Source organism: Triticum urartu, chromosome 7A (genome assembly GCF_056163025.1).
Source record: "Triticum urartu cultivar PI428250 chromosome 7A, HENAU_Tu73, whole genome shotgun sequence".
NCBI classification, from domain to species: Eukaryota; Viridiplantae; Streptophyta; class Magnoliopsida; order Poales; family Poaceae; genus Triticum; species Triticum urartu.
In genome coordinates this window covers 354,171,328-354,243,416 of record NC_141879.1, presented here as the reverse complement: position 1 = coordinate 354,243,416, position 72,089 = coordinate 354,171,328, and the positions used below count along the sequence as shown (strand labels likewise).

The 72,089-nt window shown below is 45.9% G+C and overlaps 1 protein-coding gene and 1 long non-coding RNA gene across 2 annotated transcripts; both read left to right on the top strand.

Moving 5' to 3' along the window:
• The first annotated feature begins 10,226 nt into the window (after nucleotides 1-10,226).
• Nucleotides 10,227-14,731, top strand: LOC147959580 (uncharacterized). The gene is made up of 3 exons (XR_015611581.1): nucleotides 10,227-10,627; nucleotides 10,784-11,022; nucleotides 11,294-14,731. It is a non-coding gene; the product is annotated as an uncharacterized LOC147959580 (long non-coding RNA).
• A 24,434-nt stretch (nucleotides 14,732-39,165) lies between these two features.
• LOC147959579 (uncharacterized) lies at nucleotides 39,166-62,007 on the top strand. Its single transcript, XM_087532123.1, has 2 exons — nucleotides 39,166-48,677; nucleotides 48,780-62,007. Exon 2 carries the CDS (start codon nucleotides 59,950-59,952, stop codon nucleotides 61,030-61,032), a length of 1,083 nt encoding a protein of 360 aa, XP_087388249.1. The 5' UTR covers nucleotides 39,166-48,677; nucleotides 48,780-59,949; the 3' UTR covers nucleotides 61,033-62,007.
• Nucleotides 62,008-72,089: the final 10,082 nt, after the last annotated feature.

The window sequence follows — 72,089 nt, the reverse complement described above, 5'->3', positions numbered from 1 at the left end:
GTTTGGGTGCTGTAGCATGTTCATCTTGTTGCATTTAGATGGCTACTTGCTGTAAATCGCAGACAGGTGTCATTTTTGAATCGCTTGCCATTTCCAAACCGTAACTCCGATTCCGGCGTTCTTTATATCGTTTTCAAGCGATTTCATCTCATCTTTCTAGTGGCGCACTTGGATTCCCAAGTTGAGGCCAGGTTCATGCATCCCTTGTCAAATCTTGCATTTGCATCCCGCATCACATCCCGCATAGCATATCATCTTTGCATCATCTTGTTTGATCCTTGCACGTGGTTGATTGTGTCCTTGTTGCTTGTTTGTCTTGTTTGGGTAGAGCCGGGAGACGAGTTCGCTAATGGGGAGCCCGTTGAGTTTGCTTTCGAGGATCCAGTCAACTCTGACAACTATACAGGCAAGATGATCATACCCTCGAAATCACTACTATCTTTGCTATGCTAGTTTGCTCGCTCTTTTGCTATGCCAATGCTACGATGCCTACCATTTGCTTTCAAGCCTCCCAAATTGCCATGTCAAATCTCTAACCCACCATGTCCTAGCAAACCGTTGATTGGCTATGTTACCGCTTTGCTCAGCCCCTCTTATAGCGTTGCTAGTTGCAGGTGAAGATTGGAGGCCGTTCCTTGTTGGAACATTTATTTACTTGTTGGGATATCATTATATTGCTATGTTATCTTAATACATCTATATACTTGGTAAAGGGTGGAAGGCTCGGCCTCTCGCCTAGTGTTTTGTTCTACTCTTGCCGCCCTAGTTTCCGTCATATCGGTGTTATGTTCCCGGATTTTGCGTTCCTTACGCGGTTGGGTTATAATGGGAACCCCTTGATAGTTCGCCTTGATTAAAGCTTTTCCAGCAATGCCCAACATTGGTTTTACCTTTTGCCACCTAGCCTATTTTCCCTTGGGTTTCTGGAGCCCGAGGGTCATCTTATTTTAACCCCCCCGGGCCAGTGCTCCTCTGAGTCTTGGTCCCACCAAGCGATGTCCGGGGCTACCAGGGGCAACTCTGGGCTGGCCTACCTGACGTCTGGCTCATCTGAGTGTGCCCTGAGAACGAGATATGTGCAGCTCCTATTGGGATTTGTCGGCACATTCGGGCGGTGTTGCTGGTCTTGTTTTAACCTGTCGAAGTGTCTTGAAGAACCGAGATACCGAGTCTGATCAGAACGACTTGGGAGGAGGTGTATTCCTTCGTTGACCGTGAGAGCTTGTCATGGGCTAAGTTGGGACTCCCCTGCAGGGATTTGAACTTTCGAAAGTCGTGCCCGCGGTTATGGGCAGATGGGAATTTGTTAATGTCCGGTTGTAGATAACTTGAACCTTAACTTAATTAAAATGAATCAACAGTGTGAGTTACCGTGATGGTCTCTTCTCGGCGGAGTCCGGGAAGTGGACACGGTGTTGGAGTAATGCTTGCGCAGGTTGCCCTCTAGTTTCTCGCTCGCGCTTTGCCTCCTCTTCTCGCTCTCTTTTGCGAACAGGATAGCCACCACATATGCTAGTCGCTTGCTGCAGCTCCACTTATTTTTACCTTGCCTTACCTGTAAGCTTAAATAGTCTTGATCGCGAGGGTGCGAGATTGCTGAGTCCCTGTGGCTCACAGATTACTATTACACCAGATGCAGGGCCTGATGATTCCGCTCCAGGAGACGCGCTTGAGCTCAAGTGGGAGTTCGATGAAGACTCTCAACGTTACTATGTTTCCTTTCCCGATGATCAGTAGTGGTGCCCAGTTGGGGGTGATCGGGACCGTTGTCTCTTGTTGGGTTATCTTTTATTTTGGCGCCGTAGTCGAGCCATGAGTGTTTGGATGATGTAATGTTATTTATGTACTTGTTTGACGTGGCGAGTGTAATCCAACTATGTTACCTCCCCTTTATTATTCATATTACATGGGATGTTGTGAAGATTGCCTAACTTGCGACATATGCCTTCAATGCGATTATGCCTCTAAGTCATGCCTCGACACGTGGGAGATATAGTCGCATCCAGGGTGTTACAATACTCCTCCACCTCCTCCATTTGAGGGTTACCATTGGTTTAGCTCATATTTAGAGATAGAGCATTGCTCATCCACATCGGATCTACTCCACGAGAGAGACCGCGGCCTCTACGGCGAAGATCCCTTTGGATTCAAGGCCTCCTTGCGGAGAAGAACCTCAAGACCTCCTCACGGAGAAGACCGGCTACCTTTGTATCGTACCTAGTTGATCGTGTACCATGTGATCTCTTATGTACTCGAGGATCTAGCACATGTGTGACTATTTCTCGTTGGTTTAGTGTTTCTCTTGTGTTTCCCCCATGTTTTCCCTCGTTTCCCTCCTCGTGTTCTTTGTGTTCTTCGCAGGATCCGCTCCTTTCGTGAAAGATCGGCTATATAGGGTTCCTACCCTACATCATCTTGGTATCATGAGCCACGTTGATCACGATTTCGGAGCCTCCCCTCTTCGTTTTCTAGCTTGATTTTGTTGTATTCTTCCCCAATTTTGAAAATCCCCACCAAAAATAGCCCCAGTTGTTTTTGTAATTTGTTGGTTTGACGAAGTTTTGTTGGATTTGATCCATAGATTTGCTTGGTTTCAAGTGGATCTAGCATCTCCCCAAGTTTCCCTATCTTTCACCCACAAAATCTCATCAATTTTGACCCCAAAATCCCCAAATTCTGCCCATAATCGTGTCCCGAAACTCACATCTCGCGTTGAACCACACCCGTCGGACGACCGTCACTTTACCGGACGTCCGGAGACCCAGGAAGCACTGGACGTCCGACCTTACCGGGCGACCGGAACCCCTCACCCGAGCAAAAGTTAGCAGATTTCCGACCCGACCGGACGTCCGGCGACCGGACATCCGTTATTTCCGGACATCCGCTACATGTAGATATCAACTTTGGCTGATTTTTGTTTTGGCCATAACTAATTCATCCAAACTCCGATTTTCGTGTTCTTTAGCTCGTTGGAAAGCTCTTGACATCCCCCTTCCCACAAAAGTACCACCAAAATATTTTGACTCCATCAAATTTTGTGAATGTTGGCATCTTTGCCTAGGGCTTCCACCACATCACACTACACCACCACCGAATTCCGCAACCTAACCAATTTTGTTCCCCATCGCATTAGTGGTTGCTTGAGGAGTGATTTGAGTCTCCTAAGGTTTCTAGGCTACTTAGGGACAGTTGCTTCTTCGTCAACCACCACCACCATAACTTCTGCATAGTTTTGCCCACCTCACACTCCCGCCACCCTAACTTAACCCAATTTTGTTTGTGTTGTGAGTTGTGTCTCCTAAGGTGTTTCGGCTACTTAGGGATCGTGCTTCCAACTCCGACACCGTGTATAGTCCACCACCTTACCCTCCACTTCCGCATTGCCTACTCGCATAACCCATCATTCCACCACCGCATCCCGCTACCACCATTTTGACATCTGACGTTTGAGATTTTGAGTTCGCGGTTTTTTTCGTTTCCTAAGGTGTTTCGGCTACTTAGGGACGAGTCTCCATCATATTGGTATCTCCATCAAGGTCACTGATACGTCTCCAACGTATCTATAATTTTTGATTGCTCCATGCTATATTATCTTCTGTTTTGGACATTATTGGGCTTTATTATACACTTTTATATTATTTTTGGGACTAACCTACTAACAGGAGGCCCAGCCCAGAATTGCTGTTTTTTTGCCTATTTTAGGGTTTCGAAGGATTATCAAACGGAGTCCAAACAGATTGAAAGTTTCGGGAACGTGATTTTTGGAACGAACAAGATCCAGGAGACTTGGACCCTATGTTAAGCAACCAATAGGGAGGCCACGAGGTAGGGGGGCGTGCCTACCCCCCAGGCACGACCTCCACCCTCATGGGCCCCCTGTTGCTCCACCGACGTACTTCTTCCTCCTATATATACCTACGTACCCCCAAATGATCAGATACAGAGCCAAAACCCTAATTCCACTGTCGTAACTTTCTGTATCCACGAGATCTCATCTTGGGGCCTGTTCCGGAGCTCCGCTGGAGGGGGGATCGATCACGGAGGGCTATTACATCAACACCATAGCCTCTCTGATGAAGTGTGAGTAGTTTACCTCAGACCTGCGGGTCCATAGTTATTAGCTAGATGGCTTCTTCTCTCTTTTTGGATCTCAATACAAAGTTCTCCCCCTCTCTTGTGGAGATCTATTCGATGTAATCTTCTTTTGCGGTGTGTTTGTTGAGACCGATGAATGGTGGGTTTATGATCAAGTTTATCTATGAACAATATTTGAATCTTCTCTGAATTCTTTTATGTATGATTGGTTATCTTTGCAAGTCTCTTTGAATTATCAGTTTGGTTTGGCCTACTAGATTGATCTTTCTTGCAATGGGAGAAGTGCTTAGTTTTGGGTTCAATCTTGCGGTGTCCTTTCCCAATGACAGTAGGGGCATCAAGGCACGTATTGTATTTTTGCCATCGAGGATAACAAGATGGGGTTTTCATCATATTGCATGAGTTTATCCCTCTACAGCATGTCATCTTGCTTAAAGTGTTACTTTGTTCTTATGAACTCAATACTCTAGATGCATGCTGGATAGCGGTTGATGTGTGGTGTAATAGTAGTAGATGCAGGCAGGAGCAGGTCTACTTGTCTTGGACGTGATGCCTATATACATGATCATACCTAGATATTATCATAACTATGCTCAATTCTGTCAATTGCTCAACAGTAATTTGTTCACCCACCGTAAAATACTTATGCTCTTGAGAGAAGCCACTAGTGAAACCTATGGCCCCCGGGTCTATCTTCATCATATTAATCTTCCAATACTTAGTTATTTTCATTGCCTTTTATTTTACTTTGCATTTTTATCATAAAAATATCAAAAATATTATCTTATCATATCTATCAGATCTCACTCTCATAAGTGACCGTGTAGGGATTGACAACCCCTTATCGCGTTGGTTGCAAGGATTTATTTGTTTTGTGTAGGTGCGAGGGACTGGCACGTAGCATCCTACTGGATTGATACCTTGGTTCTCAAAAACTGAGGGAAATACTTACACTACTTTGCTGCACCACCCTTTCCTCTTCAAGGGAAAACCAACGCAAGTGCTCAAGAGGTAGCAAGAAGGATTTATGGTGCCATTGTCGGGGAGGTCTACACAAAAGTCAACATGCCAAGTACCCATCACAAACTCTTATCTCCCGCATTACATTATTTGCCATTTGCCTCTCGTTTTCCTCTCCCCACTTCACCCTTGTCGTTTTATTCGCCCTCTCTCTCTCTCTATCCTCCCTCTCTTTCTCTATTTGCCTCTTTTTTTGCCCGTTCCTCGTTTTCTTGTGTGTTGGATTGCTTGCTTGTCACGATGGCTCAAGATAACTACCAACAACAATGATTTTATTAGCACTCTGATTGCTCCTCTTACCGATGCTGAATCTTGTGAAATTAATGCTGCCTTGCTGAATCTTGTCATGAAAGATCCATTTTCCAGCCTTCCAAGTGAAGATGCCGCTAGCCATCTAAATAGCTTCGTTGATTTGTGTGATATGCAAAAGAAGAAAGATGTGGACAATGATATTGTTAAATTGAAGCTATTTCCTTTTTCTCTTAGAGATTGTGCTAAAGCTTGGTTTTCGTCTTTGCCTAAAAATAGTATTGATTCTTGGAATAAGTGCAAAGATTCTTTTATCTCTAAGTATTTTCCTCTCGCTAAGATTATCTCTCTTAGAAGCGATATTATGAATTTTAAGCAACTTGATCATGAACATGTTGCACAAGCTTGGGAGAGAATGAAATTAATGATACGTAATTGCCCAACACATGGTTTGAATTTGTGGATGATTATACAAAAATTTTATAACGGATTGAATTTTGCTTCTAGAAATCTTTTAGATTCGGGCCGGGGGAGATACTTTTATGGAAATCACTTTAGGAGAAGCTACTAAACTCCTAGATAATATTATGGTTAATTATTCTCAATGGCACACCGAAAGATCCACTAGTAAAAAGGTTCATGCGATTGAAGGGATTAATGTTTTGAGTGGAAAGATGGATGAACATATGAAATTGTTTGCTAATAAGAGTGTTTCTTCTGATCTTAATGATATGCCTTTGTCCACTTTGATTGAGAATAATAATGAATCTATGGATGTGAATTTTGTTGGTAGGAACAATTTTGGTAACAACGCGTATAGAGGAAATTTCAATTCTAGGTCATTTCCTAATAATTCCTCTAATAATTATGGTAATTCCTATGACAACTCTTCTGGAAATTTTAATAAGATGCCCTCTGATTTTGAGTCTAGTGTTAAAGAATTTATGAGTTTGCAAAAGAATTTCAATGCTTTGGTTGAAGAAAAATTGCTTAAGATTGATGAGTTGGCTAGGAACGTGGATAGAATTTCTCTTGATGTTGATTCTTTGAAAATGAGATCTATTCCACCTAAGCATGATATCAATGAGTCTCTCAAAGCCATGAGAATTTCCATTGATGAGTGCAAAGAAAGAACCGCTAGGATGCGTGCTAAGAAAGATTCCTTTATAAGAGCGTGTTCTTCTAGTTTCCATGATAATAACGATGAAGATCTAAAAGTTATTGATGTGTCCCCTATTAAATCTTTGTTTTGCAATATGAATCTTGATAATAACGGGACTGAATATGATCCACCTTTACCTAGAAGGCGTTCCAAAAATTCGGAGTTTTTAGATCTTGATGCTAAATTTGATAAAAGTGGGATTGAAGAGATCAAGACTCTAGATGTTAATGAACCTACTATTTTGGATTTCAAGGAATTTAATTATGATAATTGCTCTTTGATAGATTGTATTTCCTTGTTACAATCCGTGCTAAATTCTCCTCATGCTTATAGTCAAAATAAAGCTTTTACCAAACATATCGTTGATGCTTTGATGCAATCTTATGAAGAAAAACTTGAGTTGGAAGTTTCTATCCCTAGAAAACTTTATGATGAGTGGGAACCTACTGTTAAAATTAAAATTAAAGATCATGAATGCTATGCTTTGTGTGATTTGGGTGCTAGTGTTTCCACGATTCCAAAGACTTTGTGTGATTTGTTAGGTTTCCGTGATTTTGATGATTGCTCTTTAAACTTGCACCTTGCGGATTCCACTATTAAGAAACCTATGGGAAGAATTAATTATGTTCTTATTGTTTCAAATAGGAAGTATGTGCCTATAGATTTTATTGTTCTTGATATAGATTGCAATCCTTCATGTCCTATTATTCTTGGTAGACCTTTCTTAGAACGACTAGTGCAATTATTGATATGAAGGAAGGAAATATTAGATTCCAATTTCCGTTAAGGAAAGGCATGGAACACTTTCCTACAAAGAAAATTAAATTACCTTATGAATCTATTATGAAATCCACTTATACATTGCCTACCAAAGATGGCAATACCTAGATCTATCCTTGCTTTTTATGCCTAGCTAGGGGCGTTAAACGATAGCGCTTGTTGGGGGGCAACCCAATTTTATTTTTATTCCTTGCTTTTTTCTCATGTTTAGTAATAAATAATTTATCTAGCCTCTGTTTTGGTTGTGTTTTTTGTGTTTAATTAGTGTTTGTGCCAAGTAGAACCGTTGGGAAGACTTTGGGAAAGTCTTTTTAATCTTGCTGTAAAAAACAGAAACTTTAGCGCTCACGAGAACTGCTGCCATTTTTATTTGGAAAGTGATATTTAGTTAATTCTTTTTGCAGATGATTAATAGATAAATTCCTCACGTCAAGCAATTTATTTTAGAATTTTTGGGGTTCCATATTTTGCGTTAGCTACAGATTACTACAGACTGTTCTGTTTTTGACAGATTCGTTTATTCGTCTGTTGTTTGCTTATTTTGATGAATCTATAGCTAGTAAAATAGTTTATAAACCATAGAGAAGTTGGAATACATTAGGTTTAACACCAATATAAATAAATAATGAGTTCATTACATTACCTTGAAGTGGTCTTTTGTTTTCTTTCGCTAACGGAGCTCACAAGATTTTCTACTTTAAGTTTTGTGTTGTGAAGTTTTCAAGTTTTGGGTAAGGATTTGATGGATCATGGAACAAGGAGTGGCAAGATCCTAAGCTTGGGGATGCCCATGGCACCCCCAAGATAATCTAAGGGCACCAAAAAGCCAAATCTTGGGGATGCCCCGGAAGGCATCCCCTCTTTCGTCTACTTCTATCGGTAACTTTACTTGGAGCTATATTTTTATTCACCACATGATATGTGTTTTGCTTGGAGCGTCTTGTATGATTTGAGTCTTTGCTTTTTAGTTTACCACAATCATCTTTTCTGTACACACCTTTTGAGAGAGACACACATGATTCGGAAATTATTAGAATACTCTATGTGCTTCACTTATATCTTTTGAGTTATATAGTTTTGCTCTAGTACTTCACTTATATCTTTCAAGAGCACGGTGGTTGATTTGTTTTATAGAAACTATTGATCTCTCATGTTTCACTTAGATTATTTTGAGAGTCTTAAATAGCATGGTAATTTTCTTAAATAATCCTAATATGCTAGGTATACAAGATTAGTAAAAACGTTCTTATGAGTGTGTTGAATACTAAGAGAAGTTTGATGCTTGATGATTGTTTTGAGATATGAAGATGGTGATATTAGAGGCATGCTAGTTGAGTAGTTGTGAATTTGAGAGATACTTGTGTTAAAGTTTGTGATTCCTGTAGCATGCATGTATGTTGAACCGTTATGTGATGAAGTCGGAGCATGATTTATTTATTGATTGTCTTCCTTATGAGTGGCGGTCGGGGCCGAGCGATGGTATTTTCCTACCAATCTATCCCCCTAGGAGCATGCGCGTAATACTTTTATTTGATAACTTGTAGATTTTTGCAATAATTAAATGAGTTCTTTATGACTAATGTTGAGTCCATGGATCATACACACTCTCACCCTTCCACCATTGCTAGCCTCTCTAATACCGCACACCTTTCGCCGGTATCATACACCCACCATAATCCTTCCTCAAAACAGCCACCCTACCTACCTATCATGGCATTTCCATAGCCATTCCAAGATATATTGCCATGCAACTTTTCACCGTTCCTTTTACTATGACACGCTCCATCATTGTCATATTGCTTTGCATGATCATGTAGTTGACATTGTACTAGTAAAATGCCCATGCGTTGCCACGACACAACAAGATTATATATAGGGAAATTGATTAAATGAATTGTAATTCACCCGTGGATGTCGCATGCGACTTATGATTGTATTGTTATAAATATCAACCTTTCGAGTTATTTACCCAAAAACCACCATAGTTGGGGCTAGGGTAACAACTTGATACCACATCTATGCCAGGGCACAAAAAACCACCAACTCTGTGCCTAATCTGTAACACGAAACACTGACGCTTGGATTTGGTTGCGAAAACAGCCAAACTGACAGGTATGGCCCGCCTGTCGGTCTGACATGGCGTGCTTATGTGGACAATATGCTGAGTTGGACAAAGGTCCCACCTCTTAGTGACTCAAGTGTTTATTTTATTTTACTTGTTCTTTTTATTTCCTTCTGTTTTCCTCCATGGGCATTTCAACAAATAGGTTGTGAGCGGCCCTTGATTCTTCCCTGTCTCCGACCGAGGTCCGCCGTGGCTGATTCTTCTCCGTTGCCGAGCCTGTTTGCGCTGTCCGGTGACACATACGCGTTGTGATCGGCATTCGACGCCATCCTCGCCAGCTGCGTCATGGAAGTCAAAGTGGCTGCCTCTCTGGGCGTTGCACCAGGGGACCTGGTCGCCTCCCCGAGCCATGTCGTATAAGTGACCGCCTTCCTTGACGTTGCACAGGGCATGCCCAAGAAGCCCCTAAAGCACGGCGTCGTGCAGAAGCTCGGGCGGCGCTGATGGTGTTCTTCCGCGGACCCATTCCTAAGTAGCCGGCCGCCCCGTCGTTCTTCCTCAGCTCCGGCGTCCATGTACTATCACGATTGAAGATGAATAGATTGAAAGTTTTCCCGCAAACAAAATAATCCATCTATGTGACTTTTATTTAAAAAAATAACACATACTCCTATAATATAAATAAGAAAAAGAAAAATATAGTCATATAGAATATGTTGAGTCGCACCTGTCTATGTTTTTTAGAGCAGCTGTTGTTGGGCCTACGTGGGATCACCTCTCCACGCAATCACTTATTGTATCACCTATCGTGAAAAAAGTTACTAAAAAAACCTATGAGGTAAAAATGGTTTCTCAAAAAAAGTGTCACTTTCTTTCCCACCGCATCCCATTCCCATCTCACTCTCATGTCTCATCCCCACCCAGCCATGGCCAGGGTCGTCGCCTCCTCTCCCCGCCGTGGGTTCGCACCAGCGCCACACCCTCCGCCCCCATCTGTCCGGGCAACTGAAGACGTCCTCCGTCGGCTTGGATTGTTGTCCAGCAACTTGCGGCCACCCGGCGGTGGTGTACAGGGAGGCGTGGGAGTGTGCGTCCTGTACCGTCTACGGTGGAGCGCTGGCTGGAGAATGAGGTGTTGGCCTCAATGCGGGAGGCAGACATCTCTAAGCCAACCGAGATGCAGTGGTCAGCTTGCCTGCCGTGTTCGTCAAAATCAGTGGCATGGTTGGCTCGTTCGGTTGCTCCGTCAGGTTCAGGTACTTACTCAAGTCTCAAGCATTCGGAATCGAATTCTGATAGCGCGAAGAAGAGAACGATTGATCTGAGTACTTATGGGGCCTATGTTAGATTAGAGGGTAGATGGGGTCATATATGGGTTATAGCAGCTTGGTGATAAATCTAATACATCCCAGATGAGGAACGGTGCCAGATCTGCTGCAGGTCCTCTGAAACAACAGATCGTCTCCTCTTTGACTGCTGCCGTGCCACCGAAATCGGAGAAGGTGTGAGCTGTCGCTCCATCTGAGTCCGCCCGCCTGCCCCATCGCCGTCCTTGCACGCGGACACAGTGCACCGGCTGCTCTTGTGGACCATCTGGAATCATCGCCGCAACATCGTTTGCCACGCGGACATGCCGGCAATCTACCGTGGTGTACGTTCTGCTACTTCTGATCTTAGGCTTTGGTTTTTAGACTGAAAAAACATGAACAGGGAGGCATGCTGGCCTGGGCCCCCTACCTAGAATCCCTGAACATGTGGCTTGTCTGTAATCTGAAACACAACTCTTGTATTCCACCTATGTCGTGGGGGTTTTCCTACTGCTATGCACCGTTGTTTCCTAAAAAATTTGTGGGGAATGAGTATTGTTTGCATGGATAAAGTGCAAAGAATGGAAGGATTGATCTAAGTGATTGTGTTTGTAGGTTGTCCATATCGCCGGGGCCAAGAGGAAAGTATAGACTGCTGCATTCATTACGCATTCCTTACTTATGTCGTGTCCAGGATGGATGCTTGTCTCACGCATCCGTTTAGTAGCCCACCCCACGTATGGAAGCGCCTCTTTCCTTCTTTATTTCTCTTGTGAAGAGCCTCTGGTTCCTTCCTTATTTAGCATGATCTCTGAGAGACTTCCTGATACCCAGGAAATTAATGTTGTATATAAATAAGATAGATTGGATGTAAATCAGCAAGGTGGGACTATTTTTGCCTCTTAACCGGGATAGATGGGCCGGATTTTCTGGACCACGACACATGGGTTGGTTCATTCGCTCGGCCTCGCTGGCTGACGAAGGAAACTGATGTACGAAATACCGGACGGAAGAAACGGACGCAAATCAGGGCGTAAGAAGCGTTTCGTGCTTTATTATTAGGTAAAGATTTGTGGTAAAGCCACCATTCATAATTCTTTCATACATGTCACTCTTGATTCATTGCATATCCCGGTACACTGCCGAAAGCATTCACATAGAGTCATATTTTGTTCTAAGTATCGAGTTGTAATTGTTGAGTTGTAAGTAAATAAAAGTGTGATGATCATCATTATTAGAGCATTGTCCCAAGTGAGGAAAGGATAATGAAGACTATGATTCCCCCACAAGTCGGGATGAGACTCCGGACAAAAAAAAAGAGGCCATAAAAAAAGGAAAACGCCCAAATAAAAAAATATGAGAGAAAAAGAGAGAAGGGACAATGCTACTATTCTTTTACCACACTTGTGCTTCAAAGTAGCACCATGATCTTCATGATAGAGAGTCTCTTGTGTGTAACATCCCAAATTTCAATTTGGAATGTTATACACTAGATCATCATTGCATATCATATTTATTGCATTTTGGTTGATCCTAAAAAATTTACGCAACTCAAGGACCCTCGGAGAGAGTTGGGGATTTCGTTATTTTCATATTTGAGTTGTCTCAAATTTTGAAAATAGGATCATTTGATTTTATTGATTTTATCTTCAATTATTTCTATTACAAAAATATGAGAGAGGGAATAAAATGACTTTCCCAAAATAAAGTAATATTGAGGATTTAATAAAAAAATCAATTAAGATTTATTTTGGTTTTATTTGCTATTTTATTTGAATTTAGGAAAAATGCGCGTTTTTCAAAATTACATTTAGGCCCCAAATAAATGTTCATCCTGTGTGGCTTGATTTTAGAAGCCGGGGATAATTTATTTCGGGATTTTTGGAGTCCGTTTAGTATTCCTTTTGTTTTTTTCTGAGCGTAACTATTTAAAAAAAACTAAACCGACCTACGCGCCGTGTTAGGCCCGGACTCCTCCGGCCTCGGCCTTTATAAGCTGCCGGCCCGCCCCGGGGCCGAAACCCTAGCCGCCACCGCCTCGAGGCCCGCGCCTGCCGCCGCCGCCTCGCGTGCCGCCGCCGGAGCCCGCCGCCGCCCCTCGACGCCGACGTCGCCGCCCCGCACCCCGCCGCCCCGCCGAAGCCGCCGCCCGCCGTTCGCCGGAGCCATCGCCGCCTGTCTCACCGCCGAGGTTGACCCGCCGCCGGTTTTTCCTGGAAAATCGTTCGGTTTCCGCCGGTTTTTGTTCGGTTTTTTTAGTTCCCGTTTTTTTCTTTTTAGATCGGTTTTTTCCGGTTTAGGTTAAATAGCGAGCGTTCGCTCGTTCGTTCGTTTCAACGAACGCGTTCTTCGTTTAGATCCAGATAACAAACGTTCGTTCGTTAAGCTGTTCGTTGTTTTTATTTTTCTCGGATTTATTCCGCAATTTTTCTGATCGCGATTTGTGATCCGATTTTCGTTTTAGTTTAACTTTTCACTCGTTTATCGGAATCAGGCTATTCAAGCGCTTGGAGTTTCATCTCAAAACCCTCTTTCCGTTTAACCAACTCAAACAAGTTTTTGCCACTGTAAAAAATTGCCCTAGATCCAAAATAGTAAACGAAGCTTGTTTCTTTTGCCGTTTGTCTTTCGTTACTTCGTTCGATTTGATTCTTTTTGCCAACCGGAGTTCTTAAGTTGAACTTTCTGGTTAGATCTCTTATTTGAGTTTTACTTGTGCATTAGTTGAGTACTTATTGTATGCTTGTTTGTTTGCGGTAGAGTACCCGGAGTGCGCCGCTTGCTACTTCGAATCGCTAGGTTTCCCGGATCATCAACAGGGCAAGTAACACTTTGATCATGTTTTTCCCACTACCCAGTTTTATTGCATTAGATCAATCCTCACACATTGCATGGTTAGGATCTAATTAAATTGTGGGTTTGGGAAGTAGATGAGGTAGTACCTATTACCTGTTATTATCAAACCTTTGAGAGTTACTTCTACGTTTTCTTATTATGCCATGCTATGCTCGTAGACGTGGATTGGGTGAGTGTATCCATGAATGATGTGAGATTGTTAATTAATGGTTTATTTAAGGTGGCAACTTAAATACGCATCTGGGTGGATTGAGGCACCTGGGTATTCCAGTGATTGCCTATTTTTCTTTATGGACCGCCACCCAGACTCAAAGGGATCATGAGATTATTCATGCTAGAAACTTCCGTGTGCAGCCACAAGCTACTATGGGCTCTAGCATAGTTGATTAAGTCGGGCGAACTCTTACAGTGGTAGACTAGCAGATGTAGGGGATGTAGGTTGGTACGGTGTACCCGTTCGTAAGGTGCTAGCGCTTCTGAAAGACTATGTCTCGGTCATCCGTTTCTCAAACACCATGTAGTGCGAGAATCCCAATGGAGGAGATCGAGTCTTGTAGGGAAAAGTGCGCAAACCTCTGCAGAGTGTATAAACTAATCATGATTAGCCGTGTCCCCGATTATGGACATCTTGAGTATCTAGTACCTGGATTATCATGTGAATCTCAACATGTTACTTTAAAATTAAATCTGTTGGGTTTTGTTTAATGATGATGCTTAATTGGGATTGAGAATGATGTCTACCATTCTCAATGTTTAACAACCACCATGATAGTTAAATAAAATTTATTCCTTTGCAGTAGGGAAAATTGGCTTTACGCAAAACTGTAACCATAGAGCTTTCCACCAGCCAAATATGCATATAGATTAGCCTATTTCATTCCATTACTCTCTATGTGTTACTTTGCCAGCATATTCCATGTGCTGACCCATTTCGGGCTGCAATGTTAATGTTGCAGACTTTTCAGATGACGATTAAGGTGTTTTTAGGTCGTGGTTCTATACTCAGTGATGCCGTTGGAGTTGATGGACTCACTTATCTTCCAAGCCTTCCGATGTTATCGTTATTAGATGGCCTTAAGCCATATTTATTGTAATAAGTTCTCTTTTGAGACACTCGATGTAATAAGTGTGTGATTGCTACTCTGTTATAAATCCTTCAAGTATTGTGTGGTGTCAGCATTACTGATCCAGGGATGACACCTGAGCACAGAGATTGGACCGTTTGAGGTCTGGTCACTACAAGATGGTATCAGAGCACACGCTGACTGTAGGACATGATCACTAGGCTAAAGACCTAGATCACTACTCACTCTCCTCTCTTTTCTGACTTCTCATCTTTTCTACTCTTTTAGGATGAAGGATGCAAGGAACAATTTCACTCAACCGGATGAAGATACACCCTTTGGACGTCACTTGAAGGAAGCTACTAGATACCTGAACATAGGAGTACCAAGCTTCACCGGAACCTACAATGCCACTTTACCTGAAGAGGAGCGCTGGATGATTCAAGTTCAAGTCCCAGGAAGGATGTTCATGCCAGTCACTCAGCCCATAGAGTTTTCTTTTGATGCACCAACTTGGAGTCTAGGAAAGAGCATGGCAGCTCACATCGCCATGGGACGCATTGGAGAAGTTTACCACAATGATCTTAAGGATACTATCTACCAGATTTGTGGACGCCGAGATGAGCACTGGGAGATGATCAGCACCAGAAAGGATAGATCAGTTGCAACTTTTATCCAGGAGTTAAACCAGCACATTCGATGTCAGGAGAACCAGATGTGCGCCGACATGATTCTAACTATTATAACATGAATCTAGGCGTAAACCAATCATAGATAAAAGTGGGATTGATAAAATTGATAACTCGACATGCTCGTCATCATATTCATCATAAATACGTAAGTCATGACATGAGGAAGTCGCACTAGCATGAAGCATGGGAATAGGTGCGTCAACATCATGCAAGCAAATCATTCATAAAATAGTACACTATTGGGACAAGAGAAGCACCATCATCTATGTTACCTTTGGAGCATCGCTCATGTGTTGTAGGTGAGGTGTCGAAGACCGAGTCGTGGTCATCTTCATCTTGATGGAACCATGTGGGAGGTGCATCATCATCCACCATGGCCATCGTTGTCTCCATTGGAGGCATGGACTCATCGAGGATAGGCGTGTCATCATGTAGGAGACCTAGCACCAAAGAAGAAAAAACACTAGGAGTAGAGGTTAAGTCATTAGAAATCAAAGTGGCCTCACATGCCGTGTCAACTACCTCACTCGCTAAATGTGGTGGCTCACTCACTCCCTCTTGGATGCTCTCAAGTGTGGGGCTAGTGGTGGTCACACTCATCCTCTCATACGAAATGCACTCAATGTCACATATGGTGGAGTCACTCATATCACTCATGTGGTGGTGTCTCTCCTCACATGGCAATTGGGGCATCTCGTCATATGTGGGTGTCGGAGAGATGTAGGTGCAAATGTCTCCATGCTCGATCTTGTCGTAGTCGTAGCCGTGGATGAAGGCCGAAGATGGCATATCATCACTCTCCTCTGAGACCAAAGGTAAGGTCTCATGTGCGGTCTCGTAACTTGACTCGAAGTGTGAGTCCAATATGGGCGCTGTCTTCATGTTGTTGAAGAGGTTCATGCGCGTCACCGTGGTCGAAGGGGATGGCCCTTGCTCGACCTTCTTATCTCCATCTTGTTGTAGGAGGCCCATATGATGTGGCACCTCGTAGCTCGTCTCCTTAACCAAAGGGAATTTCCCGTGCATGGCCATCTTCCTTGAGGGGCTTCCGAAGATGGAAGTGTCACCCTCGCTCGTGGGTGGTCGCCTTGTAGTTGAAGATGTCGATGTAGGCGAACTCATGGGGAGTAGGCGAAGATGCCTTTATAGCATTTGGCAAAGATGCCGAAGTGGTTGGTGTAGCCATATGTCCATCTTGGTGGTGCTTGTCTCGCGGTCTTCTCTTGTGCTCATGATGTTTGGACTTGGGCGTGAAGTAGGGCTTGTTGGGACTCATAGATTTGCGCTTGGCGAGCATCTTCATGTTGATGGTGTCATTGTCGCACTTGAGCTCGTAGTAGAAGTCGTTCGTCGTCGTCGTGCACATGTTGCTTGGAGGTGACTTGTCCTTCATGACAAGGTGGATCACGAACGTTACGGTGGTCGCCATGGAGATGTGGATGTGGATGACTTGCGCTTGCATCATTTTTCCGCTCCGAAGAGTTGTGACTTGAACGTCGCCGCCTTGAGGATGATGAAGGGGAAGAACGGTTGATCAACAAGGTCTGAATCTCCTCCATCCCTGCATCTTGCTCCTCCTTGTGCACAGAAAGCTTGTTGTCGATGTAGTCCCTTTTCCTTGCTTCGGAGTGACGAATGTCGATGGAGAGGTTCTCGATGCACTCTCGCAATCTTGATTGTGCGCCTTGCATTTGTCATTGTAGATCAAAAATTGACACTTTGGTGATGTAGTTGTTCACGCCGTCGTTGTTGTGGAAGACCGGAGATGAAATGCCTTGCCTATCCATCACTCCAATAGAAAAATGTGAGTGGTAGAAAGAGAAGAACGAATACCAAATGCACCTTGACCAAAGTTGAAAGTGGATCAATGATCACTCCAATGTGGACAAGGAAATAACACAATTGGTACCAATTCTTGTCGGTTTCTCACACCTACACAAATAAGGCTTATGGTGGAGCTCGGTGAGGATAGTGGCACAAAACATTAATGCAAAATGTTAACAAGAGTCAATAATGTTGAAAGAGATTCACAAATTCGCAAGTGAAACAAGTAGACCAATAGCAATATGTGGCACACGGAAACACACACACACAGATAGATAAATGGGGTCGTGCAACCAAGGATGAGCACAAAATGTGGAATCCACGGAAAACGCTCATGTTGCACAACTCAAGAGAGACGCTAGCACAATTTATCAATAGGCGGATACGACACTTGTGCACAACCTATAAGATGCAAAATGGATCACTGTCTATCGCAAGTATACTATGTATGTATGGTTCCCGGTGTTTTTTCTCACAAGGTGATCCAAGATGATCTTATATGCAATGTGGTATGATGCTATGGCTATTGCTTACAAGCTTCTTTGCTCTTTCGCTGTTTCTTAAAAGCTTATTCTTTTTTTTGTATATGGCCACAATGCGAAATGTACAAACCAAGATAGAAATTGGGTATATACGGGAACAAACTTGAGGCACACGATAGGCAAGTGACGCAAAATGGGCTAGCGGTTATCAATGCAATGGCAAGGGAATATACAAAGGAGGGATACCACGATACCAAGATGATATGGAGGTTACCGTCCGTGTCGATGATGAGTGGCGGTGATTGCTACCTCTTGAGCACTTGCGTTGGTTTTCCCTTGAAGAGGAAAGGGTGGTGCAGCAAAGTAGCATAAGTATTTACCTCAGTTTTTGAGAACCAAGGTATCAATCCAGTAGGAGGCTACGCGCCAGTCCCTCGCACCTACAAAAAACAAATAAATCCTCGCAACCAACGCGATAAGGGGTTGTCAATCCCTACACGGTCACTTACAAGAATGAGATCTGATAGATATTATAAGATAATATTTTTGGTATTTTTATGATAAAGATGCAAAGTAAAATAAAAGGTAATGAAAATAACTAAGTATTGGAACAATAATATGATGAAGATAGACCCGGGGGCCATAGGTTTCACTAGTGGTTTCTCTCAAGAGCATAAGTATTTTACGGTGGGTGAACAAATTACTATTGAGCAATTGACAGAATTGAGCATAGTTATGAGAATATCTAGGTATGATCATGTATACAGGCATCACATCCAAGACAAGTAGACCGACTCCTGCCTGCATCTACTACTATTACTCCACACATCGACCGCTATCTAGCATGCATCTAGAGTATTAAGTTCATAAGAAAAGAGTAACGCTTTGAGCAAGATGACATGATGTAGAGGGATAAACTCATGCTATATGATGAAAACCCCATCTTGTTATCCTCGATGGCAACAATACAATACATGCCTTGCTGCCCCTACTATCATTGGGAAAGGACACCGCAAGATTGAACGCAAAGCTAAGCACTTCTCCCATTGCAAGAAAGATCAATCTAGTAGGCCAAATCAAACTGATAATTCGAAGAGACTTGCAAAGATAACCAATCATACATAAGAGAATTCAGAGAAGATTCAAATATTGTTCATAGATAAACTTGATCATAAACCCACAATTCATCGGTCTCAACAAACACACCGCAAAAGAAGATTACATTGAATAGATCTCCACAAGAGAGGGGGAGAACTTTGTATTGAAATCCAAAAAGAGAGAAGAAGCCATCTAGCTAATAACTATGGACCCGTAGGTCTGAGGTAAACTACTCACACTTCATTGGAGAGGCTATGGTGTTGATGTAGAAGCCCTCCGTGATCGATGCCCCCTCCGGCGGAGCTCCGGAACAGGCCCCAAGATGGGATCTCGTGGATACAGAAAGTTACAGCGGTGGAATTAGGGTTTTGGCTCCGTATCTGATCGTTTGGGGGTACGTAGGTATATATAGGAGGAAGAAGTACGTCGGTGGAGCAACAAGGGGCCCACAAGGGTGGAGGGCGCGCCTGGGGGGTAGGCGCGCCCCCTTACCTCGTGGCCTCCCTGTTGGTTGCTTGATGTACGGTCCAAGTCTCCTGGATCTTGTTCGTTCCAAAAATCACGTTCCCGAAGGTTTCATTTTGTTTGGACTCCGTTTGATATTCCTTTTCTTCGAAACCCTAAAATAGGCAAAAAAACAACAATTCTAGGTTGGGCCTCCGGTTAGTAGGTTAGTCCCAAAAATAATATAAAAGTGTATAATAAAGCCCAATAACGTTCAAAACAGAAGATAATATAGCATGGAGCAATCAAAAATTATCGATACGTTGGAGACGTATCAAGCATCCCCAAGCTTAAATCCTACTCGTCCTCGAGTAGGTAAATGATAAAAACAGAATTTTTGATGTGGAATGCTACTTGGCATAATTTCAATGTAATTCTTCTTAATTGTGGTATCAATATTCAGATCCAAAAGATTCAATATAAAAGTTTAATATTGACATAGAAATAATAATACTTCAAGCATACTAACTAAGCAATTATGTATTCTCAAAATAGCATGGCCAAGGAAAGTTATCCATACAAAATCATATAGTCTGGCTATGCTCTATCTTCACCACACAAAGTATTTAAATCATGCACAACCCCGATGACAAGCCAAGCAATTGTTTCATACTTTTGACATTCTCAAAAAATTTCAATCTCCACACAATACATGAGTGTGAGCCATGGACATAGCCCTTTAGGTGGAATAGAATGGTGGTTGTGGAGAAGACAAAAAGGGAGAAGATAGTCTCACATCAACTAGGCATATCAACGGGCTATGGAGATGCCCATCAATAGATAACAATGCGAGTGAGTAGGGATTGCCATGCAACGGATGCACTATAGCTATAAGTATATGAAAGCTCAAAAAGAAACTACGTGGGTGTGCATCCAACTTGCTTGCTCACGAAGACCTAGGGCATTTTGAGGAAGCCCATCATTGGAATATGCAAGCCAAGTTCAATAATGAAAAATTCCCACTAGTATATGAAAGTGATAACACAATGTAGCGACCAGACCTCAAACGGTCCAATCTCTGTGCTCAGGTGTCATCCCTGGATTAGTAATGCTGACACCACATAGTACTTGAAGGATTTATAATAGAGTAGCAATCACACACTTATTACATCGAGTGTCTCAAAAGAGAACTTATTACAATAAATATGGATTAAGGCCATCTAATAATGATAACAGCGGAAGGCTTGGAAGATAAGTGAGTCCATCAACTCCAACTGCATCACTGAGTATAGAACCATGACCTGAAAACACCTTAATCATCGTCTGAAAAGTCTGCAACATTAACGTTGCAGCCCGAAACGGGTCAGCACATGGAATATGCTGGCAAAGTAACACATAGAGAGTAATGGAATGAAATAGGCTAATCTATATGCATATTTGGCTGGTGGAAAGCTCTATGGTTACAGTTTTGTGTAAAGCCAATTTTTCCCTACTGCAAAGGAATAAATTTTATTTAACTATCATGGTGGTTGTTAAACATTGAGAATGGTTGACAGCCTTCTCAATCCCAATTAAGCATCATCATTAAACAAAACCCAACAGAATTAATTTTAGAGTAACATGTTGAGATTCACATGATAATCCAGGTACTAGATACTCAATATGTCCATAACCGGGGACACGACTTATCATGATTAGTTTATACACTCCGCAGAGGTTTGCGCACTTTTCCCCACAAGACTCGATCTCCTCCGTTGGGATTCTTGCACTACATGGTGTTTGAGAAACGGATGACCGAGACATAGTCTTTCAGAAGCGCTAGCACCTTACGAACGGGTAGACCGTACCAACCTACATCCCCTACATCTGCTAGTCTACCACTGTAAGAGTTCGCCCGACTTAATCAACTATGCTAGAGCCCATAGTAGCTTGTGGCTGCACACGGAAGTTTCTAGCATGAATAATCTCATGATCCCTTTGAGCCTGGGTGGCGGTCCATAAAGAAAAATAGGCAATCACTGGAATACCCAGGTGCCTCAATCCACCCAGATGTGTATTTAAGTTGCCACCTTAAATAAACCATTAATTAACAATCTCACATCTTTCATGGATACACTCACCCAATCCACGTCTACGAGCATAGCATGGCATAATAAGCAAACGTAGAAGTAACTCCCAAAGGTTTGATAATAAGAGGTAATAGGTACTACCTCATCTACTTCCCAAACCTACAATTTAATTAGATCCTAACCATGCAATGTGTGAGGATTGATCTAATGCAATAAAACTGGGTAGTGGGAAAAACATGATCAAAGTGTTACTTGCCTTGTTGATGATCCGGGAAACCTAGCGATTCGAAGTAGCAAGCGGCGCACTCCGGGTACTCTATCGCAAACAAACAAGCATACAATAAGTACTCAACTAATGCACAAGTAAAACTCAAATAAGAGATCCAACCAGAAAGTTCAACTTAAGAACTCCGGTTGGCAAAAAGAATCAAATCGAACGAAGCAACGGAAGACAAACGACAAAAGAAACAAGCTTCGTTTACTATTCCGGATCTAGGGCAATTTTTTACAGTGGAAAAAAATTGTTTGAGTTGTTTAAACGGAAAGAGGGTTTCGAGACAAAACTCCAGGCGCTTGAATCACCTGATTCCGATAAACGAGCGAAAAGTTAAACTAAAACGAAAATCGGATCAGAAATCACGATCAGAAAAATCGCGGAATAAATCCGAGAAAAAGAAAAACGACGAACAGCTTAACGAACGAATGTTCGTTATCTAGATCTAAACGAAGAACGCATTCGTTAAAATGAACGAACGAGCGAACGCTCGCTATTTAATCTAAACCGGAAAAAACCAATCTAAAAAGAAAAAACGGGAACTAAAAAAACCGCACAAAAACCAGCGGAAATCGAACGGTTTTCCAGGAACAAATGGCGGCGGGTCAACCTCAGTGGTGAGATGGGCGGCGACGGCTCCGGCGGGGCGGCGGGGTGCGGGGCGGCGGCGGGGTGCGGGGCGGCGGTGGCGTCGGTGGCGGCGTCGGGCTCCGGCGGCGGCACGCGAGGCGGCAGCGGCGGCGAAAGGCGGCAGCGGCAGGTGCGGGGCTCGAGGCGGCGGCGGCGGCTAGGGTTTTGGCCCCGGGGCGGGCCGGCGGCTTATTAAGCCCGAGTCCGGAGGAGTCCAGGCCTAACACGGCCCGTAGGTCGGTTCAGTTTTTTTTAAATAGTTACGCTCAGAAAAAAGCAAAAGGAATACTAAACGGACTCCAAAAATCCCGAAATAAATTTTCCCCGGCTTCTAAAATCAAGCCGCACAGGATGAACATTTATTTGGGGCCTAAATGCAATTTTGAAAAACGCACATTTTTCCTAAATTCAAATAAAATAGCAAATAAAACCAAAATAAATCTTAATTGATTTTTTATTAAATCCACAATATTTATTTATTTTGGGAAAGTCATTTTATTCCCTCTCTCATATTTTTGTAATAGAAATAATTGAAGATAAAATAAATAAAATCAAATGATCCTATTTTCAAAATTTGAGATAACTCAAATATGAAAATAACGAAATCCCCAACTCTCTCCGAGGGTCCTTGAGTTGCGTAAAATTTCTAGGATCAACCAAAATGCAATAAATATGATATGCAATGATGATCTAGTGTATAACATTCCAAATTGAAAATTTGGGATGTTACAAACCTACCCCCCTTAAGATGAATCTCGCCCTCGAGATTCGGGTTGGCTAGAAAATAGGTGAGGGTGGTCCTTCAGTAAATCTTCTTCTCGCTCCCAGGTGGCTTCATCCTCCGTGTGGTGGCTCCGCTGAACCTTGAAAAACTTGATAACCTTGCTGTGGGTGACTCGACTGGCATACTCTAGAATCTTAACTGGTTTCTCCTCATAGGTCAAATCACTGTCCAACTGAATTGCTTCCAGTGGTACCGTATCTCTCAGCGGTATTTCAGCCATCTCTGCGTGGCACTTCTTCAACTGGGAAACATGGAACACGTCGTGAACTCCTGACAATCCTTTGAGCAATTCCAATTTGTAGGCCACTTCTCCCATACGCTCCAAAACATTGTATGGTCCTACAAAACGTGGCGCTAACTTTCCCTTAACTCCAAAGAGCTTAACTCCTCGAAGTGGTGATACTCGAAGATAAACTCGGTCTCCGACTTCGTAAACTGTCTCCTTGCGTTTAGAATCTGCATAACTCTTCTGCCTGGACTGAGCTACCTTGAGCCTATCGCGAATCAATTTCACTTTCTGTTCGGACTCCTTTATCAGATCGGGTCCAAACAACTGGCGGTCTCCAACTTCATCCCAAGACAATGGGGTCCTGCACCTCCTTCCATACAAGGCTTCAAAAGGGGCCATCTTCAAACTAGATTGATAGCTGTTGTTGTAAGAGAACTCTGCATACGGCAAATTCTCGTCCCAACTAGATCCGTAATCTAGCGCACAAGCTCTTAGCATATCCTCCAAAATCTGATTGACTCTCTCGGTCTGTCCATCTGTTTGCGGATGGAAGGCTGTGCTAAACTCCAGTCTGGTTCCCAAAGTTTCATGCAACTGATTCCAGAACTTTGAGGTAAATTGGGTTCCTCTATTTGATACTATGCTCCTTGAAACTCCATGCAGACAAACGATTCTAGTCATGTATATCCTTGCCAACTTTGCACTGGTATAGGTAGTCTTCACGGGAATGCTACCTTTGTCAAACGATCGACTACAACCCATATCGAGTTGTAGCCTGAATGTGTTCTGGGAGATCCTGTAATAAAGTCCATGCCTAACTTATCCCACTTCCATTTGGGTATCGGCAACGGTTGTAGCAGTCCTGCTGGCTTCCGATGCTCTGCCTTTACTCTCTGACATACATCACAAACTGCTACATATTCTGCAATATCCTTCTTCATTCTGGTCCACCAGAAAATATCCTTCAAATCCAAATACATCTTGGTATTTCTTGGGTGAATCGAATATGGTGAATCATGGGCCTCTTCTAAAATTAACTTCCTGATCTCCGAATCATTTGGTACATAAACACGGTCTTCAAACCATAAGGTATCGTGCTCATCCTCACGAAATCCCTTAGCTTTTCCTTTGCTCATTTTCTCCTTAATAGAGGAAATCTCATTGTCAGTCTTTTGGGCTTCTCTGATCTTATCCATCAACGTAGACTAAATCTCCAACGCTGCTACATAGCCTCTTGGAACTATTTCCAAACATAGCTCCCGAAGATTTTTGGCTAACTCACTTGGTAAATCTCCCATCATTAGGGTGTTGACATGGCTCTTACGGCTCAACGCGTCAGCTACTACGTTAGCCTTTCCGGGGTGATAATGCAATTTCATATCATAGTCCTTGATGAGCTCCAACCATCTCCTTTGTCTGAGGTTCAACTCTTTCTGTGTGAAAATATACTTCAAACTCTTGTGATCCGTGTACACCTCGCAATGGTTTCCAATCAGAAAATGCTTCCAAGTCTTCAATGCATGCACTACGGCTGCTAACTCCAAATCATGCGTAGCATAATTCAACTCATGGGGCTTAAGCTGTCGTGAGGCATATGAAACAACTCTTCCTTCCTGCATAAGTACTGCTCCAAGTCCTCGATGTGAAGCGTCACAATACACCTCATAATCCTTGGTATGATCCGGTAAAATCAACACTGGTGAGGTAACCAAACATTTCTTCAACTCCTAAAAACTAGCCTCACATTCCTCAGTCCATATGAACTTGGTATCCTTCTTCAACAACTCCGTCATAGGCTTCACAATCTTTGAGAAATTCTCAATAAACCTCTGGTAGTATCCTGCGAGTCCAAGAAAACTCCGGATCTCTCCAACAGTGGTTGGTGCTTCCCACTTGGTCACGGTATCAACTTTAGTGGGATCTACTGCTATACCTTCTCCGGATATAACGTGTCCGAGAAATCCAACTTCCTTCAACCAAAACTCACATTTGCTGAACTTGGCATATAGTTGATGTTCTCTGAGTTTACCAAGCACCAAACGCAAATGCTCCTTATGCTCCTCTTCATTCTTCGAGTAAACCAGGATATCATTAATGAACACTACAATGAACTTATCCAAGAACTCCATAAACACTTTGTTCATCATGTTCATAAAATATGCAGGTGCGTTAGTCAGACCAAATGACATAACGGTATACTCGTACAACCCATACCTGGTGGTAAAAGCCGTCTTGGGCATATCTTGTTCTCGAATCTTCAACTGGTGGTATCCTGATCGCAGGTCGATCTTGGAAAATACCTTAGCTCCTTGCAATCGATCAAACAGATCATTGATCATCTGTAGTGGGTACTTGTTCTTGATGGTTACTTCATTCAAACCTCGATAGTCAACAACCATCCTTAACGATCCATCCTTCTTTTCCACTAGAAGTACTGGTGATCCCCAAGGTGAAGAACTTGGGCAAATATATCCTTTATCCAATAACTCCTTAATTTGCTTCTTAATTTCCACCAAATCCTTTGCAGGCATCCTATATGGTCTCTTTGATATTGGCCATGTGCCTGGCAAAAACTCAATCAAAAACTCAATATCTCTATCCGGTGGCATGCCTGGCAACTCTTCTGGAAATACTTCGGGGAAATCCTTCACTACTGGTACTTGTTCCTGCACAACTCCTGTTAAACAATTTGCTTGAGTCCTCTTTGGCACATGTCGGGATACATACTTGATCCTTGTCCCTTCTGGGGTGGTAAGCAAGATCGACTTACTGGCGCAATCGATGTTTCCACCATACATCGACAACCAATCCATGCCTAATATCACATCCAATCCTTGAGATTCCAACACTATTAGGTCTGAGGGAAATACGTAGTTACCAATCCTTAATGGCAACCGATCACACCATAGACTAGCCATATATTCTGCTCCAGGTGAGGTTACTAACATGGGTGACCTAAGGGCTTGCGTTGGCAGTTTATACTTATCCACAAATCCCCTTGATATGTATGAATGCGATGCACTAGTATCGAAAAGAACAAGTGCAGTAAATGACTTAACCAAAAACTTACCGATTACTGCATCCGGCTGCTCTTCAACCTCCTCCACGTTAACGTGGTTCACCTGTCCCCTATTGAAAGGGCTCGGCTTCTTCCCAGAGCTTCCATTGCCATTTCCATTCTGTGATTCAGGACATTCATTGGCATAATGTCCGGTCTTCTGGCACTTAAAGCAAGTGACTTGACTCAGGTCTCTCTTGGCTGGGGTCGATGGGTTCGTGCGGTTCTGGCCGTTACTTCCTCCATTCCCATTACCATTCTTGGTGCCATTGTGATTGTGCGAGCTACCTCCTCCATGGGTATGCTGAAAATGTCCTCCCGGTCTAGGGGTAAAACGTGGCTTCTGCTGAGCTCCTGAAGTGTACTTCCCTTGTCCATACTTCCTCTTGCGATTCTCAATTTGCTGCTGCTTCCCTTCAATCATGAGAGCATGATCTACCAACTCCTGGTAGTTGTTGAAGGTTGCTACCATCAACTGCATGCTCAACTCATCATTCAGTCCTTCCAGAAGCTTCTCCTGCTTAGCTACATCCGTAGCAACGTCATCTGGGGCATAACATGCTAATTTACTAAAGTCCTCCACATACTGGCCAACAGTTCGTCCTCCTTGGCGTAAGTTGCGGAACTCTCGCTTCTTCATGGCCATAGCTCCTGCTGAAACATGGTCAGTTTGAAAAGCCTACTGAAACTGGTCCCACATGATAGTGTCGACAGGAAAAATGACTGTGAAATTCTCCCACCATGATGCTGCGGGTCCTTCAAGCTGATGTGCGGCAAACTTCACCTTTTCTGCATTCGTGCATCCTGCTGTGGTCAACTCCCTAGCTGTCTTGCGGAGCCAATCATCTGCTACTATCGGCTCGGTGCTACTGGAAAACACCGGCGGATTTAGCCTAAGAAAACGGGCTAAGTGATCAGCAGGTGGTGGTGGTGGGTTGTTGTTGTTGTTCCCCTGGTTCTGATTCTGGACTAGCAACTACATCAATGTGTTGTGCTGCTGGATCAACTGGGTGAGCTCCGGTGGAAAGGTAAATCTGGGGTCACGTCTCGGAGGCATCTGAGGGTTTAGAAAAGATGAGATTTAAGAATAGAGAGGGGTCTATAGAGAAAACACTACCCATATGCACATGACGCAAAAACAAACAATTCACTTCATTCAATCAATCAAACAAGGGCATACAAACGATCTAACTATCCCAAAAGTGATCGGACTACTATATTTACATGGTGGACTACTACTACTGATGAGGTGGTCTACTAGAAATATTCTTCGGTTGCAGACTCCATTATATCTGCTCCGGCTTCATCAATATAGTCATCATCGCTATCATCTGGATCCGAGTCGGTGTCGTCGATGATGATGTAGTCTTCTGGGCGAATCTCCTTGGGTTCTTCATCTTCTTGTACTGGTGTAGGGCCTCCCATAAATATTCCGATCTTCTTGATCAGATCGTCATTCTTCTCCACTAATACTTCTATTTCCTCTTCACAATCTTCTCGTGTAGCCTTGAGTTCTTCCTCCAGTTCCTTGATTCTTGTCCTTGCCTTCTTCAGATCTGCTCTTGCCGCGCTGGCACCTGACGGAGCGGGTTCTGCCCAGGGGCCGCGCGCCTTGGAGCCATGGCGCCTTCTTGAGGAGGAGGCGGCCGGGGCGCCGCCGGAGCTTCGTCGCCCGCGCGGGGCGGGGTGCGGTGCAGCGGAACGGACGGCGCAGGAGAGCCCCCTGCGGCGCGGACGAGCTCGGCGACGCGGTCGAGCCATTCTTCGTAGACATCATCGATGGGACGGTAGCGCAGGAGATCGTTTGCCGCGATGAATGCAGCTCGAGCCTCCATGGGCGCGCGGAGCGCGCGGGACGAAGAACCAGCTGGGGTGAGCGAGGGAGTAGCGGTGCGGCCGTCTTGCCGCACGGACGGATGCTGAGACGACGCTTGCTGCTCGTCCCCCGCCGGGCCGGTGGCGGCGTTGACGCCAGGTGACGGGGAACAGCGAGGACGCCCGCCGACAGGAGCCGTCTGGGCGACGCGGGAAGCGAGAGCGGCCTGGCGCTCGGTGCGGGCCCGACGAGAATCAGACATGGACGCGATGGTCGGAGGAGAACGGGGTGGTGGAAGACGAATTCCGGCGCACCCCTACCTGGCGCGCCAAATGTCGGATTTTGGGTTCCGGCAGACCCTTCAGGTTCGAACACTGGGGTGCGCATGGAGATTTCGCCTTCTACCTACCTGCACCCCTCCGCCTCACTAAGATCTAAGCTATGGAAAGAACAGCACAAGAGACACAGGGTTTATACTGGTTCGGGCCACCGTTGTGGTGTAATACCCTACTCCAGTGTGTGGTGTGGTGGATTGCCTCTTGGGCTGATGATGATGAGCAATACAAGGAAGAATAGCCTCGCGAGGGTCTGTTCCTGGCTGGGGCGACGAACTGCTAGGAGGAGTTCAGTCACCTTTCTCTCTTTCTCTCTTCTCCGATTTTCCCCCCTTTCTCTTCTCGATTGTGATCCGATCTCCATCCCTCTCTCCTGTGGGTGGCTAGTCCTATTTATAGGCAAAGGCCCTGGGCCTCTTCCCAAATATTGAGCGGGAAGGGCGCCAACAATTGGCCATTTTGGAGGGGAACATCTGGTACACTTATCCTGACTAAAGTTGGTCCTCGCCTGCCAAAGGCTCTGGTGGTGACGCTGGCTTGGGCTCCACAATGACTTCTTCCCTGTCATTGGACTGGTCTTGGTCTCGTTGCACCGAAACGGGTGCCTTTGCTCGATGCTCTCGCCTGCGCTTGCTCCCTTTACACCAAAGAGGAAAGGAGGACACTGCGCGGGCTGGCGCCCACCTGGCGCCCTTGGTCGTCATGGCTTGCATCACGGGCACCTCGTGAGGTACCCCGCCTTGATATCTCCGCCTCCTCGCGAGCCAGCCTGATGAGGCCGTGCCTGAGGAAGCTCTGTGTCATCCGCCCCGCGAGGCTTGGCCCCTCGCGAGGGTCTTGGGTCTGTGTTGATGAAGTCGGGCCGTGCTGGGCCCCTCCTCGAGCCACGCCGCAGGCCGCAGGCAGGCAAGTCTGGGGACCCCCGTTCCCAGAACGCCGACAGTCATGCACCCTTGAAGAGCGGTCTATTTTTGATGAATCTCGATAGTTATGATACACATATTCATAATGTTGAAACCAAAAGATGCAGAGTTGATAATGATAGTGCAACTTATTTGTGGCACTGCCGTTTAGGTCATATCGGTGTAAAGCGCATGAAGAAACTCCATACTGATGGACTTTTGGAACCACTTGATTATGAATCACTTGGTACTTGCGAACCGTGCCTCATGGGCAAGATGACTAAAACGCCGTTCTCCGGAACAATGGAGAGAGCAACAGATTTGTTGGAAATCATACATATAGATGTATGTGGTCCGATGAATGTTGAGGCTCATGGCGGATATCGTTATTTTCTCACCTTCACAGAGGATTTAAGAAGATATGGGTATATCTACTTAATGAAGCATAAGTCTGAAACATTTGAAAAGTTCAAAGAATTTCAGAGTGAAGTTGAAAATCATCGTAACAAGAAAATAAAGTTTCTACGATCTGATTGTGGAGGAGAATATTTGAGTTACGAGTTTGGTCTACATTTGAAACAATGCGGAATAGTTTCGCAACTCACGCCACCCGGAACACCATAGCGTAATGGTGTGTCCGAACGTCGTAATTGTAGTTTACTAGATATGGTGCGATCTATGATGTCTCTTACAGATTTACCGCTATCATTTTGGGGTTATGCTTTAGAGACGGCCGCATTCACGTTAAATAGGGCACCATCGAAATCCGTTGAGACGACGCCTTACGAACTGTGGTTTCGCAAGAAACCAAAGTTGTCGTTTCTGAAAGTTTGGGGTTGCGATGCTTATGTGAAAAAACTTCAACCTGATAAGCTCGAACCCAAATCGGAGAAATGTGTCTTCATAGGATACCCAAAGGAGACTATTGGGTACACCTTCTATCAGAGATCCGAAGGCAAGACATTCGTTGCTAAGAATGGATCCTTTCTAGAGATGGAGTTTCTCTCGAAAGAAGTGAGTGGGAGGAAAGTGGAACTTGATGAGGTAACTACACCTGCTCCTCTATTGGAAAGTAGTTCATCACAGAAACCGGTTTCTGTGACGCCTACACCAATTAGTGAGGAAGTTAATGATGATGATCATGGAACTTCAGATCAAGTCACTACTGAACCTCGTAGATCAACCAGAGTAAGATCCGCACCAGAGTGGTACGGTAATCCTGTTCTGGAAGTCATGCTACTAGATCATGATGAACCTACGAACTATGAAGAAGCAATGGTGAGCCCAGATTCCGCAAAATGGCTTGAGGGCATGAAATCTGAGATGGGATCCATGTATGAGAACAAAGTGTGGACTTTGGTTGACTTGCCCGATGATCGGCAAGCAATTGAGAATAAATGGATCTTCAAGAAGAAGACTGACGCTGACGGTAATGTTACTGTCTATAAAGCTCGACTTGTTGCGAAAGGTTTTCGACAAGTTCAAGGGATTGACTACGATGAGACCTTCTCACCCGTAGCGATGCTTAAGTCTGTCCGAATCATGTTAGCAATTGTCGCATTCTATGATTATGAAATTTGGCAAATGGATGTCAAAACTGCAATTCCTGAATGGATTTCTGGAAGAAGAGTTGTATTTGATGCAACCAGAAGGTTTTGTCGATCCAAAGGGAGCTAACAAAGTGTGCAAGCTCTAGCGATCCATTTATGGACTGGTGCAAGCCTCTCGGAGTTGGAATAAACGCTTTGATAGTGTGATCAAAGAATTTGGTTTTATACAGACTTTTGGAGAAGCATGTATTTACAAAAAGGTGAGTGGGAGCTCTGTAGCATTTCTGATATTATATGTGGATGACATATTACTGATTAGAAATGATATAGAATTTCTGGATAGCATAAAGGGATACTTGAATAAGAGTTTTTCAATGAAAGACCTCTGTTAAGCTGCTTACATATTGGGCATCAAGATCTATAGAGATAGATCAAGACGCTTATTTGGACTTTCACAAAGCACATACCTTGACAAAGTTTTGAAGAAGTTCAAAATGGATCAAGCAAAGAAAGGGTTCTTGCTTGTGTTACAAGGTGTCAAGTTGAGTAAGACTCAATGCCCGACCACTACAAAAGATAGAGAGAAAATGAAAGATGTTCCCTATGCTTCATGTATGCAATGCTGTGTACCAGACCTGATGTGTGCCTTGCTATAAGTCTAGCAGGGAGGTACCAAAGTAATCCAGGAGTGGATCACTGGACATTGGTCAAGAACATCCTCAAATACCTGAAAAGGACTAAGGATATGTTTCTCGTTTATGGAGGTGACAAAGAGCTCATCGTAAATGGTTACGTTGATGCAACCTTTGACACTGATCCGGACGATTCTAAATTGCAAACCGGATACGTATTTACATTGAACTGTGGAGCTGTCAGTTGGTGCAGTTCTAAACAAAGCGTCGTGGCGGGATCTACGTGTGAAGCGGAATACATAGCTGCTTCAGAAGCAGCAAATGAAGGAGTCTGGATGAAAGAGTTCATATCCGATCTAGATGTCATACCTAGTGCATCGGGTCCAATGAAAATCTTTTGTGACAATACTGGTGCAATGCCTTGGCGAAGGAATCCATATTTCACAAGAGAACCAAGCACATCAAGAGACACTTCAATTCCATCCGGGATTTAGTCCAGGTGGGAGACACAGAAATTTGCAAGATACATACGGATCTGAATGTTCCAGACCCGTTTACTAAGCCTCTTCCACGAGAAAAACATGATCAGCACCAAGGCTCCATGGGTGTTAGAATCATTACTGTGTAATCCAGATTATTGACTCTAGTGCAAGTGGGAGACTGAAGGAAATATGCCCTAGAGGCAATAATAAAGTTATTATTTATTTCCTTATATCATGATAAATGTTTATTATTCATGCTAGAATTGTATTAACCGGAAACATAATACATGTGTGAATACATAGACAAACAGATTGTCACTAGTATGCCTCTACTTGACTAGCTCGTTGATCCAAGATGGTTATGTTTCCTAACCATAGACATGAGTTGTCATTTGATTAACGGGGTCACATCATTAGGAGAATGATGTGATTGACATGACCCATTCCGTTAGCTTAGCACCCGATCGTTTAGTATTCTGCTATTGCTTTCTCATGACTTATACATGTTCCTATGACTATGAGATTATGCAACTCCCGTTTATCAAAGGAACACTTTGTGTGCTACCAAACATCACAACATAACTGGGTGATTATAAAGGTGCCGTACAGGTGTCTCCGAAGGTACTTGTTGGGTTGGCGTATTTCGATATTAGGATTTGTCACTCCGATTGTTGGAGAGGTATCTCTGGGCCCTCTCAGTAATGCACATCACTTAAGCCTTGCAAGCAATTCAACTAATGAGTTAGTTGCGGGATGATGTATTACAGAACGAGTAAAGAGACTTGCAGGTAATGAGATTGAACTAGGTATTGAGATAACGATGATCGAATCTCGGGCAAGTAACATATTGATGACAAAGGGAACAACGTATGTTGTTATGCGGTTTGACCGATAAAGATCTTCGTAGAATATGTGGGAGCCAATATGAGCATCCAGGTTCCGCTGTTGGTTATTGATCGGAGACATGTCTCGGTCATGTCTACATAGTTCTTGAACCCATAGGGTCCGCACGCTTAACGTTTCAATGACAGTTATATTATGAGTTTATATGTTTTGATGTACCGAAGGTTGTGCAGAGTCCCGGATTTGATCACGGACATGACAAGGAGTCTCAAAATGGTCGAGACATGAAGATTGATATATTGGAAGCCTATGTTTGGATATCGGAAGTGTTCCGGGTGAAATCTGGTGTTGGGGATACAGGGGAAGCATAATATCTCACCCAAAACAAACAAATCCTACATCCAGCTGTAACCATCCTTCAACACATAACCAAGAAACCTTCGGAAATCGTTTACCTCAACCTTCGAAAAGCATCCGTTATACGAGTTATGGCAATACTCCCGAACTCCCGCTCCAGTACTGGGTGGCGTCGAGGTTATCTCACCAACAACTGCATAAAAGAGATTTTCGATGTCGGCGAAACTAAACTCAGGTATTCCAGAACTGCAACAATAAAATTGTGACGACAACACCTCGGAGCTCAACCCCCCGGGACACTGCCACAACCCCTAAATGTCAGGAGGCACCAAGAACAATGTTCTCGTCACAAAACCATCTGAACGATTCTAAGATACCCGCGTGATCCTAAATTTTTTTAGTGAGATTTGAGAAGAGAAGAGTCAAAACTCTACGTCAGGATGCCTCACCAGAGCGACGAAGGGACTGAGGAGTAAAAAGAAGTCCTAACTCTCCGATATATATAATTCCTAAATGACTCAAAACATTTCTAGACTCAATAACGCCAGCGATTCGATCAAGCAGGGGGCTCCTAAGGTCGGGGAAGGCTCTGATTACCAACTTGTAACGCCCTCGATGCGGCTATATCTCCTACGTCTTGAAGCACGACTTAGAGGCATAACCGCATTGAAAGCAATGTCGCAAGTAAGGTAATCTTCACACAACCCATGTAATACATAAGGAAAAGAGATACATAATTGGCTTACAATCGCCACTTCACACAATTACATGAATAAAGCATTAAGTCAACCAGATATAATCAAGGTCCGACTACGGAACCCAAAATAAAAGAAGACTACCCCAAATGCTACACGGTCCCCGATCGACCCCAACTGGGCTCCACTATTGATCAACTAGAATGAAACAACACAAAGGACAAGATCTCCAACTAGCAAACTGGTTTAGGAAGTATCTGTGAGTCACGGGGACTCAGCAATCTCACACCCTCGCGATCAAGACTATTTAAGCTTATAGGAAGGGTAAAAGGTATGAGGTGGAGCTGCAGCAAGCGACTAGCATATATGGTGGCTAACATACGCAAAAGAGAGCGAGAAGAGAAGGCAAAAGCACGGTCGAACAACTATGATCAGGAAGTTATCCTAGAACAACCTACGTCAAGCATAACTCCAACACCGTGTTCACTTCCCGGACTCCGCCGAGAAGAGACCATCATGGTTACACACACGGTTGATGTATTTTAATTAAGATCAACTTCAGGTTTTCTACAACTGGACGTTAACAAATTCCCATCTGCCCATAACTGCGGGCACGGCTTTCCAAAGTTCAAATCCCTGCAGGGGTGTCCCAACTTAGCCCATCACAAGCTCTCACGGTCAACGAAGGATATTCCTTCTCCCAAGACAATCCAATTAGGCTCGGCATCCAGGTTACAAGACATCCTCGACAATGGTAAAACAAGTCCAGCAACACCGCCCGAATGTGCCAACAAATCCCGATAGGAGCTGCACATATCTCGTTCTTAGGGCACACTCAGATGTGTAGTCTGTACAACTAAAACCAGCCCTCGAGTTTCCCAGAGGTGGCGCTGCAAGGGGCTCTAGTTTGGACCAACACTCAAAGGAGCACTGGCCCGGGGGGTTAAAATAATGATGACCCTTGAGTCTGCAGAACCCAAGGGAAAGAAAAGGCTAGGTGGCAAATGGTAAAACCAATGTTGGGCATTGCTGGAGGAGTTTTATTCAAGGCGAACTGTCAAGGGGTTCCCATTATAACCCAACCGCGTAAGGAACGCAAAATCCGGGAACATAACACCGATATGACGGAAACTAGGGCGGCAAGAGTGGAACAAAACACCAGGCATAAGGCCGAGCCTTCCACCCTTTACCAACTATATAGATGCATTAAATTAAATAAGAGATATTGTGATATCCCAACAAGTAAACATGTTCCAACAAGGAACAACATCTCCATGTTCCAACAAGGAACAAACTTCAATCTTCACCTGCAACTAACAACGCTATAAGAGGGGCTGAGCGAAGCGGTAACATAGCCAAACAACGGTTTGCTAGGACAAGGTGGGTTAGAGGCTTGGTTCAACAATATGGGAGGCATGATAAGCAAGTGGTAGGTATCGCAGCATAGGCATAGCAATAGAGCGAGCAACTAGCAAGCAAAGATAGAAGTGATTTTGAGGGTATGGTCATCTTGCCTGAAATCCCGCAAGGAAGAAGAACGAGACCATGAAGAAGACAAACAGACGTAGATGCATGACACGCAAGCAATGACAAGGCAACAACATCGAATAACTGGAGGACACCTGGCACATCGGTCTCGGGGCGTTACAGGTGCCCCCCTCCACCATAGTCCACCTCAATATTACTGTAGCGGTGCTTAAGCGAAGCCCTGCGTCGGTAGAACATCAACATCATCACCACGCCGTCGTGCTGATGAAACTCTCCCTCAACACTCGGTTGGATCGGAGTTCGAGGGACGTCATCGGGCTGAACGTGTGCTGAACTCAGAGGTGCTCGTCGAGACGAACATTTTGATATGCTACACGCACGAATCGGAGTTACACATGCGGAGTTATGATGCGATGAAGATGCCAAAAAGTTAGGGTTTCAGGAGGAGAAAGTCGTCCGGATCTGGATCTAGCACTGTAGCGGGTACTGTAGCGGTACTGTAGCGCAAGGTCGCCGGAGAAGCTGCGGACCTCGCCGAACTTGGGCGCGGTGGCCGGATCTGGGCGGCGATCTCACCGGAGCGGCGCGGGAGGAGGAAGAGGAGGCCGGATCGGGCGGGGGCGGTGGAGCGGCGGCCCCGGCGGAGAACGGCGATGGCGAGGCAGGAATCGGGCGGCGAGGTGACGGGGAGCTCCGGTGATGTGAGGCGCAAGGCGGCGGTGCCAGACGCCGGCGAGCAGGGCGCACGGCGGCGCAGACCCGGCGGCGAGGACGCGGGTGGCGCGGCGTCTCACGCGGGCGCGGTGGCGGACGTTGCGGGCCGGGGAGGGCCCGCCCCGGGCCTCGCGGGCTGCGGCGGCGCGCGGCAAAGTGGGGCACCGGGCGGGACAGGTGGCGGAGCCCGGTTCGTCGGAGGCGGTGGCGGACGTTGTCCGGCCGGAAACGGACATGTCCGGCCGGCTGAGAGGAGATTTATTTAGGGTTTCGGGGAAAAAGACCCGAAAATGAAAAGGAGGGGTCTATATATAGAGGTAGAGGGAGCTAGGAGAGTCCAAATGAGGTGCGGTTTTCGGCCACGCGATCGTGATCGAACGACTGAGATGATGGAGGAGGTTTAGGTGGGTTTTGGGCCAAATTGGAAGGGTGTTGGGCTGCAACACGCACGAGGCCTTTTCGGTCCCTCGTTAACCGTTGGAGTATCAAACGAAGTCCAAATGGCACGAAACTTGACAGGCGGTCTACCGGTAGTAAACCAAGGCCGCATGACAAGTCTTGGTCCAATCTGAAAATGTTGAACACCCGCACACGAAAAGAGGTAGAAAGGGACACCGGGTGACATAGGAACGCCGGATTGCAAAACGGACAATGGGGAAAATGCTCGGATGCATGAGACGAACATGTATGCAAATGAAATGCACATGATGACATGATATGAGATGCATGACACGCAAGCAATGACAAGGCAACAACATCGAATAACTGGAGGACACCTGGCACATCGGTCTCGGGGCGTTACAACACTCCACCACTACGAGATCTAGAATGGCACCGGAGGGACAAACGGAGGAGAAAGAGAAGAGGTAAAACTAAGTTGCTCCTTTGACAAATGAGTGAAACCAAAGAACCTTGAAAAATTGAACAAATTGAAAGAAAGAATGCAACGGGGATAAACGAAGTTGAAAGCACTCCGTTAAGAAAGAGGAATAAGAAAGAACCGATTCGGGTAGCACTCCGGTTGAAAAGAGATGAAAGACTTGATAAGATGAAGGAACTTGAGCAGAGGGCACAACACTCTGGTTGAATGTATAAACCCATAAAAGAACGCGCTCCTGACAACACAAGAAGATGGGTTGAAGAGAGAAACATCACAATGCCTCCGGATGAAGGAATAAAAGGTAGATCGTCGGAACGAAACAACGGAGAAGAAAATGGCAACTTCTGACACAAGTGAGCTTGAAAAGGAATCCTTAGGATAAGGGTCGAACGGAATTGTTGGAAAACCAACAACGAAAGGAGTAGCTTGATATGGTCTTAAGGAATACATCTCAAAATATGAGGTGAAATTCTGCCACTGACGGAAGCAATAGATTGGATTGATATGAACAAGGAGACGAGAAACTTATTTCACCGAGAGGATAAATGAAGAACTTGGTTCATTTATAAGCACCATAAATAGCAACAATCCTTAGGGAAAAGCTTTAGGTGAAATATAACCCAAGATAACTCCAACAAAGCGACTGGTGGATTTAAAATACCTCATTCTTAACAACGTGTGAATCATGAAACATGAACTCAAATTATCAAGAATGACATAATACCACCTTCAATGATACGATAGAAAGAAGTGCACTCTGGATTACAATATGAAGAAAGCTTGAGCTTCTCTGAAAAGAATCTCAATGGACACTTCGAGAAGGAATTAAATCCTTGATGAACCATCATGTAGAACATCCATGAAGAACTCCGGTAATAAAAGAATGATCAAACGGAAGGAAAGAGAAGTTGAAAACAACAGGTGAATCCTTGCAATGATTTAGATGGAGCTATGCGATGAGATAATTAGAGCTTGGAACTCCAGGAAAGAAAGAAGAGCACTTGAAACCAAGAATTTAATCATCGTGAACAAACTCCGGAAGAAAAGCTTAACATATGGATGAAACAAGATAAAGAATTACATTATGCTTATACTTCACCAATTCAAATTGATGACAATCAACGGATTTGACATAATACTTATTCTCGTAGAAGAGATTAAGAGAGATATAACATAAACTTGAGAATGTCTTCAACGAACCACCGGTAGGATTGAATGAACGAATGAATTGATATGATAAACGAAGGAAGAGAAACCTGAATGAACCACCGTAAGAATTAAAATGACCGAAGAAAGATAAAGGAACACCGAGAAGAATTATGAAATGAACGAAGATACTTGAGAGAATTTAGATACAAGAGGACGAATAGTTCACGAACTGATTAGAGAATACTTGACTGATGCACCGGTAAGATTTGGAGAATAATAGCTGAAATCTGAAAATGAATAATTCTGAGATGAAGGCCTTCGGGGAAAAGAAATGGAAAACAACTCATGAAATGCTCCGGATGGGTGAAAAGAATTCTCACAATGAAAACAATTATGAGAGGATGGCAACAAATTAGAACCATGGATCTTTGGAAGAACGGGTAAGGATTTAAGAGGAACTCTTCAAATCCGAGAATGACGAGAAAAACACCACCAAAAATCGTTGAGATACTCCAGGATGACGAATAGAAAGGTTGATCCAATGATGAAAAGAATTTAACCGATCTTGGAGAAAGACATTTGACTGATGATAAATCATTCTTACGTCAAACTTTAGAAAAGAATGAGAATAACTCCGGAAAAATTTAGAAGAGTCAGGTAAGATCCTGGAAAAAGACCTGTGGGTTAGGGCCCACTCAAAAGAAACACCGTAGAACGATTGCTTGGAAGAGAGATTTGTACCGGTTAAATAAAATGACTTGAATGAGATAACAACCTCGAAATAACTTGAATGGATAGAGAATGTAACCGTGAGTCTTCTGAGATATCTTCAGCACTCCGGAACAATTGAATAACGAGAGGTGAATGATAAAGAGGTGCACCGGCATGAGAAGGTATTTGAAACGAGGAAAAAGGGATATGAGATCAACACCAAAAGCTTGATTTGAATCCACCGGACAAGAAAACGAGTGAAGAGTGACGAACTTGAAGCTCCGTTAGAATCTTCATGAGAATCACCGGGTAAGAACATGAAGGAAAAGAATGGAGAGACTTCACATGAATAAAAAGATACTTGATTAAGAAATCTGAGTCCTTGAAGAAACAAGGGTGGGAGGGCGGGAAAAACAAAGGCAACTTGGAGACGGATGAAACAAACACCGTTCAGAAGAAATTGATACTTGATCTTGCGGATGTTGAAATGATCGGATCCACTTGAAGAGAAGCACACCGGTGAAAAGGATTGACATGACAAACTCGATGATCGAGAAGGATTAGTATTCACGTAGGAATATGAGAACACCACTTAGACAAGGGATGGAATCAACATTTGACTTTGAAGCAACTCGAATACCACAACTCAAAGAAAAACAAAAGATTGGCTTGCAGAATAAGCCGGAACAAACATATGATAGAGATTTCGTCCGAAGATTTCGTGGTGGGGCCTACACGGGCTCGATCGTACAGCACCATCATGTACAAGGTAGTGCACATGACATACGAAGCGTCCCCGAGTCGGCATAGCCAAGGACTCTTTAAGAAACAATGAGACCACTGTAAAACCAACCGTGAATAGGCGGACCACTAGACGTCGAACCCCAATTTCATATCATACATCTGTCGGAAAGATATCCTAAGAGCTACTTGAATTCCCACTTATAAACTCCTGAAACTTTCCGGTTATGCAATCTGGTGTTGGGGATACAGGGGAAGCATAATATCTCACCCAAAACTAACAAATCCTACATCCAACTGTATCCATCCTTCAACACATAACCAAGAAACCTTCGGAAATCGTTTACCTCAACCTTCGAAAAGCATCCGTTATACGAGTTATGGCAATACTCCCGAACTCCCGCCCCAGTACTGGGTGGCGTCGAGGTTATCTCACCAACAACTGCATAAAAGAGATTTTCGATGTCAGCGAAACTAAACTCAGGTATTCTAGAACTGCAACGATAAAATTGTGACGACAACACCTCGGAGCTCAACCCCCCGGGACACTGCCACAACCCCTAAATGTCAGGAGGCACAAAGAACAATGTTCTCGTCACAAAACCATCGGAACGATTCTAAGATACCCGCGTGATCCTAAATTTTTTTAGTGAGATTTGAGAAGAGAAGAGTCAAAACTCTACGTCAGGATGCCTCACCAGAGCGACGAATGGACTGAGGAGTAAAAAGAAGTCCTAACTCTTCGATATATATAATTCCTAAATGACTCAAAACATTTCTAGACTCAATAACGCCAGCGATTCGATCAAGCAGGGGGCTCCTAAGGTCGGGGAAGGCTCTGATTACCAACTTGTAACGCCCTCGATGCGGCTATATCTCCTACGTCTCGAAGCACGACTTAGAGGCATAACCGCATTGAAAGCAATGTCGCAAGTAAGGTAATCTTCACACAACCCATGTAATACATAAGGAAAAGAGTTACATAGTTGGCTTACAATCGCCACTTCACACAATTACATGAATAAAGCATTACATCAACCAGATATAATCAAGGTCCGACTAAGGAACCCAAAATAAAAGAAGACTACCCCAAATGCTACACGGTCCCCGATCGACCCCAACTGGGCTCCACTATTGATCAACTAGAACGAAACAACACAAAGGACAAGATCTCCAACTAGCTCCTCCTTTGAGCTCGGTTGCGTCACCTGCACGGTTTCATCGGCACCTGCAAACTGGTTTAGGAAGTATCTGTGAGTCACGGGGACTCAGAAATCTCACACGCTCGCGATCAAGACTATTTAAGCTTATAGGAAGGGTAAAAGGTATGAGGTGGAGCTGCAACAAGCGACTAGCATATATGGTGGCTAACATACGCAAAAGAGAGCGAGAAGAGAAGGCAAAAGCACGGTCGAACAACTATGATCAGGAAGTGATCCTAGAACAACCTACGTCAAGCATAACTCCAACACCGTGTTCACTTCCCGGACTCCGCCGAGAAGAGACCATCACGGTTACACACACGGTTGATGTATTTTAATTAAGATCAACTTCAGGTTTTCTACAACCGGACGTTAACAAATTCCCATCTGCCCATAACTGCGGGCACGGCTTTCCAAAGTTCAAATCCCTGCAGGGGTGTCCCAACTTAGCCCATCACAAGCTCTCACGGTCAACGAAGGATATTCCTTCTCCCAAGACAATCCAATTAGGCTCGGCATCCAGGTTACAAGACATCCTCGACAATGGTAAAACAAGTCCAGCAACACCGCCCGAATGTGCCAACAAATCCCGATAGGAGCTGCACATATCTCGTTCTTAGGGCACACTCAGATGTGTAGTCTGTACAACTAAAACCAGCCCTCGAGTTTCCCTGAGGTGGCGCTGCAAGGGGCTCTAGTTTGGACCAACACTCAAAGGAGCACTGGCCCGGGGGGTTAAAATAATGATGACCCTTGAGTCTGCAGAACCCAAGGGAAAGAAAAGGCTAGGTGGCAAATGGTAAAACCAATGTTGGGCATTGCTGGAGGAGTTTTATTCAAGGCGAACTGTCAAGGGGTTCCCATTATAACCCAACCGCGTAAGGAACGCAAAATCCGGGAACATAACACCGATATGACGGAAACTAGGGCGGCAAGAGTGGAACAAAACACCAGGCATAAGGCCGAGCCTTCCACCCTTTACCAACTATATAGATGCATTAAATTAAATAAGAGATATTGTGATATCCCAACAAGTAAACATGTTCCAACAAGGAACAACATCTCCATGTTCCAACAAGGAACAAACTTCAATCTTCACCTGCAACTAACAACGCTATAAGAGGGGCTGAGCGAAGCGGTAACATAGCCAAACAACAGTTTGCTAGGACAAGGTGGGTTAGAGGCTTGGTTCAACAATATGGGAGGCATGATAAGCAAGTGGTAGGTATCGCAGCATAGGCATAGCAATAGAGCGAGCAACTAGCAAGCAAAGATAGAAGTGATTTTGAGGGTATGGTCATCTTGCCTGAAATCCCGCAAGGAAGAAGAACGAGACCATGAAGAAGACAAACAGACGTAGATGAACGGGTCCTCACAAACGCGACGTTACCGGAACCAACCCGAAGAAGCAACACCAGAAAGAAGCACACAACATAGTAAACAAACCACACATGAACATGGTATGATATGCAGGATGCGGTATGCGGTGCATATGCATGATTTGGAAATGAATGATTGAACCTGCCTCAACCTGGAAATCCAAGAGTGCCACTGGAAAGGTGAGGTGATTTCGGTTGAAATCGATATAAAGATCACCGGAATCGGATGCACGGTTTGGAAACGGCAAGCAAAACAAATATGGCACCAGTCTGCGATAATCAGAAAGTAGCCATCTAAATGCATCAAGATAAATATGCTACAACATTCAAACATGGCAACAAAATACATGGAAGGGATCTACTCATGATGCTTGACAAAATATGGACACTGAGGTACGGCTAATTCATCCATTAGAAGGTTCAAACAAGCAAGGCAAAAGTGCAAATGATAACAGGTTTCAGACTTAGAGAAATTAACACAAGTCTGGAATTTATCATCAAGAAGCACACTTTAGAGCATGAAAGCTACATGCTACAGGAACTTAACATGGCAAAGCAAGGCATGGCATGAAGCTACTCAAAGCACTTAACAAAAGTCCCTTAGTGACCTTGAGCCAAAAGGGATCAGAAAATACAATTGCAAGCATGTGAACATGGCAAAAACATAAACAGATTCAGACTTAGTGAAAAAAACTGGAGCATGCAAATCAGTTAACGAGTAGGCATGTTTACGAGCTCGATGCACTCACTACAGAGCATGGTATGACAAACTAAGCATACAACCATCAAGAAGACATGGCATAGAAGATAGACATGGCAAGAACAACATCATAGCATGAACAGATCAATAGCAACATCCTCGGCAAAATCGCTAAACATGTCAACGATCTGTCAGGAACATTTTATAGCAAAAGTAGAGCTCAATTGACTCAAGCTAGGTTGCTACATAAATGCAAAAAAGACATGGATGGATAGAGCACCACAATGTTAACAAAACATCCTTACTGATCATCCTCAAAAGAGGCACGGATCACTAGGAAACAACATGAACATGTGGAATAACGACAAAATCAGGACTAGGAAACAACATGAACATATGGCTCAACAAAAACTAAGTCCCTGAAATCAACATTACCGATTACGCTACTTTGGAATCTTGTGCTAGTCACCACAAATATCACAAAAATACATGGCAAGCACCCCTGTAAAGATGGCATGGCATATAACAAAACACATGTCGAGCTCAGGATCATAGCATGCACACATTAATCATGGCAAAAATGACAATGCCATTTGCTGAAACAGATCTGACAAATACATCACATAGCCCTCTTCCAACAGCATTTCGGGCATCAATATGAGCTCAAATGAAAATGATGCAATGAGATGAAATGATGTACTCGTCGAGACGAACATTTTGATATGCTACACGCACGAATCGGAGTTACAGATGCGGAGTTATGATGCGATGAAGATGCCAAAAAGTTAGGGTTTCGGGAGGAGAAAGTCGTCCGGATCTGGATCTAGCACTGTAGCGGGTACTGTAGCGGTACTGTAGCGCAAGGTCGCCGGAGAAGCTGCGGACCTCGCCGAACTTGGGCGCGGTGGCCGGATCTGGGCGGCGATCTCACCGGAGCGGCGCGGGAGGAGGAAGAGGAGGCCGGATCGGGCGGGGGCGGTGGAGCGGCGGCCCCGGCGGAGAACGGCGATGGCGAGGCAGGAATCGGGCGGCGAGGTGACGGGGAGCTCCGGTGATGTGAGGCGCAAGGCGGCGGTGCCAGACGCCGGCGAGCAGGGCGCACGGCGGCGCAGACCCGGCGGCGAGGACGCGGGTGGCGCAGCGTCTCACGCGGGCGCGGTGGCGGACGTTGCGGGCCGGGGAGGGCCCGCCCCGGGCCTCGCGGGCTGCGGCGGCGCGCGGCGAAGTGGGGCACCGGGCGGGACAGGTGGCGGAGCCCGGTTCGTCGGAGGCGGTGGCGGACGTTGTCCGGCCGGAAACGGACATGTCCGGCCGGCTGAGAGGAGATTTATTTAGGGTTTCGGGGAAAAAGACCCGAAAATGAAAAGGAGGGGTCTATATATAGAGGTAGAGGGAGCTAGGAGAGTCCAAATGAGGTGCGGTTTTCGGCCACGCGATCGTGATCGAACGACTGAGATGATGGAGGAGGTTTAGGTGGGTTTTGGGCCAAATTGGAAGGGTGTTGGGCTGCAACACGCACGAGGCCTTTTCGGTCCCTCGGTTAACCGTTGGAGTATCAAACGAAGTCCAAATGGCACGAAACTTGACAGGCGGTCTACCGGTAGTAAACCAAGGCCGCATGACAAGTCTCGGTCCAATCCGAAAATGTTTAACACCCGCACACGAAAAGAGGTAGAAAGGGACACCGGGTGACATAGGAACGCCGGATTGCAAAACGGACAACGGGGAAAATGCTCGGATGCATGAGACGAACATGTATGCAAATGAAATGCACATGATGACATGATATGAGATGCATGACACGCAAGCAATGACAAGGCAACAACATCGAATAACTGGAGGACACCTGGCACATCGGTCTCGGGGCGTTACAGGTGCCCCCCTCCACCATAGTCCACCTCGATATTACTGTAGCGGTGCTTAAGCGAAGCCCTGCGTCGGTAGAACATCAACATCATCACCACGCCGTCGTGCTGATGAAACTCTCCCTCAACACTCGGCTGGATCGGAGTTCGAGGGACGTCATCGGGCTGAACGTGTGCTGAACTCAGAGGTGCCGTACGTTCGGTACTTGATCGGTCGGATCGTGAAGACGTACGACTACATTAACCGCGTTGTTCTAACGTTTCCACTTTCGGTCTACGAGGGTACGTGGACAACACTCTCCCCTCTCATTGCTATGCATCACCATGATCTTGCTTGTGCGTAGGAAATTTTTGAAATTACTACGTTCCCCAACAAAAAGTGCGTATAATCGATGGAATCAACATCAGTCATAAAGAACTCATATACTTATTGCAAAAATCTACAAGTTATCAAAGCAAAGTATTACGCGCATACTCCTAGGGGGATAGGTTGGTAGGAAAATACCATCGCTCGTCCCCGACCGCCACTCATAAGGAAGACAATCAAAAAATAAATCATAATCCGACTTCATCACATAACGGTTCTCCATACGTGCATGCTACGGGAATCACAAACTTTAACACAAGTATTTCTCAAATTCACAACTACTCAACTAGCATAACTCTAATATCACCATCTTCATATCTCAAAACAATTATCAAGCATCAAACTTCTCATAGCATTCAACACACTCATAATGAAATTCTTTTACTATTCTTGAATTCCAAGCATATTAGGATTATTTAAGCAAATTGCCATGATATTTAAGACTCCCAAAATAATCTAAGTGAAGCATGAGAGACCAATAGTTTCTATAAAACAAATCCACCACCGTTCTCTAAAAGATATAAGTGAAGTACTAGAGCAAAACTATATAACTCAAATGATATAAGTGAAACACATAGAGTATTCTAACAAATTCCAAATCATGTATGGCTCTTTCAAAAGGTGTGTACAGCAAGGATGATTGTGGTAAACTGAGAACTAAAGACTCAAATCATACAAGACGCTCCAAGCAAAACACATATCATGTGGCGAATAAAAATATAGCTCCAAGTAAAGTTACCGATAGAAGTAGACGAAAGAGGGGATGCCTTCCGGGGCATCCCCAAGCTTTGGCTTTTAGGTGTCCTTAGATTATCTTGGGAGTTCCATGGGCATCCCCAATCTTAGGCTCTTGCCACTCCTTGTTCCATAATCCATCAAATCTTTACCCAAAACTTGAAAACTTCACAACACAAAACTCAAAGTAGAAAATCTCGTGAGCTCCGTTAGCGAAAGAAAACAAAAGACCACTTCAAGGTACTGTAATGAACTCATTATTTATTTATATTGGTGTTAAAACTAATGTATTCCAACTTCTCTATGGTTTATAAACTATTTTACTAGCCATAGATTCATCAAAATAAGCAAACAACACACGAAAAACAGAATCTGTCAAAAACAGAACAGTCTGTAGTAATTTGTAGCTAGCGCAAGATCTGGAATCCAAAAAATTCTAAAATAAATTTATGGAGGTGAGGAATTTATCTATTAACCATCTTCAAAAATAATTAACTAAATATCACTTTTCAAATAAAAATGGCAGCAGTTCTTGTGAGCGCTAAAGTTTCTGTTTTTTACAGCAAGTGTAACAAGACTTTCCCCAAGTCTTCCCAACGGTTCTACTTGGCACAAACACTAATTAAACACAAAAAACACAACCAAAACATAGGCTAGATAAATTATTTGTTACTAAACAGGATCAAAAAGCAAGGAATACAAATAAAATTGGGTTGCCTCCCAACAAGCGCTATCGTTTAACGCCCCTAGCTAGGCATAACAAACAAGGATAGATCTAGGTATTGCCATCTTTGGTAGGCAATCCATAAGTCGCTCTCATAATAGATTCATAAGGCAATTTAATTTTCTTTATAGGAAAGTGTTCCATGCCTTTCCTTAATGGAAATTGCAATCTAATATTTCCTTCCTTCATATCAATAATTGCACCAATCGTTCTAAGGAAAGCTCTACCAAGAATAATAGGAGATGAAGGATTGCAACCTATGTCAAGAATAATAAAATCTATGGGCACATAATTCCTATTTGCAACAATAAGAACATAATTAATTCTTCCCATAGGTTTCTTAATAGTGGAATCCGCAAGGTGCAAGTTTAGAGAGCAATCATCAAAATCACGGAAACCTAACAAATCGCACAAAGTCTTGGGAATCGTGGAAACACTAGCACCCAAATCACATAAAGCATAGCATTCATGATATTTAATTTTAATTTAATAGTTGGTTCCCACTCATCATAGATTTTTCTAGGGATAGAAACTTCCAATTCAAGTTTTTCCTCATGAGATTGCATCAAGGCATCAACGATATGTTTAGTAAACGCTTTATTTTGACTATAAGCGTGAGGAGAATTTAGCACGGATTGTAACAAGGAAATACAATCGATCAAAGAGCAATTTTCATAGTTAAATTCCTTGAAATCCATAATAGTGGGTTTACCAACATCTAGGATTCAGCAAAGCAGTGTTAATTTCACAAGATTCAGCATCAGTAAGAGGAGCAATCGGAGTGCTAATAAAATCATTATTGTTGGTATTGGTGAAGTCACACAATTTAGTGTTATCTTGAGCCACCGTGACAAGCAAGCAAACTAACACACAAGCTAACAAAAAGCGGGCAAAAAGAGGCAAACAGGAAAGAGAAGGAGGATAGAGAGAGAGGGCGAATAAAACGGCAAGGGTGAACTGGGGGAGAGGAAAATGAGAAGCAAATTGCAAATAATGTAATGCGGGAGATAAGGGTATGTGATGGGTACTTGGTATACTGACTTTTATGTAGACCTCCCCGGCAATGGCGCCAGAAATCCTTCTTGCTACCTCTTGAGCACTGCGTTGGTTTTCCCCGAAGAGGAAGGGATGATGCAGCAAAGTAGCGTAAGTATTTCCCTCAGTTTTTGAGAACCAAGGTATCAATCCAGTAGGAGGCTACGCGCTAGTCCCTCGTACATGCACAAAACAAAGAAACCCTCGCAACCAACGCGATAAGGGGTTGTCAATCCTTACACGGCCACTTACGAGAGTGAGATCTGATAGATATGATGAGACAATATTTTTGGTATCTTTGTGATAAAGATGCAAAGTAAAATAAAAGCAAAGGAAATAACTAAGTATTGGGAGATTAATCTGATGAAGATAGTCCCGGGGGCCATAGGTTTCACTAGTGGCTTCTCTCGAGAGCATAAGTATTCTACGGTGGGTGAACAAATTACTGTTGACACTACTAGGAAAAGGGCTATAGATAATATGGACACTAATAGCGCACCAGACATGTGGTGCGCCACTACTATATAGCAGTGGCGCACCATGTGCTGGTGCGCCATTAGTGTCTATCACACTAATGGTGCACCACACCAACGGTGCGCCACTACTAACATATTTTTTCCCCAAAAATACTAATGGCACACTAGGGAATAGTGCGCCATTACTAGTTTAACTAGTAATGGCGCACCACTCACCACGTGCGCCACTACTATCATTTTTTTGCAAATCTACTAATGGCGCACCACAAGCTGGTGCGCCATTAGTAACCAGGGTTACTAATGGCGCATTTGTGGGTGGTGCACCATTAGTAACCTGGGACCAGCTAGATATTTTGGACAGCCACACCTACACACTCACTTTCCCCACTTCATTCTCTCCACCTCCTCCTCCAAGCTTGTCTCGGCTGCCTCCTCCTCCTCACCTCATTTGCACCATAGATTCATCCAAATTAAGTGGTTAAATTACCTTTTTTTGATAGGTAAGTAAGGGGAAAGCTATCTTTATGTTGTAGATCTACTTTTTTTCTCCCTCCAACAATGTGCACTTGCACTTTTAATGGCCTTGCTAGATCTATGTATGTTTGTGGTGTTGCATATGTTTGTGGTGTTGCATATATGTTTGTGTTTGCAGGTACCGGTATTTGAAATGCGATAGTTGCCAATATTTTGCCGGAATGTTGATTCATTTCCGTTTCGGTGAGAATTTTGGCACTATGCATTCTTTTTGGTCCTATTTTTAGGGAAAGTCATGCCGAATATTTTCTTGGTTCTAAAATATCATTTTGCTCTACCCCGCAGGCGACCATGGTCCGCACGATGACTAAAGGCATCGTGAATAGGTTTTTGAGATCCGTGAAGGCCGAGATGCTTCAAAAGAACGAGACGAAGATAAGATGCCCGTGTCGAAGATGCAAGCTGAAGAGCCTTATTGCGGATCCGAATTCCGGGCAGGTGCGGGATCACCTCCTCTTGCGTGGTTTCATGGATGGCTATCGGTGGCAAGGTGATGAAGATGACTATGAAGTCGTCCATGGGGGCCGGGCAAGAAATGAGGAAGGGCAGCAAGACACCCACCGCGGCTCGGGCGGGCGAGAAGACGAAGAATCTCCAGGACATGATCACGACGGTGATGCTGTACACAGTCATCATGTAGAAGATGCAGGACTTGATGATGAGGAAGATCAAGACGAAGGGCATGATCATGAAGATGAAGATGCCGGAGCAGACGACGATGGACCATCAATGGGCTGGGTGTAGGACCCTCATATTCAAGAGCTGCTTCTCAAGCAGACGGATAACGCAAGAGCTGCCGCCCAAGAGAAAGCCAAGCTGGATCAACTAGAGATAGACGCGGTTACTCCATTGTATGAAGGATGCAGGACCGAGGATACCCGCCTGAAAGTAACGCTCATGGCTCTGGAGATGAAGGTAAAACACAAAATGACCGACGCATGCTTCGATGAGAACATGTCATTCTGGCATGAACGTCTTCCCAAGGGTAACAAGTGCCCGACCAGTTTCGAGGAGGTGAAGAAAATCGTGTGTCCTCTGGATTTACCGCACATGAAATACCATGTGTGCATGAACAATTGCATCATTTATCGGGACGAGCATGCGGAGTCTACCATATGTCCGGTGTGCGGCGTCACTCGATACAAGAAGAGGAAGAAAGCTCCTCGAAAAGTGGTGTGGTACTTTCCGATCACTCCTCGTCTGCAGAGGTATTTCACAGACCCTAAGCTAGCAAAGCTCCTGCATTAGCACGAGGATAGGGAGGAGAAGAAGCGAGAAGATGATGGAAATGATCCGGAGGTAAATAAAAAAGACAAGATGCTGAGTCACCCTAAGGATGCGAGCCAGTGGCAAGCGTTGAACTTCGAACACCCAGAATTTGGGGATGATCCCAGGAACATCGTGCTGGGCGCGAGCACCGATGGAGTCAATCCGTTTGGCAGCCAGAGAAGCACACATAGCACCTGGCCTGTGTTTGTGTGGATGTACAACCTTACCCCTAGTTGTGCGTGAAGAGGAAGTACATTCACATGATTATGCTAATTGAAGGGCCGAAACAACCAGGGAACGACATCAATCTATATCTGGGGCTGCTGAAAGAGGAGCTAGACACACTGTGGAAAACGCCAGCAAATACGTGGGACGCCACAGAGAAAGAATATTTCCCTATGAGAGCCGCACTGCTCATGACGGTGCACGACTATATCGGTTACGGATATCTCGCGGGGCAGGTGGTCCACGGATTTTCTGGATGCGTCAGGTGCATGGATGACACAACATATCGCCAGCTAGATAGAGATCCCGGGTCTTCGAAAACCATGTTCATGGGACATCGAAGGTGGCTTCGCGATGATGACCCGTGGAGAAAACGCTAGGATATGTTCGATGGTGAAACCGAACTCCGAAGACGCCCGCGTATGAGGAGCGACGAGGAAATAGACGAACTGTTGAAAAATTGGAAAGATTGCCCACTGTTGGGAAAGAAGCAAAAGGCGCCAGAGCCGGGAAAGAAGCGAAAGGCGCCAGAGCCGCTGCTGAAGGTATGGAAAACGAGGTCTATTTTCTGGGACTTGTCGTACTGGAAGATCCACCGTGTGCCTCACAACCTTGATGTCATGCATATCACGAAGAACGTGTGCGAGAGTCTGCTTGGTACCCTGCTCAACATGCCAGAGTGGACCAAAGATGGGCCAAAAGCAAGGGCATACTTGAAATCAATGGGCATCAGGGAGGAGCTTCACGCTAATGATGATGATGAGGCGAAGCAGGACACAAAAAGTCGTCGCAAAGGCAAAAAGGCCAAGAAGACTGGAAATGACTACCCTCCCGCGTGCTTCACTCTAAGTCAGGAGGAGATCGAGCAGTTTTTCACCTGCCTCATAGGAGTAAAACTTCCTTACGGTTACGCGGGGAAGATAAGCAGATACCTAGACCCAGCAAAGCAGAAGTTCAGCGGGATGAAGTCTCACGACTGTCACGTGCTGATGACGCAGATACTTCCAGTTGCAATCCGTGGGATCATGGACGCGCACGTCCATGAAACGCTATTTGGCCTATGCAACTTTTTCGATGTCATCTCTCGGAAGTCGGTTGGAGTGAGGCAACTCAAAAGGCTACAGGAAGAGATCGTGGTGATACTATGCGAGCTTGAGATGTAATTCCCGCCTGCATTCTTCGATGTTATGGTGCATCTGCTGATCCATATCGTGGAGGATGTTGTCGGTGTCAAAACCGGCGGATCTCGGGTAGGGGGTCCCGAACTATGCGTCTAGGTGGATGGTAACAGGAGGCAGGGGACATGATGTTTTACCTAGGTTCGGGCCCTCTTGATGGAGGTAAAACCCTACGTCCTGCTTGATTAATATTGATGATATGGGTAGTACAAGAGTAGATCTACCACGAGATCAAGGAGGCTAAACCCTAGAAGCTAGCCTATGGTATGATTGTTGTTCATCCTATGGACTAAAACCCTCCAGTTTATATAGACACCGGAGAGGGCTAGGGTTACACAGAGTCGGTTACAATGGTAGGAGATCTACATATCCGTATCGCCAAGCTTGCCTTCCACGCCAAGGAAAGTCCCTTCCGGACACGGGATGAAGTCTTCAATATTGTATCTTCATAGTCCAGGAGTCCGGCCCAAGGTATAGTCCGGCTATCCGGACACCCCCTAATCCAGGACTCCCTCAGTAGCCCCTGAACCAGGCTTCAATGACGACGAGTCCGGCGCGCAGATTGTCTTTGGCATTGCAAGGCGGGTTCCTCCTCCAAGTACTTCATAGAAGATTTTGAACACAAAGGTAGTGTCCGGCTCTGCAAAATAAGTTTCCACATATTGCCATAGAGAGAATAATATTTACACAAATCTAATCTGCTGACGTATTCCGTAGCGTGACATCACACCACGACCAAGTCTTTATTCGAATTGTTTTACTGCCCCACCTCAGCGCGTTTAGCGAGGCAGTTTCCTTGGCACGTCTTGTCAAAGCAGAGATCGTGTCCCCTTATTCTGGGATTCTCATCAATACGGGCGTGGGTAACCCAGTCGTACCCGTTGGTATGTTTTCTCGATCAAAGGTGAGTCCCAAACGGTCACGGGGAGGGACCTTGGTATTCAACCTCTTATAAAGAGACCAAGGCCTTACTCCTTTCGTTCAATCTCAAACGAGTTCGCCCTTTGCCTCGAGTTCCAACACCCAAGGCTCCAAATTTCAGGCGCTTCGGACCTTCGACAATGTCCGGTTCCGACCTTCGAGGCCGATGGATGCCCTCCTCCGTCACGGAGGAGGATGTGCTGAGGTTGAGAGAGGCCAGGTTCTTGACCGGCGAAATCTGGCATAGGCTGCCTGCTCAAGGGCAGGTCATTCCCACTCCCAAGCCTGGTGAGAGTGTGGTGTTCATGTCTCACTTCCTTCGGGGGCTAGGCTTCCCGACGGATCCCTTCGTGAGGGGGCTCATGTTTTATTATGGGCTAGAATTTCAGGACTTAGCTCCGGATTCCATCCTCCATATTTCCTCATTCATCGTCGTGTCTGAAGCCTTCCTCCGTATTACTCCTCACTTCGGACTATGGCTCAAGACCTTCAAAGTAGAGCCGAAGATGATCGAGGGACGGCACACGGAGTGCGGAGGTGCTTTTATAAGCAAGAATGCTGATGCTCCATGGCCCGAGGGCTCTTTTCAAGAGTCCAGCTTATGGCAACGGGAGTGGTTTTATATTACCGCTCCCAGGGGCACCAAGTGGGTGGCGCCACCTGCCTTTCGCTCGGGTCCCCCACCACAGCTAGCGTCATGGGTCAATAAAGGACTGGACTGGGGGCCGTCCAAGGACGTGCCCTTGTTGCAGGGCCGCATTCGAGATCTCCTAGAAAGAGATATCAGTCTGGTCATGGTGACATAGGTTATGCTGATTCGCCGAGCTCTGCCCTGCAAACGTCGCCCCCTCCGCCTGTGGGAGTTCAATCCGGAGGGACCACGAGCTCTCCAACATTTTATGGGCGCGACGCCCGTGGAGATGTACAAATTGTTCTTTGGATCACAAGCAATGTGTCCGGACTTGACCGAGGACGCAGGTCTGAGCTGCAACCGCCCGGATACTCAAGTAAGTAGCCCTGTGCCCGGTCTCGCAATCCACATATTTATCATAAAATTGCCCTTAAAAGAGCTGTCCTTTAAACAGGAGTGGATAGCGAAAGCAAAGCTAATCAGGTGTCCGGCCCCCCTCCCCGAGACCACGCCGGGTCCCGTGCTAGTGAGGATGTTGGAGGTTGTGCCTTCGGAGGAAAGCGAGGGAGGGGACAAGGAAGCTACGGCCTCCTCGAAGGCGGCTGTTTGGAAGGGAGGAATCGAAAATTCCTATCCTCGGGGGAAGAAGAGGACCGCCTCTGAAGACCCAGAGACCATGGCCTCAAAGCGGGGGAAGAAATCTTCGCTAGAGGGTCCTGTCTGGGGATACTTCGGCCGAATTATGCCCTCAAGGGGATTGGCCCTCCACCGAGCCGTAAGTAGAGAGGAGTTTTCTTTTTAAGAAATGAGAGAAATCCTTGCTTTATATCTGAGAAAAGTAATCAAAAATTTACCTTGTAGCTCAGACCTTAGCCCTTCTCAGCAGAGCTCGTCTTCGGGGGATCTTCTTTCGAAGATGATGGAGAGCGGAACGCCTCCCCTGCCGTACCGCCTTGCGAGGCGGGCGACCCTGAGGTATCGTCACGGAGGGTTTCTCCGAATTCGGCAGGGCCGGAAGGTAGTCATATGACCCCCCCCCCAAAGCCCTCCGCGTCCGACCTTTGAAAAGGGCCATCGTACGAGTCCGGCACCGTCTGGTGCGCGGTCGGAGGAGCTGAAGGATCTGCTAGGGCGAGCATCTATCTCAGAGGAGCACCGTGCATTGATGGGTACGGTGATTGAGAGGATTTCATCCGCGGAGAGTGGATTGCACGAGGCCGTCAGGAGTTTACTGACAGGTTTTGAGGTACGCAAAATAATGTACCCTTTTTGGACAACTGCGCATAAATAAGATGCGCCCTGTGTAGATAGTAGCCCCTGAGACTCTGTGTGTTGTCAAAAGTGACGGTGCGCAGAGGATCATAATCCCAGGTCTAATATGCCGCCTTCATATGTAGGTGGCGAAGTGCCCGGTGGCCAGCCGGACTGATGAATTTGCCGAGCTAAAGCGGCAACTTGACGTGGCAGATGCCGACATCGCGCTTTTCAACAAGCGGCTTGACGAGGCACAAGGTATGTAATTCCTCTGGCGGCACCTGGTAAGAGGAGCTTTATGCCAGTATCTTACAATGTGTGCGCTTGATGCAGATGGTGCTGCTGCCATGGAGAATCTTCGGTCGGAACTTGCCCGAGCCAAGGAGCTAGCCAGGAAAAGTGATTCAGCTGCCGGAAAGGCAATTGAAGAGATGAAAGCCGAACAGGCTGCTCACTGCCGAAGCAAGAAGGAAATGGCCGAGATGGCCGTGAAGCTGAAGAACGCTGCTGACCGTTGCAAGCTTCTTGAAAAAGAAGATCGGGCGGAACAGACGGACCTGAAGAAGGCCGTTGCCGATGCCAAGGATGCTCGCTCTGCGATGAGAGCTACGAAGGAGGAGCTGCGTCAGGCCGAAGAGATCGTGGCTGGAAATCCCTTTATGCTGTGGAGGAAGTTTGGTGATCCTAAACATGCTCCGTTAGACCAGATGTGGAGTACGGCGGACACCTATCTGGATTTAGCAGCGAGTGCCGCAGATGCGGCCGAACACTTCCGAGATCAAGAAGATCGCGAAGTGGAAAAGCTCTTCTGGTCGCAGTTCCACAATCCAGAGCGTCCACTGTCATTAGCCGATCATTTGGCCGAATGGGCCGAGCTAAATAGGTTGTCCGGACTCGCCATGAAGTATGTCATGAGTCATCTATGGCCAGAGAGGCCAGAGCCGAAAAGTTATTTCAACTTGGTGCAACAGTTCCTTGGTGCGGCGCCGCATATCAATGCAATGAAGAGGTCAGCGTGCATAGAGGGTGCGCGGATGGCTCTTGCCCGTGTCAAGACATACTGGGCAAAAATGGAGGCCACCGCTGTTGCATCCCCAGACTCGGATGGAAGCCGAGTACCTGCCGAGCACTATTTTCAGGAAGTTCTGCAAGGCGCTCGTTTAATAGAGACGCAGTGCTTGAAGGATACTATATTCGAATAGCATATATTATTGTAAAACAATATTTTGATAAATTTTAGAAGCTTTTTATACTTGTGCCTGCAAGTATTATAATACCTCATGTGCGACCGTTTAACATATATGTATATATAATCTGAAAGATGGCAGTCGTCGGCTTCAGCCCCCACGCACATAATGCGGGGGTGTTCGCAGAAGGCGCATTTTCACACTTGATCCAACGTCTTGGTCCTACAAAGGAGGTGATAGCGCAGCGAACTAGGCAATCGGACTATGATGCTTTATCACTTTCACTTAGACATAGGAGTTTGACAATGAGGCTACTTATATAGCCCCTGGTGGCGCCTGCGCTCGCCCGAACTCAGGGCGCGCATGTGCCTGGCTGGGAAATGGCCCTTCATTAATGCGGAGGAATCCTAAAGATTCCGTTAAGTCATCGAGTGGTTGACCAGTCTCACGCTATATCATGACAGTCAGTTTTTGGCTTTCTCTACTGAGGTGCTCGCCTGGCCGAACCGGGGCACAATCGCAGTAGTTCTCCTGGTGCCGCCTTAGCCGATAGAGCGGAACGCAAGGCAGCAAAACACAGGAGCCGGGCAAAGCCAACATTTGACCAAAGACATGATTCGGAGCTGATGCATATAAGGCCAAACTCGCGACGCCGAACACTCCCTAAGGTATTCGGTCTTTGTGAGGGCGGGCGGGATAACACCCTTAGTAATAAGCCCCTAGTGTCTAGGTACGCGCAAAAACTCTGATGTAGCCACATGCCAAAACGCCAACCTCCTCCTTGGTTATACCAAGAAACCAGGGGATGTGTATCAACAAGAGACAGTAAGAAAGGTTTACACAGGGTCTTAATCTGAAAAGAATCCTTGGAACGGGTCCCTGCTGCACGTCTGCGCCTGTTTCTCCGTTGTGTCGTATCCTGGACGGGCGTAGCACGGTGTTCATCTGTAAAAGAGAGGAACTTAGTTGAAGAAAGATCGTGCCGGACATAAGTTATACTAAATAAACAAAGTATAAATCGAAATGGGTAAAATTGAGCTTTATTGTCTCTTGTTTTATATGCGCGGAGCCCCTAGTACAGGGCTATACGGCTATTAAGCCTTTATCAATTGTATGTTTATGCCGGACTCATCTAGCCGTGTCCGTGGTCTTGATGACCTGTTTAGATGCTTTGGCTGGTGAAACCGCTTTATTGTGGGGCTGTCAAGGCAGCCGCACTGTTTTCCGTGTGGGAGGAACACTCAATGTTTTCCCTTTAATGAGATGATGCCTCGTGGACCGGGCATCTTAAGCGCAAGAGATGCATAATGCGGTATTGCGTTAAAGCGGGCGAAAGCTTCGCGTCCCAGCAGTGCTTGATAGCTACTTGAGAATGGGACGGTGTGGAGAGTTAGCTGTTCGCGACGGAAGTTATCGGGGGAGCCGAACATAACTTCTAGCCGGAGAGAACCCATGCAACGGGCATCCGGGCCTGGCGTTACCCCTTGAAAGGAGGTTTTGCTATGGCGAATTTTTGTTGGGTCTATCCCCATGTTGCAGATTGTGTCCTAGTATAACAGGTTTAGACCATTGCCGCCGTCCATCAGGACATTTGTAAAGTGGAGTCCGCCGATTATTGGATCTAATACCAAGGCAGTCCAGCCTGCGTTCCAGATACTTCTAGAGTAATCCTGATGGTCGAAGGTGATCGGTTTTAACAACCATAGGCGAGACTCCTTTGGGATAGGTCGTATGGCGCGTATCTCTGTTGGCGCCATTTTGTTTGTCACGTGAAGTAAGTTTACTATTTTGACTTCTTGTGGGAAATCCTTTTGTTTCCTGGTGCTCTGCTTGTGGGATTCGTCATCGTCCTCACTTGGTGTGTCGAGCCCCTTGTGTTCGGCGTTGAGTTTGCTGGATTGCTTGAAAACCCAACAATCCCTGTGGGTATGGTTCGCAGGCTTCCCGGGAGTACTGTGTATTTGACATATCTTGTCCAAGATTTTGTTTAAGTTGGATAGCTCGTCCATGTTATCCTTGAGGGGCGGCTTTCTCTGATTCTGCCGCGAGCTTTTGAATCCGACGTTGACCGCCGTGCTTTTTGGGATGTTTCCCTTATTCCGGCGCTGGTCCTTGCTGCGTCGGGGTTTTCCGTTTCCATCCCTAACTTCGGATGTACTTGGGTCGCTGGTGCTACATCTTGCCAACCAGCTGTCCTCTCCTGCGCAAAAGCGGGTCATGAGGCTTGTTAATGCGGCCATTGTTCTTGGCTTTTCTTGGCCGAGGTGTCTGGCGAGCCATTCGTCTCGAACGTTATGCTTAAAAGCTGCTAGGGCTTCGGTGTCTGGACAGTCAACTATCTGATTCTTTTTAGTAAGAAATCTGTTCCAGAATTTCCGGGCTGACTCTCCGGGCTGTTGAGTTATGTGACTGAGATCGTCTGCATCCGGAGGGCGGACATAGGTCCCCTGAAAATTTGCCTGGAAAGCATCCTCAAGCTCTTCCCAACTTCCAATGGTGTTTTCGGGAAGGCTTTTGAGCCAATGCCGGGCTGGCCCTTTAAGCTTGAGGGGTAAGTATTTTATGGCGTGGAGGTCGTCTCCTCTGGCCATGTGTATGTGGAGGATATAATCCTCGATCCAGACCCCAGGGTTTGTTGTTCCGTCGTACGCCTCTATGTTTACGGGCTTGAATCCCGCTGGAAATTCATGGTCCAGCACCTCATCGATGAAACATAGGGGGTGTGCGGCACCCCCTGTATTTGGGTGTGCCGTGATGTTCGGATATTTGTTGTGTTGCATTGCTTACTAGAGCTTGCTTTCTTGGCCCGTAGATAGATCTGGCTGGGCCATCTTTTTGATGCGGATCCTTTGGTGGATCGCGTGCCGGCTTGTGTGCGGCGCCGCTTGCCGCTCCATGCTGGCCATGCGGTCATCTATCCGACTGGGTGGCTTTACTATTTTTTGACTGCGGGGGCTCTGAGGCCTCCTCGTCAAATTCAGGCAGTAGCTTTCGCTTTGGATAGCTTTTTGTGCGGCGACTGCCGCCATATTTGTCTGCGGTGTTGCGTACTTTGCTCCATCTGATTCTGAGTGCATCTTCCGCAGTTTTGAGCTTCCGCTTCTGCTTTTTCAGGCTACGCGCAGTGTCGACGAGCCTTTTGTGGAGGTTCTTCTGCTCCATGAGCCTATCCGGCGTAAGGTCGTCCGGACTGTTGTTTTCGCCGGGGACGGGGTGTTCAGTTTGTTTATCCAAGTTGCCCTTTTCGGATGGTTGCTTGAAGGCATGTTCGTCGTCCACCGGCTCGTCCTGCTCTATGGCTGGGTCTGTATGCCTGCTGTCTCTGTCGAGGCGGGGCTTGGAGCGGTGCTTACGTCGCTGCTTTGATTGCTTTTCGAGTGAACGATCCCTCGTTGCATCCCTGTGTTCCTCGTCGTCGCTTCCTTTGGGTGTGTCCACCATGTATACATCATGAGATGAGGTGGCTATCCAGTGCCTTATAGGCGTTGGTTCATGTTCATCTCCTACATCGTCGTCCATACCATCGATGTCTTAGGAGTCAAAGTCGAGCATGTCGGTTAAATCATCGACAGTGGCTATGAAGTGGGTGGTGGGTGGGCTTTGAATTTCTTCATCATCCGCATCCCAACCTTGCTGACCATAGTCCGGCCAGGGCTCTCCTGATAAAGAGAGAGACTTTAGTGAATTCAGAATATCGCCGAAGGGCGAGTGTTGAAAGATGTCAGCGGCGGTGAACTCCATGATCGGTGCCCAATCGGGTTCGATCGGTAGGGGCGCGGAGGGCTCGGAGTCTGGAGAGGAGTCCGGCTCCTTGGAGTCACAGGCTTCGCAGAGAATAGGGCTGGTGTTCGGCTCGATCGCCGTAGAGATTGCAGCCCCCGAGGCAGTGTCCAACCACCCATCCTCGATTGGCGCAGTTGGCTCCGAATTAAGGGTCGGAGCTGATGCGGGTGCGGCCTCCAGGGCACTGTTCAGCGGCAGAGTTAGATCATGCCCATCGTGACAGTGCGGCGCGCTCGGCTGCGGGTCGAATCCGTCGAAGATCAAGTCTCCGCGGAGGTCGGCCGTGTAGCTCAAACTTCCAAATCTGACCTGATGGCCAGGGCGTAGCTTTTGATCTGCTCCAGATGACCAAGCGAATTGGCCCACAGTGCAAAGCCGCCGAATACGAAGATCTGTCCGGGGAGAAAAGTCTCACCCTGGATCGCATCGCTGTTGAAGATCGGAGAAGCCATCGGGCCTAAAAGTGACGACACAGAGGAACTCTCAATGAAAGCACCAATGTCGGTGTCAAAACCGGCGGATCTCGGGTAGGGGGTCCCGAACTGTGCGTCTAGGCAGATGGTAACTGGAGGCAGGGGACACGATGTTTTACCCAGTTTTGGGCCCTCTCGATGGAGGTAAAACCCTATGTCCTGCTTGATTAATATTGATGATATGGGTAGTACAAGAGTAGATCTACCACGAGATCAAGGAGGCTAAACCCTAGAAGCTAGCCTATGGTATGATTGTTGTTCGTCCTACGGACTAAAACCCTCTGGTTTATATAGACACCGGAGAGGGTTAAGGTTACACAGAGTCGGTTACAATGGTAGGAGATCTACATATCCGTATCACCAAGCTTGCCTTCCACGCCAAGGAAAGTCCCTTCTGGACACGGGATGAAGTCTTCAATCTTGTATCTTCATAGTCCAGGAGTCCGGCCGAAGGTATAGTCCGGCTATCCGGACACCCCCTAATCTAGGACTCCCTCAGATATCATCCAACTCGGGCCGACGTTCCTGCACAGCATGATGCCGTTTGAAAGGATGAATGGTGTCATCAAAGGATACGTTCGCAACATGTCACGTCCAGAGGGAAGCATAGCCAGGGGCTTTCTGACCGAAGGGTGCATCTCCTACTACACGAATTATCTAGGCATCGAGAACCCCGTTGGTCTGCCCGTCAACAGGCACCTCGGCAGGCTCGCTGGATGGGGTCACCGCGAGGGTCGCCGCAAAATGCATGTCGACTTGGAGGGTCGACTCGCCGACTTTGAAAGAGCACACCTAGTCGCGCTACAACACATAGACGTGGTCGATCCTTGGGTGGTAGAGCACAAAACCTTTATTGAGAATACGTACAATGACCGAGGCCAACAGAGGATGGACGGAGATATAATCAAAGAGCAAAACTCATGTTTCACGCGTTGGTTCAAGAAGAAGCTTCTGTCGCACCCTTTACATGAGGATTCTTTTGCGGAAGAAAAACTCATATTCGCCTTGTCACAGGGCGCCGAGCACAACCTGATGACCTATGAGACGTACGATATCAACGGCTACACATTCTACACCATGGACAAGGACATGAAGAGCGATGGTTATCAGAACTCCGGGGTAACGATGGAATCCTACACCGGTAACGACAAGGACAGATACTACGGAAGGATTGAGGAGATCTGGGTGAGCTACGCTGGAGAGAAGGTCCCGATGTTCCGTGTCAGATGGGCCAAGAGTGTCATAAAAGAAGACCGGTATTTCACCACCATGGTTATACCCGAAGCCAAATCCAAGACCGCGGGCGCAAACGTCACCGCGAAAAATGAGCCATGGGTACTGGCTTCCCAAGTGGACCAATGCTTCTTCATTACCGACCCGTCAAAGCCCAGTCGTGTTGTCGTGAGGAGAGGCAAAAGGAAGATCATCGGAATGGATGGAGTCGCCAATGAGCAAGACTTCGACATGTATGGCGACCCGAAGATGGAACATGACGACGATGATGAAGTACCAGCATACACCACAAGAAGAAGCAGGACCACCCTACCTAAAGGACATCCGTTCAAGATAAGAACTCCATTTACGAAAAATAAGGGCAAGAAGATTGTGAACAGATAGCTAGCTAAGATCGATTGTATTTAAATTGTAGCCTTCATTTCTCGATTGTATTTCATGGGCACTTTTTGAACTCATGAATATTTTTAAATTTCATGGGCACTTTTTGAATTCATGAATATTTTTTCAAATTTGATGATATTTTTTCATATTCAATATGAAAAAATATTGAATATTCATGAGGACACTCGATCTCGATCCCCCTCCATCTCGATCGCTATCCTCCCTCGCCAGATCCCCCTCGCCGCCGAGCACCCCCCGCACCCTCCCACGCTCCACCGCCGCCGACGACCCACCGCACCCTCCCCCGCTCCACCGCCACCGAGGACACCCCTGTAACACCCCGGATGTAACTTTCCCAATTTGTACTCCAACTCTTGCCGTTTTCGGCGTTAAGTTATTTTATTTCCTCAGGTTCGGGTTTTTGTCTGCATGTGTTGTTATCTTTGTCATGCATCTCATATCATGTCATCATGTGCATTGCATTTGCATACGTGTTCGTCTCATGCATTCGAGCATTTTCCCCGTTGTCCGTTTTGCATTCTGGCGCTTCGTTCTCCTCCGGTGGTCATTTCTAGCTTTCTTTCGTGTGTGGGGATTAAACATTTCCGGATTGGACCGAGACTTGCCAAGCGGCCTTGGTTTACTACCGGTAGACCGCCTGTCAAGTTTCGTATCATTTGGACTTCGTTTGATACTCCAACGGTTAACCGAGGGACCGAAAAGGCCTCGTGTGTGTTGCAGCCTAACACCCCTCCAATTTGGCCCAAAACCCACCTAAGCCTTCTCCATCATCTAGAGCGTTCGATCACGATCGCGTGGCCGAAAACCGCACCTCATTTGGACTCTCCTAGCTCCCTCTATGCCTATAAATAGTTCCTCCTCGAAAATCTCGGATCCCCTCCCCGAAACCCTAGTCTCTTTCGTCTCGCGCGCCGCCGGACAAATTTGCCACCGACGGACATTGTCCGATCCGCCCGCGCGCCCACTCCTGTGCCGCCACGTGGCACCTCCGCCGCCAGCCGCCGCCGCGGCCCAGTGAGCCCGCAGCGGGCCCGCCCGGCCCATCGTCGCCCCCGTCGTGCTCCGCCTCCACCCCACGCTCCCCGCCGCCGCCTTCGCCCACCGCCGCCTCGTCGCCGCGCCGCCACAAGCCCCGGCCGCGCCGCCCCGCGCCGCCGTCGGCCTCCTCCACCGCGGCAAGCTCCGGCCCGGCCTCTCCCTCCAAGTCCGGCAAGAACTCCGGCGAGGACGGCGTCGAACCTCGGATTGCGTGCCCCGACCCAGATCTGAAAATATCTCCTCGGGTTGACTTTTTCTCTCGAAACCCTAATCCATATGCCTATGTTCATAGCCTCGTAACTTTGCATCCGTAGCTCCGATTCATGCATATAGCATATCAAAATGTTCATCTCAGAGAGTACATCATTTCATTCCATTGCATCATTTTCATTTGAGTTCATCTTGATGCCCGAAATGCTGTTAGAAGAGGGCTACTTGAGATAATTGTCAGGTCTGCTGCTCCATTTAGCTTTTTGTCATTTTTGCCATGATTATTGTGTGCATGATATGCCCCTGAGTTCTACATATGTTTTGTTAAGGGTTTTGTCATCTTTCCAGAGGTGCAACCCATGTATGTTTGTGATGTGTGTGGTGACTAGAACAAGCTTGCCAAGTGGTGCACTTGTTAATTCTGATTTCAGGGACTTAGCAATTCCACCAAGTCCTTGATCTGTTTATCTCATATGGCCATATGTTCATGTTGTTTCCTAAAGATCCGTGCCTCTTTTGAGGATGATCAGTAAGGATGTTTTGTTAATCTTGTAGTGCTCTATCCATCCATGTATTTGTTTGCAATTATGGAACACGCTGGCTTGAGTCAATCGAGCTCTACTTTTGCTACTTTGTGAATCTGGGCAGATTGTCAACTTGTTTGCAATTTTTCCGATGATGTTGTAGTTGATCCATGCATGCTATGTTATTGTTCTTGCCATGTCTAGCTTGCATTTTGTGTATTATTGATGGGTGTATGCTTAGCTTATCATGACTTGCTCCGTATTGAGTGCATCGAGCTCATAAACATGCCTACTTGATATCTGTTTCAGCATGCTCCAGTTTTCTCTAAGTCTGTGATCTGATTATGTTTTTGCCATGTTCACATGCTTGCAATTGTATTTTCTGATCCCTTTTGGCTCAAGGTCACCTAAGGGACTTTTGTTAAGCTCTTTGAGTAGCTCCATGCCATGCTTTACTTTGCCATGTTCAGGTCCTGTAGCATGTAGTTTTGTTGCTCCGAAGAGTGCTACCTGATCTGAAATTCCAGACAAGTGTTAATTTCACTAAGTCTGAGATCTGTTTGCCATATGCATTTTTGCCATGCCTGTTTGAACCTGTTAATGGATGAATTGGCCGTAGCTCAGTGCTAGACTTTTGTTAAACATCTTGTATGTATCCCTGCCATGTATTTTGTTGTCATGTTTGGGTGCTATAGCATGTTCATATCGTTGCATTTAGATGGCCACTTGCTGTAAATTGCATACCGGTGTCATATTTTAATTGCTTGCCATTTCCAAACCGTAACTCCGATCCAGCATTCTTTATATCGTTTTCAAGCAATTTCATCTCATCTTTCCAGTGGCACACTTGGATTTCCAATTTGAGTCCAAGTTCATGCATCCCTTGTCAAATCTTGCATATGCATCCCGCATCGCATCCCGCATAGCATATCATCCTTACATCATATTGTTTGATCCTTGCACGTGGTTGATTGTGTCCCTGTTGCTTGTTTGTCTTGTTTGGGTAGATCCGGGAGACGAGTTCGCTAACGAGGAGCCCGTTGAGTTTGCTTTCAAGGATCCAGTCAACTCTGACAACTTTGCAGGCAAGATGATCATACCCTCGAAATCACTACTATCTTTGCTATGCTAGATTGCTCGCTCTTTTGCTATGCCAATGCTACGATGCCTACCACTTGCTTTCAAGCCTCCCAAATTGCCATGTCAAACCTCTAACCCACCATGTCCTAGCAAACCGTTGATTGGCTATGTTACCACTTTGCTCAGCCCCTCTTATAGCGTTGCTAGTTGCAGGTGAAGATTGGAGGCCGTTCCTTGTTGGAACATTTATTTTACTTGTTGGGATATCATTATATTATCTTGTTATCTTAATGCATCTATATACTTGGTTAAGGGTGGAAGGCTCGGCCTCTCGCCTAGTGTTTTGTTCCACTCTTGCCGCCCTAGTTTCCGTCATATAGGTGTTATGTTCGCGGATTTTTGCGTTCCTTACGCGGTTGGGTTATAATGGGAACCCCTTGATAGTTCGCCTTGATTAAAGCTTTTCCAGCAATGCCCAACCTTGGTTTTACCTTTTTCCACCTAGCCTCTTTTCCCTTGGGTTTCCCGAGCCCGAGGGTCATCTTATTTAACCCCCCCGGGCCAGTGCTCCTCTGAGTGTTGGTCCGAACCAGGCAGCCTGCGGGGCCACCTCGGGGAAACTCGAGGATTGGTTTTACTCGTAGCTTGAACTATCTGAGTGTGCCCTGGGAACGAGATATGTGCAGCTCCTATCGGGATTTGTCGTCACATTCGGGCGGTGTTGCTGGTCTTTTTTTAACCTGTCGAAGTGTCTTGAAGAACCGAGATACCGAGTCTGATCGAAACGTCTCGGGAGGAGGTCTATTCCTTCTTTGACCGTGAGAGCTTGTCATGGGCTAAGTTGGTACTCCCCTGCAGGGATTTGAACTTTCGAAAGCCATGCCCGCGGTTATGGGCAGATGGGAATTTGTTAATGTCCGGTTGTAGATAACTTGAACCTTAATTTAATTAAAATGAATCAACTGAGTGTGTTGCCGTGATGGCCTCTTCTCGGCGGAGTCCGGGAAGTGGACACGGTGTTGGAGTAATGCTTGCGCAGGTTGTTCTCTAGTTTCTCGCTCGCGCTTTGCCTCCTCTTCTCGCTCTCTTTTGCGAACAGGTTAGCCACCATATTTTCTAGTCGCTTGCTGCAGCTCCTCATATAATTACCTTGCCTTACCTATAAGCTTAAATAGTCTTGATCGCGAGGGTGCGAGATTGCTGAGTCCCTGTGGCTCACAGATTACTATTACACTAGATGCAGGGCCTGATGATTCCGCTCCAGGAGACGCGCTTGAGCTCAAGTGGGAGTTCGACGAAGACTCTCAATGTTACTATGTTTCTTTTCCTGATGATCAGTAGTGGTGCCCAGTTGGGGGTGATCGGGAACGTGTCGCTTGTTGGGTTATCTTTTATTTTGGCGCCGTAGTCGGGCCATGAGTGTTTGATTGATGTAATGTTATTTATGTACTTGATTGACGTGGCGAGTGTAAGCCAACTATGTTATCTCCCCTTTTATTACATCTATATTACATGGGATGTTGTGAAGATTGCCTAACTTGCGACATATGCCTTCAATGTGATTATGCCTTTAAGTCGTGCCTCGACACGTGGGAGATATAGTCGCATCGAGGGTGTTACATGTTGGTAATCAGAGCCTTCCCCGACCTTAGGAGCCCCATTGCTTGATCGTTTTTAGCGGCCGAGTTGTGTCTAGTAAAATGTTTTGAGTCATTTAGGAATTATATATCGGAGAGTTTAGGAATTCTTTTTACTTCCCAGTCTCCTCATCGCTCTGGTAAGGCATCCTGACGTAGAGTTTTGACTCTTCTCTTCTCAAATTTCACTAAAAAAATTTAGGATCACGCGGGTATCTTGGAATCGTTCCGATGGTTTTATGACGAGAACATTGTCTTGGTGCCTCCTGTCAGGGGTTTTGTGGAAGTGTCCCGGGGAGTTGAGCTTTGAGGTGTTGTCGTCATAATGTTATCTTTGCAGTTCTGGAATACCTGAGTTTAGTACACCGACATTGAAAATCTCTTTTATGTAGTTCGTTGGTGAGATAACCTCGACGCCACCCAGTACTGGGGCGGGAGTTCGGGAGTATCGCCATAACTTGTATAACGGATGTTTTTCGAAGGTTGAGGTAGATGGTTTCCGAAGTTTCTCTTGGTTATGTGTTGAAGGATGGATACAGCTGGATGTAGGATTTGCTAGTTTGGGTGAGATATTATGCTTCCCCTGTATCCCCAACACCTGATTGCATAACCGGAAAGGTTCGGGAGTTTCATAGGTGGGAATTCTAGTAGCTCTAGTTCTTATTCCACGGACATTGGTTTGCGATTGGGATTTCTTACCGATCATTCGTTCTCGATCCGTACCTTGTTAATTTATTTCTCTACCTAAATTCTACGTGGCTTCTCAATTTATGGAGATGTGACCATTTCAAGAGGAACGCATTCGTTCATTTTGTTCGGATGTGAAGACGATATGTTGCAATTTTCATTCCGTTGGATTCAGCTTCAATATTTGTCTATCAATGTGCTAATGGATGTCAACCTCTTCAGGATGGCTCCTCCAACGCGCACGACTCCGAATCCTAATCCGCCACCACCTCCACCTCCTCCGGAGGCATGGCAAGCTGTGATGGCCGCAACCAATGCAAACACACAGTTGATCATGCAAATTCTTCAAGAGCGCAATCAAGGCAACCAAGGGAACCAAGGCAACAATCAGAATCACTTTGCTACACTCAACCAGTTCCTTGCTAATGGGCCAAAGACTTTCAGCAATTGTGTTGAGGCAACCGATGCTAACGATTGGCTTGTGGATCTGTGCAAGCATTTCGAGTGCAGTAACGTCAGGCCTGAGGACTTTGTCAAGTTCGCTTCCTTCCAACTCAAAGATCAAGCTGCAGAATGGTTCCAGCAGTACAAGGATTCCAGAGGTGGACGTGTTATTACCTGGGATGAATTCCGTCAAGATTTTCGAGCTCATCATATCCCTCAGAGCGTGGTTGAAAGCAAGCGTGGGGAATTCCGCAACCTGAAGCAAGGCTCTTTGTCTGTCTATGACTACAACAAGTTGTTTCAGAAGCTCGCCCGCTTTGCTAAGCAGGACGTACCTGATGAGAAGAGCATGATATACCAGTTCAGGGGTGGTCTCAGAGAAGAAATTCAGCTAGCTCTTGTTCTCTTTGTGCCCTTGAGGTACGATGAGTTCTACAACATGGCTTGAAGCAAGAGGCCGCTCAGTTGAGGTGTGATGCTTCCAAGAAGCGAGTCAGAGATGTTACTCCTTCCTCTACTCAAGTGGCCAAGCAGCAGAAGTATTGGCTTCCTCCTCCTCCGTTCCGTCAGCCGTATCAGCAGAAGAGCAAAGGTGGCAATGGATCTTCCCACCCACCCAACCCTGGCTTTCAGAACAAGACTTCGTCTCAAGCTCCAAGATCGAGTGCTCCGTATCACCGTCCGCTTTCAGAGGTCACGTGCAACAAGTGCCAACAAAAGGGTCACTATGCCAACAAATGTCTCAATCAAAGGCGTCTTCCTCCTCCTCCTCCTCCTGTCAGATCGGCAAGTACAGCTGTGGTCAAGCATAACACCAAGCACGCTAAGGTCAATTTGCTGAATGCAGCTCAGGCAGAGGATTCGTCAGATGTCATCATGGGTAACCTTCCTGTTAATGATATTCCCGCAAGAGTTCTTTTTGACACTAGTGCATCGCATTGTTTCATGTCAAAGCCATTTTTTACCAAGCATGAGTTTGTTTCGTCTCATTTGAGTAAACAAATGGATATCGTCTCTCCTAGCAAACGTTTGAGTGCAAGTCTGGAGGTGCCAGATGTTACTATCACCTTGGGCGACTACAAGTTTCTTTCTTCTCCGATGGTTCTTGGCAACTCGGATATTGATCTTATTCTCGGAATAGATTGGCTTTCTAAGCACAAGGCTCAGCTTGATTGTGCAGCCAGGCAGATTCAATTGACTCATTCGTCTGAGGATGTAATTGTCTTCGCCGCTCATGATGATACCATCCGTCTGTTTTCTCTCAATGAGAAGGGTGAACTCGATGCCATCTCCCAAATTCCAGTCGTTTGCGAATATCAAGACGTCTTTCCAGAAGAGCTTCCAGGAATGCCTCTGCACCGGTCAGTTGAATTCGTTATTGATCTTGAGCCTGGCACGAAACCTGTGTGCAAACATCCTTACAAGCTCGGACCTGAAGAGTTGAAGGAGCTGAAGAAGCAACTCGATATTCAAGAGAAAATGGGTCTCATCCGGCCTAGTTCTTCTCCATGGGGTTGTGGTGTTCTTTTTGTGAAGAAGAAGGATGGGATGGACCGACTTTGTGTTGATTACCGTACATTGAACAAGAAGACCATCAAGAACAAATACCCACTTCCCAACATCAATGAGCTGTTCGAACAACTCAAAGGTGCCCAAGTATTCTCCAAGCTTGATCTCCATATGGGTTATCATCAGATTCGAATCCGTGAGCAAGATATTCCCAAGACGGCTTTCAGGACAAGCTATGGTTCATATGAATACACTGTCATGTCTTTTGGCCTCGTCAACGCTCCTCCGACTTTCTCTCGCATGATGAACTTCATCTTCAACGCCTACACCAATGACTTCGTTTTGGTCTATCTCGACGACATTCTGGTTTTCTCGAAGAACAAGGAAGATCATGCCAAGCACTTGCATTTGGTACTCGATAAGCTTAGAGAACATCAGTTCTACGCCAAGTTCTCCAAGTGCGAATTTTGGCTCGATGAGGTTCTTTATCTTGGTCATATCATCTCTGCCAAGGGCATTGCCGTGAATCCTGAGAAGGTGTCTGCAATTGTGAATTGGGAACCTCCTCAGAACGTGAAGCAACTCCGTAGCTTCCTCGGTCTCGCAAGCTATTGCCGAAGATTCGTTGAAAACTTTTCTAAGATCGCGAAGCCTCTCTCAAATCTTCTCCAGAAGCACGTCAAGTACGTTTGGTCTCCGGAGTGTGACATTACTTTCAACACTTTGAAAGAGAAATTGATCACTGCTCCAGTTCTGACTCCGCCTGATGAATCCAAGCCGTATGAGGTCTTTTGTGATGCCTCTCTCCAAGGTCTTGGCGCAGTGTTGATGCAAGAGAAGCAAGTTGTTGCTTATACCTCTCGCCAGTTGAAGCCCAATGAGAAGAACTACCCCACTCATGATCTCGAGTTGGCGGTAGTTGTGCATGCTCTTTTGACTTGGAGACATCTCTTATTGGGAAGAAAAGTGGACATTTTCACTGATCACAAGAGTCTCAAGTACATCTTCACTCAGCCTAATCTCAACCTCAGGCAAACTCGATGGGTCGAAATGATTCAAGAGTATAATCCGAGTATCGAGTATACTCTAGGCAAGGCCAATGTGATTGCTGACGCATTGAGCAGGAAGGCTTACTGCAACAGTCTGATTCTCAAGCCTTATCAACCCGAGCTTTGCGAAGCTTTCCGCAAACTTAATCTGCAAGTTGTTCCCCAAGGTTTCCTCGCCAACCTTCAAGTCTCTCCTACCTTAGAAGACCAGATTCGCCTAGCCCAGCTTCTTGATGCTATGGTGAAAAAGGTGAAGATTGGGATTGCCAAGAGTCAACCCAAGTATAAGTGCTACCGCCTTGATGACAAGGATACTCTCTTCTTCGAGGATCGTATTGTTGTACCCAAAGGAGACCTCCGTAAAGTGATCATGAACGAGGCTCACAATTCTCTCCTCTCCATCCACCCTGGGAGCACGAAGATGTATCAGGACCTCAAACAGACTTATTGGTGGACTCGAATGAAGCGCGAGATTGCTCAATTCGTAAATGAGTGTGATGTCTGCAGAAGAGTGAAGGCAGAACATCAAAGGCCAGTTGGTCTCCTCCAACCTCTTGCCATTCCAGAATGGAAGTTTGACCACATTGAAATGGACTTCGTGACTGGGTTTCCAAAGTCCAAGCGTGGCAATGATGCTATATTCGTTGTCATCGACAAACTCACTAAAGTGGCTCACTTTCTGCCTATCAAAGAGTCGATCACTACAGCTCAATTAGCGGAACTCTATACCTCTCGAATTGTCTCTCTCCATGGTATTCCACAAGTGATCTCTTCAGACCGTGGCAACATCTTTACATCCAAGTTTTGGGATTCTTTTCAGAAGGCCATGGGCACCAACATCCTCTTCAGCACAGCTTTCCATCCTCAAACTAGCGGTCAAGTCGAGCGTGTCAACCAGATTCTTGAAGATATGCTCAGGGCTTGTGTGATCTCCTTTGGCATGAAGTGGGAGGATTGTCTTCCTTATGCTGAATTCTCCTACAACAACAGTTTTCAAGCAAGTTCGGGCAAGGCCCCATTTGAAATTCTATATGGCTGGAAGTGCCTTACCCCTCTCAACTGGTCTGAAACCGGTGAACGTCAGCTTTTCGGTAATGACTTAATCATAGAGGCAGAGGAAATGTGCAAAGTCATTCGTGATAACCTCAAAGCAGCCCAATCCCGTCAGAAGAGCTACTATGATAGTAAGCACTGTGATTTGGCTTTCGAGATCGGAGAACATGTTTACCTCCGCGTCTCTCCTATGAAACGTACTCGTTGCTTCGGTATCAAAGGGAAGCTTGCCCCCAGATACGTGGGACCTTTCAAGATTGTCAGCAAGAGAGGCGATCTCCCCTATCAACTCGAGCTTCATTCAAACTTTGCAAATGTTCATGACGTGTTCCATGTCTCTCAGCTTCGAAAGTGCTTCAAGACTCCTGAGCGCACCGTCAACTTCGAAGACATTGAGCTCCAAGCAGATCTCTCTTATCGTGAGCACCCAGTTGCTATTCTTGAAGAGACTGAACGCAAGACTCGCAACAAGTCAATCAAATTTCTCAAAGTCAACTGGTCACACCATTCCGACCGTGAAGCTACCTGGGAACACGAGGATCACCTCTGTTCTGAGTACTCGGCGTTCTTTCAATCCTAGATCTCGGGACGAGATCCTTTCGTAGTGGTGGAGTGTTGTAACACCCCGGATGTAACTTTCCCAATTTGTACTCCAACTCTTGCCGTTTTCGGCGTTAAGTTATTTTATTTCCTCGGGTTCGGGTTTTTGTCTCCGTGTGTTGTTATCTTTGTCATGCATCTCATATCATGTCATCATGTGCATTCCATTTACATACATGTTCGTCTCATGCATTCGAGCATTTTCCCCGTTGTCCGTTTTGCATTCCGGCACTTCGTTCTCCTCCGGTGGTCATTTCTAGCTTTCTTTCGTGTGTGGGGATTAAACATTTCCGGATTGGACCGAGACTTGCCAAGCGGCCTTGGTTTACTACCGGTAGACCGCCTGTCAAGTTTCGTATCATTTGGACTTCGTTTGATACTCCAACGGTTAACCGAGGGACCGAAAAGGCCTCGTGTGTGTTGCAGCCCAACACCCCTCCAATTTGGCCCAAAGCCCACCTAAGCCTTCTCCATCATCTAGAGCGTTCGATCACGATCGCGTGGCCGAAAACCGCACCTCATTTGGACTCTCCTAGCTCCCTCTATGCCTATAAATAGTTCCTCCTCGAAAATCTCGGATCCCCTCCCCGAAACCCTAGTCTCTTTCGTCTCGCGCGCCGCCGGACAAATTTGCCACCGACGGACATTGTCCGATCCGCCCGCGCGCCCACTCCTGTGCCGCCACGTGGCACCTCCGCCGCCAGCCGCCGCCGCGGCCCGGCGGGCCCGCCCGGCCCATCGTCGCCCCCGCCGTGCTCCGCCTCCACCCCGCGCTCCCCGCCGCCCCACCGCCGCCTCGTCGCCGCGCCACCACAAGCCTCGGCTGCGCCGCCCCGCGCCGCCGTCGGCCTCCTCCACCGTGGCAAGCTCCGGCCCGGCCTCTCCCTCCAAGTCCGGCAAGAACTCCGGCGAGGACGGCGTCGAACCTCGAATTGTGTGCCCCGATCCAGATCTGAAAATATCTCCTCGGGTTGACTTTTTCTCTCGAAACCCTAATCCATATGCCTATGTTCATAGCCTCGTAACTTTGCATCCGTAGCTCCGATTCATGCATATAGCATATCAAAATGTTCATCTCAGAGAGTACATCATTTAATTCCATTGCAACATTTTCATTTGAGTTCATCTTGATGCCCGAAATGCTGTTAGAAGAGGCTATTTGAGATAATTGTCAGGTCTGCTGCTCCATTTAGCTTTTTGTCATT

Excerpts from the sequence above, each read along its gene's own strand:
- LOC147959579 (XM_087532123.1), top strand. The coding sequence starts at position 59,950 with ATGATGCCGTTTGAAAGGATGAATGGTGTCATCAAAGGATACGTTCGC.